This window comes from Rana temporaria, chromosome 2 (genome assembly GCF_905171775.1).
Source record: "Rana temporaria chromosome 2, aRanTem1.1, whole genome shotgun sequence".
Lineage (NCBI taxonomy): Eukaryota > Metazoa > Chordata > Amphibia > Anura > Ranidae > Rana > Rana temporaria.
The window spans coordinates 104,509,717-104,574,394 of NC_053490.1; the positions used below are offsets into that span (position 1 = coordinate 104,509,717).

Sequence of the window (64,678 nt, forward strand, 5' to 3'; positions counted from 1 at the left end):
TACAATTTGATCCGCATCAGAGATGGCGATAAGTGGAAGACAGCTTTTTGTACCCGATACGGTCATTACGAATACTTGGTCATGCCTTTCGGTTTATGCAACGCTCCCGCTACCTTCCAGAACTTCATCAATGATGTATTCAGAGACTTTTTGGACATCTTTGTCATCGTTTATCTAGATGGGTCATTGGATAGGCATCGGGAGCATGTCCGTAAGGTTCTGAATCGCCTCTGCCTACATGGACTGTATGCAAAGGCAGAGAAATGAGAATTAGAGCAACAAACCATTAAATTCTTGGGTCTAGTCATCTCCCCGACGGGAATCAAGATGGATCCCCAAAAGGTATCCGCTATTCTGGACTGGCCGGTACCCCTGGATAAGAAGGGGGTACAATGTTTTATAGGATTCGCAAACTTCTATAGGAGATTCATTAGGGGGTTCTCTGCAATCATCGCACCTATTACACAGTTGACTAAACAGAACTCACGCTTCCGCTGGAACCCTGAGGCCCAGATCGATACACTCAAAGGACTTTTTACGTCAGCCCCAATCCTCAGTCACCCTGACCCGGCACTGCCTTATCCTCTTGAGGTGGATGCATCCGAAGTCGCAGTAGAGGCCGTCATCTCCCAACGTCAAGGAAGCAAGGACTTAATGCACCCGGTGGGATTCTTTTCCCGAAAACTCTCCCCTGCGGAGAGAAATTACGATGTAGGTGACCGAGAATTATTGGCCATTAAAATCGCATTGGAGGAATGGAGGTACTTACTGGAGGGCGCTGCACACCCAGTATTAATTTATATTGATCACAAGAACTTAGAATACCTAAGATCAGCAAAACAATTAAAACCTTGACAGGCTCGCTGGGCCCTTTTCTTCTCCCGTTTCTGCTTCCATATCACCTACCATCCAGGATCAAAGAATGTTAAGTCGGATGCACTGTCCCGAATGCATGACAACTTGAAGGATACATCCACTCCTGACACCATTCTGCCGGCAGGTAACTTCCTGCTCTTACAGACTGACCTACTCTCCCAAATCAGGGAAGCATCCTCGGGTTCCTCCATACCTCCTAATATCACCCTAAATCCCAGGGACGTGTTATTCTGGAAGGGAAGCCAAATCTTTGTACCAGAAGACATTCGGTTAGAGGTCCTGAAACTTCTCCACGATCACCCGCTGGCAGTCCGTAAGACTCTCGAACTGGTACTTCGTACCTTCTGGTGGCCAAGTCTAGAGGACTTCTGTAAGTCATATGTCGGTACATGCCCTATCTGCAACCGAAACAAGACCACTAGGAACCTAGCCTGGGGACTACTAAAGCTCCTACCCGTAACCGATAGGCCATGGAAAATGATCGCCATGGACTTTATAGTGGAACTACCTTGCTCCGAGGGGTGTACAGCAATTTTTGTGGTCGTACACCGTTTAACCAAGATGACCCATTTCCTTCCACTAATGAATACTCCTTCTGCTGCTGAGACTGCCCGTGTCTTTATCAGGGAAATCGTTAGGCTACATGGGGTTCCCTCTAACATTGTATCAGATAGGGGGGTCCAATTCACTTCTCGGTTCTGGAGAGCCCTTGGCGAAGCCTTGCAAATTGAACTTTCCTTATCCTCAGCTTATCACCCCCAGACCAATGGGCAAACTGAAAGGACAAACCAGACCCTGGAACAGTATATCAGATGCTTCACGTCCTTTTCCCAAGATGACTGGGTCTCCCTGCTACCTTTAGCAGAATTTGCATACAACAATGCCAATCACTCAGCTACTGGGCAGTCCCCCTTTTTTGCCAATTATGGCTTCAATTTAACATTTCTACCAGATTTTCTTTCAGAATCTTCAGTTCCGGCAGTACAGAGCACCGTGGAGTTCCTCAACCACAACAATCAGTTGTTGCAGGAAGCTGTGACCAAGGCCCAATCCGACAGCAAGAAGTTTTTTGACAAGAAAAGGAGAGGGGAGCTGGACCTTCAACCAGGTGATCAGGTATGGCTCTCTACAAACAATCTCAGGTTAGCCTGTCCATCTAAGAAGTTGGCACCCAAGTTCATGGGACCCTTCCCAGTAAAGAGAAGGATCAATGAAGTATCCTACGAGTTATCTTTACCTGACTCTCTTAAAGTGCACCATGTGTTTCATGTCTCTTTGCTAAAACCGGCAGCGCCCGATCCCTTTCCTGATAGGGAGACCAGACCTCCTGAACCTGTTTGTGTCGACGGCTGCGAGGAATATGTGGTAGAAGCCATCCTGGTTTGTAGGAAGCGGCAAGGGCAAACCCAGTTCCTGATCAAATGGAAGGGATACAGGCCGGAGGATAACTCCTGGGAACCAGAAGGTAATATCCATGCCAAAAGACTGTTGCGTGCATTTTTTCTTGCCCACCCTGGCAAGAGAGCCCGACTGGGGATCCGGAGGCTGCCCCTTGGGGGGGGCAATGTCAGGGACTTATCTCGCGGTCCCGGCGTGCGCGACGTCGCGCGGTTAATGCGCGCGCGAATGCGCCAACGGCACGTGCACGTCCAATACGGGAGCGCACCGGGAGCGCGCACGTGCACTACTGTTGCCAGACCCCTCTGCCTGTACCTATGACTACGCTCCTGCCCTCTGTATCTGCTACCTGATTACCCATTGTGACCCGGCTTGTCTAATTCCGCTACTGCCTGTTGTCTGCTAATCCAGCTTACTTCACCAGCTCGCTGCCGCAGTACCCACATCACCTGTTGGGGTCGCTGACCCACTTCCTCCGCTCCAGTGGTCTCCAGTCCCACCGCTCCAGAAGGGATCCACATCCAGTGCCGACTACTGCCACTACTCTGGCACTCCTACCTCGCTGTGCTCCTGAACCCGCTGTTCCCATCCCAGCGGCTCGCGAGCCAGGGCTGTAAGAGAGGCCTTCTCCTGCAACTAGGCTCTGACTATCAGGTACGTCATACATAACACCATATGAAAGCCCGTCAGAAACCATGAATCAGACAGACAGAAGTGCAGTAAAATTCACACCTTTAATAAAATGGTAAAATAGCACAAACAGAATAAATGTGGTCAAAACATAGCCAGGGTTCAGCAACCAGAGAGGGTAGTCGGAACAAGCCAGTAAAACAAGAATCCAGAGATCAGCGTAGTCAGAAGCAGCAAACAGAATCAGGAACCAGAAGGGAAGTCAGCCAGGCATAAGTCTTTAACAGAAAAACACAGCAAAACGTATCTGGATATGTTGACCAAGGCAAAGGCACAGGAGATCTAATCCAGGCAGTTTAAATAGCCAGTAAGGCTGACTGATGAGCAGGATATGATCAACAGGTGAGTTACTGTGGAATGAAGAGTACTGGCAATCAATCGACAGCTGAGCAGCCTGAGCTCTGAGAAAGGAGTACCTGTCTAAAGCCCATCAGAGTACCCCAGTACTTGTCTCCAGGCCATCTGAGTACCTACCAGCAGCCCATCAGAGTACCTGAGTACATATCTGCAGCCCAACAGAGTACCCCAGTGCCTGTCTCCAGCCCTTTAGAGAACCCATGTACCTGTCTCATGGGGTCATTTTGTGGGTGTTTCCATTGTTCTGGTGCTCCAGGGCTTCACAGGTGTAATAGATAGTCAGGAAATGATATGTGTAATGTATGCTCCTAGAACACCCAACGGTGCTCCTTGCATGTTGGGCCTCTATATGTGGCTAGGTTTTGTAAAAGTCTAGGCACACATTTAACCCTTTGATCGCCCCTGATGTTAACCCCTTCCCAGCCAGTGTCAGTGCATATTTTTTAGCACTAGTATTTTGTGTAATATTATTACATACAATATTATATTATCATATTTTGTTTTAATTTCAGATCATTCTGATTTGAGACATCCATATTGGCTCTGAGGACACCTCTGTGATTAGCTATCATCTGTCCAGTCTCGTGTTGTCATATGGGACTCTTATAGACCCTATATCATACATGGGGTTTTTTGATACTACTTGGTACGCGATTTATTTTGCCCGTGTTTGTGCTTCTAAATTTTCTTTATCTATTGTAACTTTTGTTTTATGCATTATTATTATTATTATAATGACAAATGCTTTTTTAATAGACACCTGGCTCTGTATGTTTACAAACCCTGAAGAAGGGCATCAAGCCGGAAACGTTGGGTTCAACTGAGAGTATACATATGTCTGTATATTACAATATAGAAAAGCCGCGCCCAAAATTAAAAAATATTTTGTAACATTAAAAAAGTCTATAAGATTCAACAGATGAGAGGAGTAATGAATCCCAAGCAGCATCAGACAAATACTTCAGGTGAAAGATCCAAGGCTGGTTTGCATGCAAGGACAATAGCTGGTCAAATTTTCAATGCACCAGGTGACATGCATGCAGTCTGTGTTATCCCACCACCAGAGACATATAGCAGCTTACCAGATGGCAAGCCTTTGATGCAATTGGCTATAGCCCAGCCACGGCCTTTCAATCCCCTGGACCCTTGTCTAGGACACTCCGTTGTCACCAACCAGATCACAGCCTCAATGGTAAATGGTGAGTGATTGCGGTTTGAGACGCAAACACAACCCGTCAGCAGAGCAGCGGCAATCAAGCGGTCCAAATTGCATATATCGGGAAATAGAGAGGGACGCAATAGCGTAATACCGTAAGGTATAACAAATTTATTAAAACAGTAGTGTACTTACACTTAAGAAGATAAAAAACAGCATGTAGCAAACAGATAAAAGCCGGCCGGCTTGAGGAGCCCTCCTCCTGGGCTTGGTGACGTCACTGACGCTGCCTCCAGACGCGTTTCGTCCTATTGGACGTTATCAATGGGGGTAGGGCTAGCAGCAGTGAGGCACCATAATATAGCGGCCACTCAATGTAAAGGGCGATCCATGGGAACAGACCCCGCCATCTTTATTGAGGGAAATTTTGCCCATACAGCCGCGCATAACTAGCGTGGCCAGGACTAAAGATACACAGCATCCACAATTGTTTTCACAACGGAGTGGAGCTTTACTCACTAGGAGATGGTAACAAAAATTCAAAATTGGGTTTATTAATTATATGGTAAATAAAATCCTAAAACGGACGGGTGAGCTGAGAGAAAGGTCTATATATCCGGCACAGGATAGTAATCCCCTCAGCTCAGTGTGGCCATCTTGTGGATAATATTGAAACTTATTTATGGAAAGTGGGACAATTTAAAACACTAAAGGGCCAAAAAAACCCTAAGGCCTTTTTTGGCCCTTTAGTGTTTTAAATTGTCCCACTTTCCATAAATAAGTTGTTGTGGCAGCACGGTTTTTCTGTTTCCATATGTCTGTATATGTATCATAACCTTTATATTTTATGGAATTGTATAAATTGTCTGTAGCGCTTACCCCCGGAGGAGCCGCTGGTTTGATTTGGGATCGGCGTATTTAAGTTACCTCTATACTGTGTCTAGGGGTGATGGTAGTGCTGAGAGTAACAATAGAATGTCCAGAACCGTTGGTTGACGTTTTCAATGATTTTATTCTCTGGTCAAACACGACCAACATGTCAACTTGAGGTAGACAGGATAGGTTGGTGAAGGAAGAGCAACTTCACAGAATCAGGCTATGGATAGTACGGGCAATCCTGCCCTTTAGCAATTGTATTCGTCTACGTCGCTACTCCAGCCGGAGTGGGTAAAGTGCCCCTGGACAGACCTCTCTCACAGGCCTGGCAGCCAGAGTGCCACTTAGAACTTCTGGGAGGAACAAGTCTCTGCCACAGACTTGGCTCTGATTAAATTGGGATGTTAAGGTGGGACCTCTGCCACAGGCCTAGTGCTTGAAAGTTTGAACGATAGAGAAAATCCTCCCAGCTTGTCTTTGGGGTCACCCACTGACAGTTTGAATGTGACCTGTCAGTGTCTGATCACCCAGATCCCCGGTGGTTCGTTCAAGCCCTGTTGGATCACCTGCCTCCGGGTTCTCCTCAGACCGATCCCCCACTGAACAGCACCCAGCTTGGGATCTTCTCAATAGGTATGGGAACCCAGTAAGTCACTGGGGTCCCCTGGCAGCATCAGTTGCTCCGGGCTATGAGAGCCCAGAGTCAGGAACTCCGCGTAGCACACGACCCCGGCCTGGTAGGCCATAGTGGAGGGGCCCGTGATGTGCGCACACCCTAAAGGTGGGTGCCGCACCCGAAACCAGGAACCCGCGAAGAACCCCCGAAAAACAGCCTCCGCCACAGAAATACCCCTTCCCAGCATGCTCCACGAGAGAAAACTCCTCCAATTGGCTGCTGGGAAGAAGCGGCTCCGCCTGGACTCCTCTGGTGCCACCTGCCGCCCAGAGATGAGACTGCATCTCTGGAGCACAGACTGACCCACAGGACAATCCAGATTTGGCGACAGACAAATTTTACAAATTAAGGAATGAGAGCAACATAACTCTCTCATTCCCCCACTAAATTTAAAAATAGCACCTGTACGAAAGTACACAGGCACTACATGTCCTTTATGACATCGTTTTTACAATTAAATTATTTCCTTTGTAACAAATAAATCATTTTTTACTAAACTTACATTGTTTTTGGTCACTTATAAAATCCCACCCTTCAAGGGGGTTTCTGTTTTTTTCATACAATATAGGAATGTGGTGACCTAAAACTTTCTTCTGTAGATCTTGGAGTTCTTTTTCTATTTTTTAGCACTGATCCCTGTAATAATGTCACTGGTCCCCAAAAAGTGTCAGTTATGCCACGTACACACGACCGTTTTTTCCGTTGGAATAAACTACAACAGGTTTTTCCAACGGAATTCCGCTCAAGCTGTCTTTCATACACACGGACACACCAAATTCCGACCGTCAAAAACGTAGTGACGTACGACACTACGACAAGCCTAGAAAAATGAAGTTCAATGCTTCCGAGAATGCGTCGAATTGCTTCCGAGCATGTGTGTTTTTTCTCTGTCGGAATTCCATACAGACAAACAGAATTTCCGACAGAAAAAAAGAGAAAATGTTCTCTTTCTAAGTCCCTCGGAATTTCCGACAGAAAAAGTCTGATGGGGTAAACACACGGTCAGAAAATCCGATGAATAAATTCCGTCTGACTTTTTCCATAGGAGATTCTGACTTTGTGTACACGGCATAAGTGTCCAAATTGTTCGCCACAATATCACAGTCCCGCTATAACTCGCAGATCGACGCCATTACTAGTAATAAATAAATAAATAAAATACAAAATATATCCTGTATGTAGCGCTACCCCCGTAGGATCCGCTTAATATTTGTTTGGTTCTGCACTCTGCCGCACAACCCCAAGAACTGTCTCAACCCCTCTGGCACACCTGCTTAACAATGTTAGTGTAGAACCCAGCAACAGAAAGTGACACAATAATGAAAGAGCATATAGTATATTTACAGAGACCCTGGGTTCCGACATTTCATCAGTTGTGGCAGTAAATAGAGACTCACACAAGATATCAATGAACAACTTGTAAAAGTTTGCTAAGATGAAAAATAGTGAAGAATAACATAAATAAATGGTGTGAATAACAAATAAATAACACAAGTATTGATTGGCAGAGATATTTGTTCAAAGCAATAACGCCACACCGCTGTATCCAATAGCAACCTGATAAGGGTATATGTGAACAGGTGCACAGTGGAATAGATCCTCAATACTTTAATACCTGTATAGAAGCACTGGCCTCAGTACACTGCACGCAGAATACACAACAGTGAACGCAATAATAAAAGTACAAATACCAACTGTATGTTGCTAAATGGCTCCCCCTAGAGTGCAGTTCAGAGTGATACACAATTGTATAGCAGTAAAGCCTTGTGAAAGAATAAAGTATTGAAAGTTCCTCCAGTTCCAGTTTTCTTGTCTTTAGCCAGCTTGGCCTAGATTTATGTAGACATTTTTCGATTTTTTTTTATTGGATACGTTTTATAGCAGAAAGTAAAAAATATAGATATTTTTTTCAAAATTGTCTGTCTTTTTTTGTTTATAGCGCGAAAAATAAAAGCGCAGAGGTAATTAACCACTTGAGACCCGCGCTATAGACAAAAGACGTCAACAGCGCGGCTCTCAAGTGCCAATGGACATCTTTGGACGTCGTTTTAAAAGCATTACCCGCGCGTGCCTCTGGGGGGCGCGCAGCGGGTAAACACTGTCCCGCGCATCGCTGGGGAGCCGATGCGTGTACCTGGCGGCTGCGATGTCCGCCGGGTACAAGCGATCGTCGGGAACACAGCAGGGACGTGGAGCTGTGTGTGTAAACACAGAGCTCCACGTGCTGTCAGAGGAGAGGAGACCGATCTGTGTCCCTTGTACATAGGGACACAGCATCGGTCACCTCCCCCAGTCACCCCCCTTCCCCCACACAGTTAGAACACACCCAGGTTACACATTTAACCCCTTCCCTGCCAGTCACATTTATACAGTAATTAGTGCATTTTTATAGCACTGATCGCTGTATAAATGTGAATGGTACCAAATTTGTGTCAAAAGTGTCCGATACGTCCGCTGCAATATGGCAGTCCCAATAAAAATCGCAGATCGCCGCCATTACTAGTAAAAAAAAAAAATAATAAAAAAAAATCATAATTCTGTTCCCCATTTTGTAGGTGCTATAACTTTTGTGAAAACCAGTCGCTTATTGCGATTTTTTTTTTTTTTTTTACAAAAATACGTCGAAAAATACGTATCGGCCTTAGCTGAGAATTTTTTTTTTTTTTTTAAAAACAATTGGGATATTTATTATAGCAACAAGTAAAAAATATATATTTTTTTGTTTATAGCGCAAAAAATAAAAACCACAGAGGTGATCAAATACCACCAAAATAAAGCTCTATTTGTGGGGGGAAAAAAGGACGTAAATTTTGTTTGGGAGCCACGTCGCACGACCACGCAAATGGCAGTTAAAGCTATGCAGTGCTGGAAGCTGAAATTTCGCCTGGGCACGAAGGGGGTTTATGTGCCCAGTAAGCAAGTGGTTAAGTACCACCAAAAGAAAGTTTTATTTGTGAGAAAAAAGGGACATACGTTTTATTCGGGTACAGCGTCGCATGACTGTGCAATTGTCACTTAAAGTAATGCAGTGTGGTTTTGTAAAAAATGGCCTGGTCAGTAGGGGGGTAAATCTTCCAGAGGTATAGTGGAAAAAGTGGTTAATATCACTTTAAATAGGACACAACTGTCATCTGTTGGAAATATTACCTATATTTAGGTTGTGTAAATTTATTTAGTCTACAAACCAAAGCCAACCTGAATTTCAGTGATTGGGTATACTTCAATTAACCTGTAAAGCCTTCTGTCATTCATGTTATTTCATATTGTAAACAAGTCTTATTTTAGAATAGAAAGCTCCATAGAAACACTAGCAGTATGTTCCAGTAAATGAGATATCTCCACCCAGTGGCTAAAGCTTTGACTCAAACCTTTGTCATGTAATTGTTGTTCCCGGAAGAGACCGGTCCTACAGTGCAATTTGCCTAATGTTACTAAGAAATTGCTCAAAACCCTAACCCTTATATTTGCCTTATGACGACAAGTCACAATTTCTATAGAGTTCCGGCCTGCAGATCTAATTCTTGATCCGGTGTTCCCTCTGCTGGTCTCTAAACATATTACATTTACATCAAATCCTGCGTTCAGTAACACATGGCGGATAACAAAAAGCGGCAATGAGCTGCGGATCTCTACTGAAAAACTGGGGAAGCAGTTTATACAGCAATATGCAGAGGCGTATCTAGTGAAAATGGCGCCTATGGCAAGCACTGAAACTGTGCCCCTGTCAAAACATTTAAAACTCATCTTTCAGATAACCCGGGACATGGTGGGGACAGAGAGGGACACTGGCGGCTAGTGCTGAAATTTTTTGGGGGGCGCAAACAAACTGAAAAAAAAACCCCCCATCAATTGCAGCCACTACCCTATGTGGATCCGGTCTGGCCAGTCATTGGTCATCTTAGGTGCACCTGTCACTCCCCTTCCCAGGCAGAAGGAGAAATATTAGCAATTGCTGTGCCGGTGTTGCTTCAGCAGGGTGGGCGTGGCACCGGGAGCTACATTAATGCGTGAGGCGGCCGTGGGAGTCCATTTGGGTTTTTTTTCATGCAGGGGGGTGGCTTTTTGCCGCCCCCCCTCCCCATGGCGCCCATGGCACTTGCCATGGCTGCCATACCCTAGATACGCCACTGGCAATATGTGACTGTATTCAATAACATAGCACTTCTGGGGCAACAAACATGCTGAAATGTACATGGGCGAGGAGTGGAAGCTGAGTGTGACATATCCTCTTCACTCATTGGGTGGAGTTTTAGTGACAGGCTGAGCCAGTATTTGATTACAGGGAAAGCCCAGCCACGTGCATATGATGGAGAAGGGCTGGCTGTAAGAGTTTTATGGGAAGATCTGTTCCCATGGAGGTGTGCACAATGCGTCTACTCAGCGGGCATTGTTCATATTTGCAGACTGTGTTCAGTCTCAGGCATAGTTCCCAACTGTCCCTGATTTCTAAGGACTGTCCCTGATTTGGAACAAAGTCCCTTTGTCCCTCTTTACTCCTCATTTGTCCCTCATTTTGGTCTGATCGATATAGTTGTATATAAAATTAACTTTTTATCTTTCAAAAAGTGTTTCCCAGTGCTAAATCTTTCATCCAAATTATAAATTGCTGCATTTGTAAATGTCAAAAACCAATATAAAGGAATAGTAGTGGTTAAAAAAAAGCACATGTGGGTTTAACTAACCATTTTTTTTTTAAATAATTCTTCTTTAAACACTTGGCCAACTGGGCACTTAAACCCCCTTCCTAACCAGACCAATTGTCAGCTTTTGGTGCTCTCAGATTTTGAATGACAATTACTCAGTCATGCAACACTGTACCCATATGAAATGTCTGTCCTTATTTTCACATAAATAGAGATTTCTTTTGGTGGTATTTGATCACCTCTGTGTTTTTTATTTTTTGCGCTATGAATGAAAAAAAAGACTGATTTTTTTTTCTAAAAAAAATGCATTTTTCTTTGTTTTTGTTATAAGATTTTGCAAATGTTTTATTTTTCTTCATACATTTTGGCAATCAGTGTAAATGAATTGGTCTTTGTGAAGGTTATAGTCTACAAGCTATGGTGGTGACAGTCACTGAAAATTGATCACATCTGATGTACTGGTGGCCTATCTCATTTCTTGAGACACTTAAGTCTCGTATACACGATCTGATTTTCAGCAGACAAAGCGTCAGGCTTTTGTGCACTGATGCACTGCGGCTGCACTGATTAGCTGCCACTGATGAGGGTGCACTGATGGGTGCTGATGAAGGTGCACTGATGGGTGCTGATGAAGGTGCACTGATGGGTGCTGATGAGGGTGCACTTATGTGCACTGATGTGTACTAATGCACTGCGGCTGCACTGATTAGCTGCCACTGATGTGCACTGGTGCGGCGGCACTAACGGGCACTGATGGGGATCCACTGATAGGATGACACTGATGAGCACTGTAGGGCGCAGATAAGCACTGTAGTTGCACTAATGTAGCACTGATGGGCAGAATAGTGGCACAGCTGGACTGTAGGGCACAGATAAGCTCTGTAGTAGCACTGATGTGGCACAGGTGGTTCTGACCGGCACTGACGTGGCAATGATGGCACAGATGAGCACTGTAGTGACACTAATGTGATGAGGCACTGATGGCACTGTAGAGGCACTGACAGCACTGATGGCACTGTAGTGGCACTAATGGCACAGATGGGCACTGTAGTGGCACAGATGGGCACTGTAGTGGCACAGGTGGCACAGGTGGCACTGATGGGCACTGTAGTGGCACAGGTGGCACTTATTTGGCACTGTAGTGGCACAGGTGGCACTACTGGGCACAGATATAACCATAAAAACTTAGTTGCCACATGATCACTCTCCTCTCCACACATGCTGTATCAGTGTGAGGAGAGGAGAGTTGAACCTTTGTATGACCTAAGCGTATTTACATTGTGATCGCTCCATCATTGGACAGAGTGATCACCTGTTAAAGGGGCACTAATATTGGCCCTTTACTACGATCCGTGCCACACCGGGTCCCTCAAGAGCCACCGACAGCCTCTCCTCAGCACTGCTTCTCCATCTTCCACCCGGATCTCCTGCAGGCATGACTCATGTCTTTTTATGGTTTTTTTCAGTCCCCTGCCAGGCTCACTCCTGGGGCCCATAAATATTCATGGCAGCCCCTCCTAGCCTCTGCCCTCTAGTCCTGGAACATTCTCCAATGTCCCAGAAACAGGGGGAGCACCAGAGAGCTGCCACGATGAGTCATCAAACCTTGAACTTTAGTAACCCTGACCCAAATACAGACTCACCAGTAAATATGAGCCAGAGTATAGTTTGCCTACTCTCACTGCTAGAGGATGCTACACCAGGAACATGCTCTGCTCAGGTGTGAATGCCGGCTTATTGTAGCTTTGTACAATTTTGGTGCTACGCCACTGCAATAAGCTAGCAGGATGATACAGCGAATGGATATTTTGTAAGGCTACCTTCATACTAGCCTTCTCATTTTGTTTATTTAAACGGTTACCTCATGTTTGCAGATAAATTGCCTATGCAGTTAGAGGATAACTATAGCCAGGAACAAAAATTGTATGCCCCATTGCACTTTTTCCGTCAGAAATTCCAACGGACTTAGAAAGAGAACGATCGGAAATTTAATTTGTCTGTATGGAATTTCAACGGAGAAAAAAACACGCATGCTCAGAAACAATTTGACGCATTCTCGGAAGCATTGAACTTCATTATTCTAGGTTCATCATAGTGTTGTACGTCACCGCGTTTTCAGCGGTCGAAATTTGGTGTGTCCGTGTGTATGCAAGACAGCTTGAGCGGAATTCCATCGGAAAAACCCGTCAGAGTTTATTCTGATGGGAAATCCGATCATGTGTACGGGGAAAGGGAAGGAAACCTCACCAAGGACTTTGTCATCCTGGCTTGTCAAAATAATCCAGAGCGCATATAAAGTGGTCGGGCGTGAGCTTTCAGGAGTGGTAAGGGCTCATCCAATCAGATCCATTTTGGCATCCTGGGCGGCGCAGGTGAGGGTATCCATGAAAATCAAATGCAGGGCAGAAAATTGGTCATTATAGCACACCTTTCTGCGGCACTATAGGGTGGACCCAGGGGCTCTCACAACTGTGGACTTCAGCAAGCATAAATACCATACAACTATCTATGTCCAATATTAACTAGATTATGTATGTGCTCTGAAGAAAACAGTGCTCATTGGCTGTTGAAACGCGTCAGCCTGACGTCAACACGTCCATCGGGAATCAGCAGCTGCTGAGGACACCTGTCTCTATCACCGGCTTCCTGCGCTCAACATCTGGCTGCCTGATCACACACGGACTACACCTGAAGCCTGCCTGCTATCTGCACGGTCTTGCTGCGGCACCGATCACACAGTGGATAAGTAGTGTGTTGCTGTCTTTCCCTGTGTGTGCGCTGTTCAGCACATTGAGAGTCCAGCTTGTGTTCTGTGAGTATAATGGGGTACTGAGAGGCCACACAGGAGGAGGACTGCTACTAATCAGCTGGTGAGCTCCGTCACTTTTACCTAATGTTTTACATTATGGACATACCAGCCTGACCCTTGTGCCTTACTCTCCCCCACACCTGCAGCCCTGCGCTATACTTGTGCCATACATGTTCCTTATTGAAGCCTGTGCATACCTGCTTTAATCACATCTGTGCTCCTCTATGGACTGTACCTGAGTTCTATTATCACTGTGATTAGCAAGTAGTTGCCCTATTGATAAGTGACAGACTTACCTCCACGCAACCATCCAGCCGACACCCTCATCTCAGGATCCACCTCTTTCTAATAGCACATATAGCCCACTGGGCCTGCAGGCGATTCTTTCGCCCAGCAGCAGAAGAACTCTCACGTGATTGCAACTGTGCAGTGTTGACGGCACTGCACATGCACATGCGCGGGATAGAGCGGTGAATGCTGGGACATCAGCATTCACCGTATCCCGGAAGGAAATCCTGGTGGGCTTCAGAGTGCCCACAATCAAGATGGAAACGTCCATCTATGATTTTTATAAAATATATTTTCCAGGAAAAAAACAATGCTGGCGGCTAGAAGATTAGGAGACGTGACTAGCAGATTCACTAAGGTAACATCGCAAGAATGATCTAAAAAAAAAAAAACACATTCCTGCGGAACCCCCGCTTTAAGTCTTGGGGTGTTCTCGTCTTGAGCTGTGCTCCACTAACTGTGTGCCTGAACTTGGTGTGTTTGGTGACTGGGTTATGCATGTGTGATGCGCAGCTGCGATTCCCCTGATTTTAATTGACAATGTTGTCTTTTTAATTGTGATACCACTCTGTTTATCTGCCATTTTCTATATGTTTTTTTGTTGCACTTTTTTCTATTTAATAAAATTCATTGTTTTTTCCATAGTGTTCTAATATTGGTCTTCTTTGGGGGAACTATATTCTCTCGTTTTGTTGTTATATGTGCTTGACCATTAGAACTGCATCCCTTGTTGATGAATCTGGAATATTCTCACTGAATTATTTCTACATATATGACAATTGCTATTTTGATTGGTTCATCCAGGCTAAAAACACATTTTTTTGTATATGTTGTGCATATCGACCATCCCTCTTCAGCTCTTTATTTATCATATGTATGCTGCCATGCTGGTGCCGGGAAATTGTATCAAATACGTACCATAATTTTCCTTTGCTGGCTCCAATCCTTGGCAGCATACAGACCATCCCATGGATTTGGTTATCATTACGGAGAAAGCTGTAGGTCACTATCTCTTTATTTTTATCGATTTTTACTGGTCCTGTAGGTGGAGATGAGGCAGAGCTCTATCATACTGTATGTATGCTGCCATTGATTGGCACCAGGAAAGGATAATTACAGTAAGTATTTGATACAATTTTTTTTTGTGAACAATATTAAACAATATGGGCCAGATTCACGTAGGACTTACGCCGACGTATCTCGAGATACGCCGCATAAGTCTAAATGTGCGCCGTCGTATCTTTGCGCCGTACCCACAGAACTAGATACGCCTGAAAATAGGCTTCTTCCGGCTAACGTAATTTTCCTACGCCGGCGTATCGTGGGCACATATTTACGCTGGACGCATCTGGCGCACCCATTTATTTCCTATTCAAATATACAAATGAGGGAGATATGGCAATTCATGAACGTATGCACGCTTGGCCCAGGCTACGTGCGGTGTGCGTAAGTTGAACGTCCGGCCTAAAGTTACCCCTCATAAAGCAGGGGTAACTCTGCACCAGACTTGCACAGGTCAGCTGGAGAGTAGCTGCAGAGCCCCGTTATGGACGAGTTGAGCAACCACACTTGCAGGACAACACATCTGTATGCCAACATGCCAGGGGCAGCCGTGGTCCTAGCACTACTAATGTGTCCACCGGCACGTAGGAGGGCACGGGAGAGGATATACCGCACGCGCATGAACGTCTTTGGCATGGGGGATTCGGAGGTGTATCGCATCTTCAGATTCAGCCCTGCTGCCATCCTGGAATTTGCCACAGCCCTGCATGATGACATCACCAGCAAGACACAACGCTCACATGCAGTGGAGCCACTGCATGTACTGGCACTGGCAACACTGCATTTCCTTGCAAGTGGATCTTTTCAGTGTACAAGTGGAGTCGTGGCTGGGATGTCACAATCCACCATGAGCAGATGCGTGCACCAGGTTGTCCCCGCAATCCTCACACGCATGTCCCACCACTTCATCAAACCCACCCATGAGCATCTGCGGCAGAAGGATTTCTACAGAATTGCAGGATTCCCACGCACCGTGGGGCCATTGATTGCACACATGTGGCACTACGGCCCCCCGTGCCACAGAGCATATGTACCGCAATCGTAAGCAGTGGCATTCCATCAACGTACAGGTGATAGCCGATGCCCAATGCCTCATATGGCACGTCCGTGCCAAACACCCAGGGGCCAGCCACGACAGCTACATATTCCGTCAAAGCAACATCCCAACGGAATTCGAACAGAACGTGTACGGGAACAGCTGGCTGGTTGGTGAGTGACATGGGTGTCAGGCATGACTGTCCGACCCCATGATGCAGACATCACGAGTGGCACATGCACGGCTAACATCCTCCTGTCTTTTCCCTTCCAAGTGACTCTGCATATGCACTTGGGCCCCATCTCATGACTCCATTCCGGAATCCCGAAACCAGAGGAGAGAGAAAATACAATGCTGCACACATATGTACCCGTGCACTGGTGGAACGCACATTTGGCCTCCTGAAGTCCAGTTTCCGATGCCTGGATACGTCCTGTTGGGGGCCATTGATTGCACACATGTGGCACTACGGCCCCCCGTGCCACAGAGCATATGTACCGCAATCGTAAGCAGTGGCATTCCATCAACGTACAGGTGATAGCCGATGCCCAATGCCTCATATGGCACGTCCGTGCCAAACACCCAGGGGCCAGCCACAACAGCTACATATTCCGTCAAAGCAACATCCCAACGGAATTCGAACAGAACGTGTATGGGAACAGCTGGCTGGTTGGTGAGTGACATGGGTGTCAGGCATGACTGTCCGACCCCATGATGCAGACATCACGAGGGGCACATGCACGGCTAACATCCTCCTGTCTTTTCCCTTCCAAGTGACTCTGCATATGCACTTGGGCCCCATCTCATGACTCCATTCCGGAATCCCGAAACCAGAGGAGAGAGAAAATACAATGCTGCACACATATGTACCCGTGCACTGGTGAAAACGCACATTTGGCCTCCTGAAGTCCAGTTTCCGATGCCTGGATACGTCCTGTTGTATTCCCCAAACTTCGTGTGCCAGATCATCGGTGCATGTTGCGTGCTGCACAACTACGCCATGAGAAAGGGCCTGGAGATTGACATACATGATGACCTGACCCCCGAACCACACAGTCCCCCCCTGAACGAGGCTACCCCATCTGCTGAGGGAAGAGCAGTCAGGAGATGCCTGGTGGTAGGCATCTTTGCACGTTAAACACACACATTCATCATGGCACAAGGAGAATGCATGCATGCACACCACTGTGGTCCCTAGCTCACACACACCATATACACTTCACATTGGATTAGCCCAAGTCCACCATGCAGGACTTGGGAGCAGCAATGCCACGCTAAGGCCCCAATGGTGTCGCTGTCCATTCATACCACATTCACACGGTCGTGGGGATAACTTCTCCCCGACGACCCAGGGTGACACAACTTGTTGGCAGGTATGTCACCCCCACATTCACACACCAGTCACACTGTAGCCTGCACTACGGACCGTGTGCAGTCATTATAAAATAAAAGGCTCTTCACCAGAGCATGAATAAAATAAAAGGCTCTTCACCAGAGTATAAATAAAATAAAAGGCTCTTCACCGGAGCATAAATAAAATAAAAGGCTCTTCACCAGAGCATAAATAAAATAAAAGGCTCTTCACCAGAGCATAAAGAAACAAAAAAGGCAATCAATTGCCCTGGCGTGGGCTACGCCTGGTGCCCTGGCTCCTCAGTTGCCTGGGGGGAGCCTCAGGTGTGGGGGGGGTGGGGCATCAGGAGCAGGCTCATCCTCAGGTCTGTCGGGGTGCTGGCTGCCTGCCCTCCAACGCCAGGGCAATGCGGGTGAGCACCGCGTTGGTCTCAGCCTGCATCCGCAGCTGGCGGGTGGTGGTTTGCTGCTGGTGGCGCCTCCTATGCCTCCCCTCCGCCGTGATGGCAGCACTATTGGTCTTTACAGCCACTGTCAGGCTCTTCACCTCTGTCACGAGGCGTGATGTCGTGGCCTGCAGCTCACCAACGCAGGTCACTATCGCAGCACAGTTCCCACGGATATCCTGCAGACTGTCGGGAATCTGTGCTGCGGATGCCAGGCTGTCTGCAACACGCCACACGTCCTGGGAAACAGCACCCATATGTCGGGTCTGGCGGGCCTGATCCCTGGCCAGATATTCCTGTATCGCTTCAGGAACACCCCTGGTTTTGCGGGTGGCCTTCCTGGGGGCAGGAGAGGCTTGGGGCCGTGTATATGGGGAGGCCCTTGAGGAGCTTCCTCTGATGGTGGAGGACGGTGAGGGTCTTTCCCTGATGGAGGAGGAGGGTGAGGGTCTTCCCATGATGGGGGAGGAGGGTTGTTTCGATGTCCATACCATAACATGACTTACCCCTGCTTTATGAGGGATAACTATACGCCGGACGTACGCCTTACGTAAACGGCGTAGATTACTGCGACGGACATAAGTACGTTCGTGAATCGGCATATATATAGCTCATTTACATATTCGACGCGTAAATATGCGCCCAAGATACGACGGCGTAGGAGACTTACGTCAGTCGGATGGAGCCAGAATTCAGGCGTATTTGGTTTCAAGAATACGGCGCATAGATACGACGGCGCATCCTTGGACTTACGCGGTGTATAAGAAGATACGTCGGCGTAAGTCCTTCGTGAATCTGGGCCATGCAGTTTATTTTTCATTATACGTTATCTTTCTGTATGTGGATGATGGCACTGTAATTATTTTTATGAACAAAAAAAACATCTAAGCACCTTTTTCCTAATCAGTGGAGCATCCAGGGAATGGCATATATGGAAGGTGCCATGGGCGCCATATAAAGGGGGCGCTCGTGAGTGGCACTTTTTGCCAGGGCCGGATTATAGATTCTTCACACAATTACCGACCAGCTGCTAGCCGCTACATTGCCTTGCAGTCTCGCCAGACAGCTGAATTATAGACCCAAGGCAGTGAGCCGGCACGCTACATACATTACCTTGTAGAGAACGCTGCACTGCATAGCCTCTTTTAGCTGCATAGCCTCTATCAGTGCAGCTCATCAGTGCCACCTGTCAGTGCCGGTGTCACCTATCAGTGCCACCGATCGGTGTTAGTGTCACCTATCAGTGCCAGTGTCACCTACCAGTGCAGCTCATCCGTGCCGCCTATCAGTGTTAGTGCTGCCTCACCAGTGCCCATAAATGCCGCAAATCAGTGCCCATCAGTGCAGCTCATCAGTGTTGAATAGTGTGAATGAGACCTAAGTGTTATCATAAATGGCTTGAATGTGGCAAGGTATACGTTTCAAACATCAAGCAGGTTACTTCAGGATGCACTTATCCTTTCCAGTATATTGAAAAATATCTATGTAACCAGAAATTGAACATGTTCTTTTCTAAGGAGACATATAAAAAAACGAGATATTAATTGTTTGTTGAGCACATCCACGACAGGAATAATTATAGGGGCCCTGGAACTCCAGCAATATGCGGGAAGATGGGCAGAGGTTACCCTCTTCACCCTTGATGAGAAATCTAGTCCAAATGTATTAATTCAGCTAAAGAACAGAGTAGCTCCATAGAAGTTGTGGGAGGGAGGAGATACTTCCTGTTTATCAGTTATATTTATAAGTTGGAGTCTGTACGGCTCCACAGAGGTCTATGCTCACAAAATAAAATAAAAAGGGCACGGAAGCATAAATTTCAGTGAAGCCTCAAAAGAAACCTGACGTGAAAGGAATATGAATAAAATATAAACTGCTCTGCTCAGGCAGACTGAAACCCGGACACATTTAATCAGACCGGGCTGGGGCTCCCCAAGTAACCGAGATAGTCACACACAAATCTGTTGCTATCCAGGAGCTACAGGCAGCTGTCTGGGAGCAGGTTCGGCATCACTGGGGGGGGCAGGGTGATGATGTCGGCAAATTAAATTTGGCCACACCCACATTTTGCTGCGGCACACTATGTGCACCGCATAACTACTCTCCCTGGGGCACCCAAAGTGTTCGGGTCTGGCTTGAAGAAAAGGTGGTAACCCTAGTTTATGCCCAAGACTGTGTCTAGTTCTCTGGTGCTGTGCCTGCGGCCTTTTCTTTGCATGTTAACCGCTTCAGCCCCGGAAGAATTTACCCCCTTCCTGACGGGGCCATTTTTTGCAATTCGGCACTGCGTTGTTTTAACTGACAATTGCGCGGTCGTGCAAAGCTTTACCCAAACAAAATTGATGTCCTTTTTTTTCCCACAAGTAGAGTTTTCTTTTGGTGGTTTTTGATTACCTCTGCAGTTTTTAATTTTTGCGTTATAAACAAAAAAATTGCGATAATTTTTCTATAATAAATATCCCAAATATAAAAAAACAATTATGAAAAAAAAATGATCTTCTACATATTTTTGTTAAAAAAAATTGAAATAAGTGTATATTGATTGGTTTATGCAAAAGTTATAGCGCCTACAAAATAGGTTATTGATTCATGGCATTTTTATTTTATAAAATTTTTTACTAGTAAGGGAGCCGATTTTTATCGGGACTGCTACATTGCGGCGGACAAATCAAACACTTTTGTGAAACCATTGAAATTTATACAGCGATTAGTGCTATAAATAGCCACTGATTACTGTATAAATGTCACTGGCAGGGAAAGGGTTAACACTAGGGGGCGATAAAGCGGTTAAATGTGTTCCCTCACTGTGTGTTCTAACTGTGGGGGGGATGGGGCTGACTGGGGGAGGAGACCAATCGGTGTTCCTATATACTAGGAACACACAATCTGTCTCCTCTCCCCTGACAGAACATGGATTTGTTTACACATACAGATCCACGTTCCTGCTCTGTCAGGAGCGATCGCGGGTGCCCAGCAGACATCGCAGCAACCGGGCACGCGCATCGGCTCCTCAGTGACTATACTGGCGGGAAGCGGCCTGTTTAGGCTACGCCGCCGTAAATTAGCTAGGCTAGTAATGATTCTCAATATACTTGCCTGCTAAAATACGGCGGCGTAGCCTAAAGCGGGCGGGCGTAAGGGCGCCGAATTCAAATGTGTTGGAGGGGGGCGTGTTTGATGGTAATGAGGCTTGACCTCACGTTTTTTACGTTTTTATTAACTGCGCATGCGCCGGGCGCCTACATTTCCCAGTGTGCATTGCGGCTACGTACGCCGCACAGCCTATTGATTTCGACCTGGACGTAAACAACGTAAATCCCGATTCGCGGACGACTTACGCAAACAACGTAAAAAATTTGAATCTCACCGCGGGAACGATGGCCGTACTTTAACATTGTTATTCCACCTAATAGATGGAATAACTTTAGGCCTGTAATGCGCTACGGAAACGGCGTAAAACTACTGCGGCGGCCGGGTGTACATTCGTGAATCGGCGTATCTCCTCGCAATGGAAGCGCCACCTAGCGGCCATCCAAAATATTGCAATCTAAGATAGGACGGCCAAGCCGTCGTATCTTAGATATGTTTAAGCGTATCTCTGTTAGAGCATACGCTTAAACATAGGTCGGCGTAGATTCTGAGTTAGGTCGACTTATCTACTGATAAGTCGGCCTAACTCTTACTGAATCTACCTATAGATTTTTATTAAAAAATAAAACGTAATTTTAATGCATACAAACACAATATATTACCCATTCTTTTGGAAAATATAAAAGATGAGGTTGTGTTGAGTAAATATGAGTAATGCAGTGAAGTGGCGCTGATTACTGAACACATTAAACAGTAAAGTGCTAGTGAGCAAAATAAGAAATGCTCCTCAAGTGAATAATCATATATGAACGTCAAATGATCTATAATCCAATAAAGTGCATCACAATATAACAATTGAATAAAAGTGTTAATTCAATAATATTTCAATAAATAAAGTCCATTTGTAAAGTGCATCCAAAGTAATCTGATGTTTAACAGAGAAACTCAGTTCTTTATTTTCAAAATGGCATCACCTCCTGAGCGAGCAAATGGAGATGAGGGGGAAAAGGAGAGGTAAGGGAGAGGTAAGGGAGTCCAAATTACAAATGTAAAATGAGAAGTGCAGATGTCCTTCTAGAATCCTCTCACAGTGGCACTAGCCTCTCACCTTATGAAAAGACCCCAATGCGTCTAGTAATGCATCAAGTAATGCTGATCACCAGGCACGATTGTTGTTTCCTCCTCTGAGTGTCAGAACAGGGGATCACTGCAGCTGTTCGTCCGGTCTCTCCAGCCTTTTTTTTGTCTTTAGGGATGATATCTTCACAACCACAAAATCAAGAGCAAAAAGGAATCTCCATAGTGTAGTAATTATTTAAAAAATCCTGCGTTTATTGATAAAATGACAAAACAATGAGTGTACAAGGACTTCCGGTCACGGCCATAACCGGAAGTGATGTCACAAAGCTTCTCCCGACGTGTTGCGTCTCAAACCTCACATGACTTTATCAAGGGTATCAGTATATTAGTAAATGGACAACAAATATGTTTAATCTAAAAACTGAGCGCACCCACAAGATAGTGAAAAAATAGGATTTTTTGTACTCACTGTAAAATCCTTTTCTCTGTCGTCAATGGACGGACACAGCTCCTTAAATCTAGACATGTGGGTTATGTTCCTGTTCATAGGAGAGGACTAGGCAGAACATGTTAGGTATCTTAAAACATGTAACTTTAACAGAGTTGAACAGCCCCGCCCAGGGGGCGGAACCCTCCGGTCATAACCCCCTCACCCTGCAGAATGCAGCTTAGTTCCTCAAAAAGCAGTACAAACTTAAAAAGGAGGGGTGGGTGCTGTGTCCATCCATGGACGACAGGGAAAAGGATTTTACAGTGAGTACAAAAAATCCTATTTTCTCTTTTCATCCATGGACGGACACAGCTCCTTAAATTTTGACTTGTGGGACGTCCCCAAGCAGTGCCAGAAAAAACGAGGGGTGGGAACAGCAATCAAAGAAGACTTAACTTCACCCCAAACAGAGCTCCTCAACGTAGGAGTTGCACCCTCAAACAGCCGCCTGCAAAACCTTGCGGCCAAAGGAAGCATCCGAAGATGCACTCACATCAACCTTGTAAAACTTTGAGAAAGTGTGAACAGACGACCAGGTTGCCGCCTTACACACCTGTGAGACAGATGCTTGATGTCGGAAAGCCCAGGAGGCACCAATTGCCCTGGTCGAATGCGCCGTGACAGGAAAGGGAGGCGCCCGCTCCCTAAGGGCATAGCCCTGGATGACGGTCTGCCTGATCCACCTAGAAATGGTGGCTGACAAGACCGCCAGGCCCTTCTGTGGACCAGACACCGACACGAACAGTGAGTCAGATCACCGGAACGGAGCCCTAGTAGAAAGGTACACCCGTAGGGCACATACCACGTCCAAAGTATGTAGCGCAACCTCCTTGGGATTCGACGGCCGAGGACACAAGGATGGAAGTACAAAAGCCGAAACTACCTTAGGAAGGAAAGAGGGCTGCGGACGCAATACCGATTTATCCTTATGGAGGACCAAGTAAGGTGACTTGGAAGACAAGGCTGCCAATTCAGAAACCCTTCTGATCAATGTAATGGCAACTAGAAAAGCAACTTTCGGAGAAAGCGTTAAGAGAGGAATCTCCCTGATATTCTCAAAGGGAGGTTCCTGAAGCACCGAGAGCACCAGATTCAAGTCCCACGGAGGAAGCGGTGGACTAATCAGGGGAATCACATGTCGGACCCCCTGTACAAACGTACTAACCAGTGAGTGAGCCGCCAGGGGCCGTTGGAAGAAGACAGCCAAGGCTGAAATCTACCCCTTAAAAGTGCTTAAGGTTTCTGATCCACTCCGCGCTGTAAGAACAGCAGGATCCGAGAAACCGAATAGTCCCGTGGGCGCCAAGCCATGTTACTGACCACTGCGGTGGTCAGTAACATGCTCCCCCCCCCCCTTCTGGGAACTACATCTGTGCGGCAGGACGCTCTCTACGTGTTAGAGACTTCAAGGAGGTGTGAATTACTGGGCGTGCCGCAATGCATACTGGGAAATGTAGTTCTTACTTGAACGAGTGCCGCAAACCAGGAAGTGAATGAGAGAACAGAAACTAGAACGCCGGAGGTGATATAGATGAAGGAATTTAATAGGTATTTACTCGTTTTTTAACAGAATCATTACACTATTCTGTCTGTCTACCTTGCAGACATTAATTTTAGGCAAAAAAATGTTTTCCTTTACAACTCCTTTAAGTTTTGCCTTCACTTCCACCTTAAAGGGGTTGTAAAGTCTCTGTCTGGGTTCACACTGGAGAACGCAGCGGGTCACAGCAGGAGTCTAGTGCGTCTCCATTCTCTGTTTCAGGTCCGATTTCAGCTCGCATTTTTGGCTAAATTCCGAGTTGAAACGGACCAAAAGACGCACAGGGATCCTGTGCAATTCGCACTGGAGACGCTGCGGAAATGTGAGAGCTGGTCACAATCTCCTGCTATGCGAATTGGAGGTGGGGAAACCCACGGGTTTTCACCTTAATGTAGAGCAGGGGTCTCCAAACTTTTCAAACAAAGGGCCACTTTATTGCCCTTCAGACTTTAGGAGGGCCGGATTGGGGCCAGCAAGGGAAGAAAAAGTCACGGGCCCGGCATCAGTGAGAATGTATATGGCCTCAGGGTTGGTGGTCAATAGAAAGAGGAGTATTCTCCCTATTAGTAGGAGGAATAGTATCCCATCATTGGTATCAGTGGATAATATAGTGCCCCATTGTTGGTGTCAATGGGAGGAATAGTGCTTCATGTCAGTGGGAGGAATTGTGCTCCAAGGGCCGGATAAAGGCTAGCAAAGGGCCACATCTGGCCCTCGGGCCACAGTTTGGAGACCCCTGATGTAGAGAGTATTTTATGCATTAAGTGGAGTTCCACCCAAAAATTGAACTTCCGCTTCAAGTACTGTATACGAAAATAGTGCAGGATTGGGTGGGACATTAATAATATCCTGGACAACTATGCTGTAACAGTGTTTTTAACCTTTAACCATTGAATGTTTTCTTACCATGTGTATATGTAAAATAAAAACTTTGTTCATTTCTTCTTTTAATCTGCTGGATTTGTGTATTTATTAAAGTGGTTGTAAAAAGGAAAATTTATTACCAAATACTTACCGTAATTTTCCTTTCCTGATAGGCTCCATGGCAGCATACGTGTGGGTTAGCCCCGCCTCCATAACTACCCAATAGGACCCCTCCCCTATAAATCTTAGCTGTGGGCTCTCAGCCTTGTTCCGTAACTATCCTACTCCACGCATTTTGGGAGGGACTCCTGCTGCCATGGAGCCTATCAGGAAAGGAAAATTACGGTAAGTATTTGGTAATAAATTTTCCTTTTTCCTGACTGGCTCCATGGCAGCATACGTGTGGGAAATAACTCACAAAAAGAAACCCGGGTGGGCAAAAATGCTGAGAACATATATTTATTTAACACTGTCCACCGACAGCACTTGTAAACCAAAACTTAAGGAAGACAAAGCAGCCGGTTCAATACAGTAGTGAGAGACAAAAGTATTAATTGAAGACCACGAAGCCGCTCTGCATATAACTTCAGGTGCGACATGTCGTGAGGCTGCCCAATAAGTCGAGATGCTCCTAGTTGAATGTGCAGTTACTGCCTCTGGAGGAGCCAGGCCCTTCTCTTTATATGCCCTCTGGATGGTCTGAACTATCCAAGTTGAGATGGATCTGACTGATGCCCGCTTTCCTCTATTCTTCCCATGGAGAAGGACGAAAAGAAAGTCTGTTTGCCTGAAAGATCTTGTCATTTCTAGGTATAGATTTAATGTGCGTCCTACATCAAGGGGATGAACACTTTGATCTTCAGACAACCCAAAGGTGGGCAGGACAATTTCCTGATTTTCGTGAAAAATGGATGTCACTTTAGGATTTGAGCCCAGCATAGGAATTAATACTGCTCTGTCAGGAAAGAAGGTCAGGAATGGTTCTTTTGAACCTAGATTTCTTATGTCGGAGATCCTCTTAGCTGAAGTGACTGCAACTAAAAAGATGGTTTTGAGAGTAAGGTCTCTAGCTGAAAGAGGTTTATCCGGATTAGAGCTGATCGAGGTAAGATAGTCCAGAACAAGAGGTAGATCCCATTTGGGAAACCTCGGTTTTCTTTGGGGCCTGAGCCGAATGGCACCTTTGAAAAACTGGCGAACCAGGGGATGGTTAGCCCAAGAGATCCCTGTGAACGCAGAGATGGCTGAGACTTGCACTCGGAGAGAACTGACTGCTAAAGGTAAGACCAAGCCCGTTTGTAGGAAGCTAAGGATATCTTGAACCTCTGGGGAGCTAGGAGGGTTGGACCTCGACATGTGGTCTGAAAATTTTGACCAAATACGTTCATACACTCTGTTAGTACTATTTCTCCTGGCGTTAAGCAGGGTTGACATGACTTCTTCTGGACAACCTAGTGCTTTAAGCCTTCCCCTCTCAAGAACCACGCCCTGAGGTGCAGACGAGCTAGACATGGGTGCCATATTGAGCCTTGGGAGAGAAGATCTGGTCTGGGGGGGAGAGGGATTGGGTCCCGATAGCTGAGGAGCGATAGGAGAGAGAACCAGGGCCTGTTTGGCCAAAAGGGGATCACTGCGAGGATTTCCGCATTCTCTGATTTGAGCCGGTGAAGGAACCGAAAGATCACAGGGACTGGTGGAAAGGCGTAAGCTTTTTGAAATCTCCATTGATCCGTGAGAGCGTCTATCCCATAGGCTTGGGGATCCCTGCCCCTCGCATAATACTTCATCAACTTGTGGTTGCGCGGGGACGCAAATAGATCCACTTCTGGGGATATTCCCAAGGTTAGAAGCCAATTGAACACATCTGTGTGTAGGGACCATTCGTTGTTGTCCAACTGGACTCGAGATAAGAAGTCCGCTTGAACATTCTGAATCCCCGGAATGTATACTGCCGAGATGTTGGCCAGATTCTTCTGGGCCCAGTTCATAATTGGTTCTACTTCTCGAAGTAGGGTCCAACTGCGAGTTCCACCCTGTTTCCTTATGTAGGCCACTGCGGTCGTATTGTCCAGCCTGAGCATCACTGAACATTTTGTCAATATATGGCTGAAGGACAGGAGTGCTTGAAAGGCGGCTCGAAGTTCCAGTATGTTGGAAACAATTCCGTGAGAGGGTGTGCTCCATCTGCCTTGAGCTATCTCTGAAAGGCAATGGGCGCCCCAGCCCAGATTGCTGGCATCTGATGTTATTGTAACCCAAGTGATGGGACGAATTGAATGGCAGTTGCGGAGATTCTTCCCCTGAAGCCACCATAGAAGAGATCCTCTCATAGATTGAGTGATCGTGATGCGCTGACTCTTCCTGGAGGAGACCCATTGTTGGAGAAATCCTTTCTGTAATGCACGAGTATGCCACTGGGCCCATTTCACCATTGGAATGGTGGCTGACATGGTACCGATTAACTTCAGACAATGAAGGGCAGATAGCTGAGGAGCAGCGAATGCTTTGCGGATCCTGCCTCTGATCGTGGTAACTTTTTCCTCCGGTAATGAGATGGTGCCTATTGATGTGTTGAAGAGGGCACCCAAAAACACTAGGGTCTGTGATGGGACTAGATGACTTTTCTCCGTATTTATTAGCCATCCGAACTCTTGCAGAGTGGTAATTACTAGATCTCTCTGTTCTATCAGTTGATTTCTGTCTTGGGCTAGTAGCAATAGATCGTCTAAATAATGATGAAGACGAACTCCTTTCACCCGCAGAAGGGCTACGACAGCTAGCAGGACCTTGGAGAACACCCGGGGTGAGGTCGTGAGGCCAAAGGGTAGGCAGGTGAACTGTAGGTGCTGGTCGCCTACCGAGAAGCGGAGGTATTTTTGAAAACCTATTGCCACCGGAACATGAAAATAAGCGTCTTTCAAATCTATTGACACTAACCAATCCCCTGGATGGACCGACTGTTGGATGGTTAACAGAGATTCCATCTTGAATTTTTCTTTCCGAATAAACCGGTTGAGATGAGTTAGGTCTATTACTGGTCTCCAAGTACCGTTCTTTTTCTGCACTAGAAATAAAGGGGAATACATGCCTTCGCCTCGTTCTGTTCTTGGTACACTGACAGCTGCGCCTTGAATTAATAAAGAGTTCACGTAGGCCAAAAGGATTTGTTTTTTCTCTTCTGTGCCTGGAAGGTTTGTGGGAACAAACCTGAGCCTGGGGATGCTGTTGAAGATCCAAGTGTGGCCCGACGAGACCGCCTTGATGGTCCAGAAGTCCTGAATAGAGGCCGCCCAAACATGCCGAAAGTGGGAAAGGCGAGCCCCCACCTGAAATGTTTGGGCGGGCCCAACCTCAAAAAGACTTCGTAGATTCCTGGCTGTTAGAAGTAGTGCCTTTAGTTTGCTTCTTAAAGGGAGGTTGCCTGGACCTCCATGGTCTAGAGAATTCACGACCGGGTCTATAGTTGCGTGCATCCCTCCAGCGATCTGTATTCTGTGGTCTGAAGAAGGTGCGTTTTTGATTCTGTAAACGCCTGTCTTGAGGGAGAAACCCTGACTTACCTCCCGTGGCCCGAGAGATGGCACTATCGAGTTTATTGCCAAAGAGGGACCCGCCCTCAAAGGGAATACGGCACCAAGCCTGCTTTGAGGCTGCATCCGCAGACCATGGACGGAGCCACAAAGCACGGCGGGCAGTGACTGCCGACAACATCACCCTGGCCACTAGGCGAGTAATATCAATAGAGGCCTCCCCCAAGAAAGCGGACGCTAGCCTAATTTCCTGGATAGGAGAATTCTTAGCTGTGTCCTCAGAAATGCTTCTCAAGGAATCATTAACACTGTCAGACCAGGCTTCTAAGGCTTTTGAGGCAGCTGCTATAGCCAGAATGGGTTTACAAGCGGACCCTGCTGTCAAGTAGATTCTCTTTAGGTCCGAATCGATCCGTCTTTCCAAAGGATCTTTAAAAGAAACTGTGTCTTCCAAGGGAAGGGTCACATACTTCACCAAATGCATCAACGCTGCGTCCACTGACGGGGCAGCTTCAAGATGGGTCACATCTTCTTGTTTGAAGGGATATAATTTTGTAATCTTCGACTGCATAGAGCCTTTTTTATCAGGTTTACTCCACTCATTGGAAATAATGGCGCCTATCTCCGTAATAAACGGGAAATAATGTCGCTCCTTGTTGAGCTGTTTAAAAAGTTTTCTCTGTTTAGGGGGGGAAGTAGCTGGATCCTCCAAATTCAAGGCTTCCTTAATAGCTTTCACTAAGGCAGGGACTAAGGCATAATCAAAGCCTATTACTGTATCCTCCAATTCTGAACCACTTTCTGAAGGAGAAGCAGCCGACTGGCTGGCCTGAGTGGCTGCGAAGACCTCATGTAAATGTCCCTGATCCAATAAGGGAATCATTGGGTCTATAGGAGAGTCCTGCTGTATTATAGTATCTCTCTCCTGCAGGGATTTATCCACGACCCTTTTAACAAGAGCTTCCAGGTGTTTATCTGCACCTCCCCTTTCATTGGCTACTTTAGAGAAACAATGATCACAAAGGGATTTGTTAATAGATAATGAAGCCTTGCACCCCCAGCAAGAATTTTCCAATCTTTCATCATGGGGGGAGAGATGAGGAGTACTTCTACTAGCATGACCAGTTCTGGATGAACTATGGTGTCTGGAGGATGAGTGCCGGTGATGTGACCTAGAAGACCCGCTGCGACCGTGGGACTCATTATGCTGCTGGTCAGACCTAGAAGGGCTGAGATAAAGAGAAAAAGAAACACAAATAGTCACACTATGTCCCTATACTCCACTCTCTTCCCCCCCAGCAGGTGCAGAAAAACATAGTTTTCCCCTTAGCCATACCTGTTGAGGGAGGGCTGGCCACTGAGAGGCAAAGAGATGTCCATGTAGCCTTGAATAGACACTGTAACAGGAAAGTGACAAGATGTCAAGTAGAAACATGAGGAAGGTTTTTTAGCCAAAACCGCACCAGAACACTTACCTAGATGTGGACAGGACAGTACACCGGGAACCGCCGTACGAACGCACGCCCCCGGTGTACACATGTCTCTCTCTCTGCTTTAAGGGCTGGGCGTATGACGCCATGACCGCGTCAGCCGTAACCAGCGCGCATGCGCGAGTCGAGTCTCGCGCATGCGCTAGCCAGGCCTCGCTCGCGTGTGAGCCAGGCCTCTCTTTCAGTCCTGGTCTGTCTGTGTAGAACGCAGACAGAACCCGGAAGTCAGAGGGAGCGGCGGCTGGAACGCAAGGGAACCAGACGCTCACAGGGCCATTCGGCCAGGGACACACACCGGTCTTTAGATAAAAGAAGGCTACCTGCACCGCTAGGCATACCAATCTTGCGCAATAGACTCCATAACTTCAGCGCTATTCCATGCATTCCATACCCTGCTTAACAGACAAGGCTTATTGGAGAATTCATTGGCCGAGCTTGATCAAAGGATGAGTTGTGTATATGTTATATATTTTTTTTTTTTTTTTTTGGGTAGAAGAACCAAACACATGGTCCTACGGAGGAGGACAAAAAAGGAACAAGGCTGAGAGCCCACAGCTAAGATTTATAGGGGAGGGGTCCTATTGGGTAGTTATGGAGGCGGGGCTAACCCACACGTATGCTGCCATGGAGCCAGTCAGGAAACCCTTTTTTGTGACTTCTACCTATAGGTTAGCCTAGAATAAGGCTTACCTATAGGTAGTGGAAATATCTCCTAAACGTGCGCCATTTGGGAGATATTTCACTTGTAGTCCACCGAAAATGTTAATGGAGCATGCGCGAGGAAGAAACAAAACTCTGTGCCGTTTCTTCCCTAGCCTGTGCCATTAATGGCGGCTCCTGTGCGCATGCGTCACACGACTCCGGCGAATCACAGAGCCGGAGTCCGCGGCCCAGAAGGAAGAGGGGCCAGAAGATGGACGCTGCCTACGCAGGGGACATCGCTGGATTCTTTTGCAGGTAAATGTCACATAATGGGTTAGTATTCAATGCATACTAGCCCATTATGATTTTCATTTGCAGGCTTTGCAGCGAGCAAAAGAGGAAGTAAAACCCATCATGTAAAGTCCCACCCAATCCTGCTCTATTTTTGTATACGTTTCTATGTAGGGCGATAATCATCTCACACGCACTCCCCATAAATTCTGTTTACACGCTTTAAGTACTGGTGACCCCGTGATATGCCACATTTGGCATGTCATTTCTGTGGAGGGGGGGGGGGGAGGGGTACCCAGTTTTGATTGACAGCCACCCAGCTCCCACTTCCTCCCCTGGAGGAATGCATGTGCAGTGCGTACAGCCGGGCGCCCACAGTTACAAAGCCGGCGCCACGGAGAGGAGCGAGGCTTTGTGCGCCCGCATTACTGGACTGTGGGACAGGTGAGTGTCTGATTATTAAAAGTCAGTAGCTACACTTTTTGTAGCTGCCGACTTTTAAATGGGTGGAACTCCACTTTAAGGTAAAAAACCTTCTTTGCTTTTCTTGTGGAAAAAAAACCTTCTTTTACTACAACTGCCCCCCTTTTTCTTACCTGAACCCATCCGTTCCAGCAACATGCATGAGCCCAGTGGCTGTATCTGTCCTCATTGAATAGACTGATAGCAGCGGGAGCCATTGGCTCCCGCTGCTAACAATCAAATCCAGTGACACAAGTGTGGGGGGCAGAGCCGAGTCCTGTCCATCTCAAAGGATGCAGCAGTGGTACTTGGAAGTGCGCCCCCATAGAAAGCTGCTCCCTGCGGGGGCACCCGATGAAGAGGAGGATTGGGGCTGCTCTGTGCAAAACCCTTGCACAGAGCAGGTAAGTATAACCTGTTTGTTATTTGTGAACCTTTATGAATGCGAACCTTTACGACCACTTTAATGCCTATCCAACTAGTTGTGTCATCCCTTCCACCTCCCTTTATACTTTCCCCAAGTCCTATCTCGATCCAGTGCTTTGCCCGTCTACAACAGCATTGGTGTTCTGTCTCTCTCCTCACAGGACACAGAGGCAGCACTAGGAGCCATTGGCTGCCGTTAAGGATGAGCTCTGGTGTGTTTGCATGCTACACGTGCAGAGCCCGCCAGGAAGTGTGCACGGCGCTGCGCTAATCACAGCCAGGGAGACATTGTCCCGATGCTCGGCTGCAGAGATCGGGGAAATGTCTCCCTGGCTGTGATTAGCGCAGCGCCGTGCACACTTCCTGGCGGGCTTTGCACGTGTAGCATGCGAACACGCCAGAGCTCATCCTTGCCTGCTGTCAACCAAATCCAGTGAGGAAGGAGCAGGGCAAAGCCATGCAGTGCAGCTCGGCAGCCAGCCTGCGCATCTACCACCGTAGGAAGCGACTTGCTACGACGGCACAGAGAGGAAGAGCCCAGAGTGCCAGCAGGGGACCAGAGAAGAGGAGGTTTGGGGCCACTCTGTGTAATACTATTACACAGAGCATGTACATCGAACATGTATTGTTTTCATTTAAAAAAATAAAATAAAAGGGGGGGGGGGCACTATTAGGTAGATTCAGGTACATTGGTGCAAACTTGCGGCGGCGTAGCTTAGCCTGTTTAGGCTACGCCGCCGTAAGTTAGCTAGGCAAGTACATGATTCTCAATGTACTTGCCTGCCAATATACGGCGGCGTAGCCTAAAGAGGGCGAGCGTAAGGGCGCCGAATTCAAATGTGTGGAAGGGGGGCGTGTTTAATGTTAATCAGGCTTGACCTTACGTTTTTTTTTTTTTTGTTATACTGCGCATGCGCCGGGCGCCTACATTTCCCAGTGTGCATTGCGGCTAAGTACGCCGCACTGACCTATTGATTTCGACGTGGACGTAAATCGCTATTCGCGGACGACTTACGAAAACGACGTAAAAATTTAGAATTTCGCGGCGGGAACGGCGGCCATACTTTAACATTGTTATTCCACCTGATAGATGGAATAACTTTAGGCCTGATAATGCCTTACGGAAACGGCGTAAATCTACTGCGGCGGCCGGGCGTACGTTCGTGAATCGGCGTATCAACTCATTTACATATTCTACGCCGACCGCAATGGAAGCGCCACCTAGCGGCCATCCGAAATATTGCAACCTAAGATAGGACGGTGCAAGCCATCCTATCTTAGATATGTTTAAGCGTATCTCTGTTTGAGCATACGCTTAAACATAGGTCGGCGTAGATTCTGAGTTAGGTTGGCTTATCTACTGATAAGCCTGCCTAACTCTTTCTGAATCTACCTATATCAGCCCAATCATACCCGGAGGCCCGTTGCTGGAAGATGACAGCAGGGAGCTGCAGGACGTCACATCGCTGGATCCCAGGCAAGTATAGTTCTGTGATAAAGGGAACTATTTTACATGCACTTTTGCTGCGCTGTGAAGGTGCATTTTAGCGCAGATGTGAACAGGCCCTTGGGTTAGTGTTAGGTTCTGAGGCTCATCTAATGTAGATAGGGCATAACGCAAGTTTAATTACCACCTTAATCAGCCACAGAACCTGTGTAATTATTAATATGTACTCGGGATAAAGGGATGAGGTGACAATCCTACCTCAGGGTGATGTACACCGATCGATGGCGCTCAGTATATACGATGTGAATGGGCCCTCAGCAATGTATCACCTCACAGGACAGAATGTGACCTGCATGGCTCCCACCTGTGTGTAGGTCAGTCATAAGCTGCCCCCTCATACTATAGAGATATATTCTATCCTCCCAGGACACGAGGCGTACTACAATGCACACACTGTGGTGACCTCAGTAAGGGGACTCCCCCTTCACTATCATGGAGACATCCTACAGACATTCTATAACACCGCCACAACTGTTATCCTAAAAGAACCCAGGAAATGGCGCCTAAATCCATGTGAACTCAATCAAACGACCCCTTCCCGTGACCCGTCCAGTCCACCCCTGCCTCTTGTTTTATTGGCTTATTTTACAGCCTTTCCTTACTCTCATTGGTCAGTCAAACTGTAAATCTGTCTCGGGGCGGGATCCACGAGAAAGGAGGAAGAGAGCAACGCCCTTGTTCCCTCCTATGCCACATTCCTTACTTACCACCCCCCCATCACCCACTCCGTGGCGGAGGGCGGGGCTACCCAGCTTGTCATCGGAGTCGTCTTCCTGTCAGTCAGCGGACTCGTCCCACCCCCCGCGCCACCCCATTGGGCGGGTGGAGCCGCCCCTCAGCGGGAGTGGTCGGAGTGGTTGTCGATCTCCGCCCGTTGCCCCGCCCCCTCCCCCCGTCTCCGCCGCGCGGCAGGCAGGTTAGGTTGCCGTCGTCAGCTAAGGTTTGTGTGAAGTGCCTGCGCAGCCCCGACGTGATGAGCGGTAAGTAATGGCGACCGAGTTATGCGACCGAGTGTGTGTTTTCACCCTCCCCCCACCCCACCCTCAGCTCCGGGAGGAGGGGGGAGGGAACGGCGGTACGACTGAGCCCGGTCACTGTTGGGCAGTACCAAGTTTGAGGCGGGGAGGGGAGGCCGCTGTTACCGGGGATGTCCAGGGAGGAAATTCCGCCCTCCTCACCCTCGCCCCCTTTCTTCTCTCGCCCCGCAATCGGAGGAGGTGGTGGCGGACGATCCCCTCCCTTCTCTCCTCCTCTCCCGCCCTTTTCTCTAGCCCCCTCGGTGGGCGGGTGGGGTGGAGACACCAAATTGCCCCCTTCCCTCCCACCTACCCACCCCTCACCTGTATACAGGGGCCCCGGACACGGGCATATCACCATACTACAAGTCCCAGCTCGGCCTGCTCATAGGCATTGTTGTCTGGTGGGGGAGGGGCGTGCTGGGATTTGTAGTCCTTCGTTAATTGGTGTGTCTGGGCATGAGCGCTCAGGGGTTCATGCTGGGACTTGTAGTCCTTCACCAGTGGGGGGTGATCACATCCTTATATCATAGGTGATCATACTGGGACTTGTAGTCCTTCACCAGTTGTGTGGGTGATCACATCCCTGTATCATAAGTGATCATACTGGGACTTGTAGTTCTTCACCAGTTGTGTGGGTGATCACATCCTTATATCATAGGTGATCATACTGGGACTTGTAGTCCTTCACCAGTGGGGGTGATCACATCCTTATATCATAGGTGATCATACTGGGACTTGTAGTCCTTCACCAGTGGGGGTGATCACATCCTTATATCATAGGTGATCATACTGGGACTTGTAGTCCTTCACCAGTGGGGGTGATCACATCCTTGGATCATAGGTGATCATACTGGGACTTGTAGTCCTTCACCAGTGGGGGGTGGTCACATCCTTAGATCATAGGTGATCATACTGGGACTTGTAGTCCTTCACCAGTGGGGGTGGTCACATCCTTTTATCATAGGTGATCATACTGGGACTTGTAGTCCTTCACCAGTGGGGGTGGTCACATCCTTGGATCATACTGGGACTTGTAGTCCTTCACCAGTGGGGGTGATCACATCCTTGGATCATACTGGGACTTGTAGTCCTTCACCAGTGGGGGTGATCACATCCTTGGATCATAGGTGATCATACTGGGACTTGTAGTCCTTCACCAGTGGGGGTGATCACATCCTTGGATCATAGGTGATCATACTGGGACTTGTAGTCCTTCACCAGTGGGGGGTGGTCACATCCTTAGATTGTAGGTGATCATGCTGAGACTTGTAGTCCTTCACCAGTGGGGTTTTGGTCACATCCTTGCTGGGACTTGCCCTTCTCTAGTGGGGGGAGGGGGTCATGTTGGGAATTGTAACCCTAATCTAGTGTGGGAGGGAGTCACATTCTTGGCTCTTGCGTGTTCATGCTGGGACTTGTAGCCCTTCGCTGGGGGTAGGTCATTGGCTCTCAGGAGTTCACGCTGGGGCTACTTGGCCTTCACTGGGGGAGGGGGAGGATCATGTCCTTAGCTCTCAGGAGATCATTCTGGGACTTGTGTACACTGCTTGCATGTCTAGTTTCTGGAGGCCATGATGGCACTAGTACCCCCCCTCCCCCCCGCACACCTTTGTGATCATGGAAAAATCTTCGCATGTTTCCCCCGACCCGTCAACCTGCCTCCACTGGTGGTGTCCCCAAGAGGCCTTCCCTGCCCTATCCCGGAAATAGCATTGCCCTGCCCCCGCCATGTTTAATGCTGCCAGGAGATGTGATTATGTTGATGTGTTGTGACGCCTCTTCTCTGTGTATACAGGAGATTCGGAGCACACAGCCGAAGACATGAATTCAGAGAAGACAGACGGCCACGGAGGAGGTGAATACACACAGAAGGGGCAGGTATGTGCAAACCCTCTTCCTTCCCCCATAGACACAGCCTGAGCATACAGGAGGAGAATGGGGAGGGGCGTTGTCTATTGTGTGGCCTGCAAGACTTTCCCCCACCCTTTGCCTGCCGGTCCACCCGCCTCCCACACTGACTGCCCACTGGGGGCCGGCTCCACAAACCCATTGTCCCTGCCCTGTCCCTCCTGTTCTCTCATCCCTTCAACATGCTGGTTTGTTTACATGCTGGCACACTTTAGGGTGTTCCTCTCGCCCTTCCTGAAGATGCCGGTTATGGAGGTTTTTCTGGCAATTAATGGGTTAACACGAGTGTGCGCAGATCACTACAGATTACTCCCACTTCAGGATGGAAGTCGCCGATCATTACAGGCTTCCATGATGTGATTCATGATGTAGTTGTAGCTTAATCCCCCCGGGGTTTGTTTTGATTTCAATAAATGTTATGGTTGATCATCTCTACATGCTAAGTCACCTAAAGAAATCTGATATATATATATATATATATATATATATATATATATATATATATATATACATTTTTTTTTTTTTTTTTCAAATGAGGGTGTATGTATATAAAACATCTTTAGTAGTGGTGCACTGAAATGGAAATTCTTGGATGAATACTGAAACTAAAGTGGACTGTTTATTTTTAACCACTTAAGACCTGGACCTTTATGCAGGTAAAGGACCTGGGCAGTTTTTGCGATTCGGCACTGCGTCGCTTTAACTGACAATATGCACGGTCGTGCGACGTGGCTCCCAAACAAAATTGGCGTCCTTTTTTCTCACAAATAGAGCTTTCTTTTGGTGGTATTTGATCACCTCTGCGGTTTAAAAAAAATAGAGCGACAATTTTGAAAATATTGCAATATTTTTTACTTTTTGCTTTAAGAAATATACCCCAAGAAGATATAAAATTATTTATTTTTTTCCTCAGTTTAGGGCGATACATATGGGATTGCACGCAGCCCACGACCCCTTAAATAACTACTAAAAATACTTATAATTAAAGAAAGAATACACACCAAATTATTTTGGCAAACATTTTAATAGCCGTGGCACTTTATTGGTATAAATTAAATATTATAAATCTTAATAAACCGAAATTTAAAATAATATCATAAATCCTATATATATATAATATATATACTCAGTTTTTGGAACTCGAGCCAAACAGAAATATTTAAAACATCCCCCCCAGAATCCAGGGTGACTAAAACCACATAAGTGCCAATGCCAGGGTGGGTAGCTCCTTTCCACAAGGCTTGACCAACTGTGTGAGGAAAATACCTCAGAGGGACCCCTATATATAGGGGTACTGATACCTTCTGGAAGCTTCCACAGCTTCTAATTTTCCCATTTAAACTCCATCTCTAAACCTTAAAGATACAGTAACCAAATTTATATGATTAAATACCACGACACAAAACTTAAAATTGAGCTGGAAAACAGGGGGGCCGGGGCTGCCGCAAGCCCATGAAGGCAGGACCAAATGCTTGATCCTCCTTTTAGATTCTTCTGCCCACGGCTGGGCACTTAAAGCAGGTATGTGCTTGTGCCCAGCCGTGCCATTCTGCCAACTTAATTCTGCAGGAGTGGTCTTAAGTGGTTAAACTGTCCATTTCGGTTTTAGTATTCATCCAAGAATTTCCATTTCAGTGCACCACTACTAAAGATGTTTTATATACATACACCCCCATTTGAAAAAAAAAATGTGTGTATATAATATATGCACAACTTTTAAAATTTATTTTTGAAGCGCTTTTGCGTTTTAAAAAAAAATTGCAAGAGAAATGCATTCCTTTTGAGTTGGACCCCTTTCACACTGTAGGCGCTTTAGTGCTAAAAATAGCACCTGAAAGACGCCTCCTCTGCAATCCCAATGTAAAAGTCCAAGTGCTTTCACACCGAGGCGCTGCGCTGCAGGGCGTCAAACAGTCCTACAAGCAGCTTCTTTGCAGCGATTTAGGAGCAGTGAATACACCGCTCCTAAAGCACCCCTTCCCATTGAAGTCAATGGGAAGCGCCTTGGCAGCAGCGCTTTTAACCCTGTATTTGGTGCACGTTTGGTCAGTTACAAAACCACACCCAAAACTTACTTCCCCATTGAAATTAATTGAAAACGCGTCAAAAAGTTTGAGTCGTCTGTCAACGTACCGTAAATTTGGCAAAACAAAATTCTTCTTTTAAACATATCCGCACACCAACATGTTACTGATCATTTGTGCAGGCACCTTTGTGTCAGAAAAATGATGACAATGATCTGTGAAGTTCTTATGTTTGTGTGCATGTCTTAGGCTGGGCATTCGTTATACTGTTTTCTTATTCAGTTTCTTTTACATTTACCTACAACTATGTGGTGCAAGGGCCCCTGCATACAAACTGGAAGTGTTTAGGTTGGACCTCGTATGGTTTTAGTAAATCTAAAGAAGATTGTATAATGTATGGCCAGGCTTCATGGGTAGTTTGTAAATGTGGGTGACCACGTTTTGGCTTTTATATATGCAGGCTTTGTATCCTTTGTGGTAGTGCTGCACATCATTGTGCCTTGCACATTTCCTTCCACCGCAAAAAATAAAGCGATCGTATGATAATCTGATCGTCGGTACACAGTTTTCAAGAGCCGATCAGGGGTGGTCGTGCAAAATTATCCGATCCGACAAACACAAAGATTTTTCTCATGTGGTACCGATCGTATGATTTTCATTTAATCAGTACAGTTGTCCGAAAATACAATACAAAACATTACATCACTCCCGAATTTTTGTTCTATAGTATGAGAATTTTCGTAACTTTAGTAAACGCTTCATTTTTGATATGAGACTAACATGCATTGTGTGTGCGGGGGTTTGGACTATTTTTACTGTTTTTCAGTCTAGGCACCCTTTAGGCTTCATTTCCATGGACGTTTTTACAGTCACTTTGTTTAGGCTTTTTTACAGCTTAAAAACGCCCGGACAATGTTTTTTTTTTTTTTTTTTTTTTTTTGAGCTGGAGCTCAAAAACGCTGCGGTAGCGTTTTTGAGCATTTTTTATTGCTTTTTTTTTAACGTCTGCCGTTTTTGCAGCTCTAAGGCTGGAGCTTCAGAACGCACTGGTCCTGTTTTTTTTTTTTTTTGCAGCTTAAAAACAGCTCAGCCATCTACAGCTCAAAAACGTCATGGTGGGCATGAGGCCATAGACTAACATGGAGAGCCGTTTTTAAAGCGGTGGTTCACCCTCCTTAACATCATTCTAGCATTACATTCGGCATCGTAGCGCGAGCTACAGTATGCCGGTCTTACATTTTTTATCCCCGTACTCACTGTGCTATTGCACATTGAAAATTCCGACTCCCGCGGGGAATGGGCGTGCCTATGGAGAGGGAGGATGATTGACGGCCGGCTCTGGCACGTCACGCTCCCCGAAGACAGCCGGAGTAGGTCTCGGCTCTTCACGGCGCCTGCGCACAGGCTATGCGCAGGCGCCGTGAAGAGCCAAGCCTATTTCGGCTATTTCCGGAGAAGCGTGACGTGCCAGGGCCGGCCGTCAATCACCTTCTCTCACCATAGGAACGCCCATTCCCCGGAATCTTCAATGTACAATAGCACAGTGAGTACGGGGATAAAAAATGTAAGACCGGCATACTGTAGCTCGCGCTACGATGCCGAATGTAATGCTAGAATAAATATTTTTTTTTTTTAATAGGGTGAACCCCCGCTTTAAGCTGCAAAAAAAGCTCAGAAAAGTGTCTGTAAAAACGTCCATGGAAATGAAGCCTTAAATTGATGGTCAATCTCGAGGCACCCCATTCTACTAGTTTTACATAACGCAGCAACATCCACACACAGGACCAAAGCAAATACATCTTTGCACACTGGTACTGACTAGTATTCTAATGTTTATTTTCTCCCTCAGTTTCTGTCTTTCACTCTGGTGATCCCAGTACTGATGGAAAGTGGAGGGGCAAAGTTTTACTACTACATGGCGGCAACTGTGCGCAAGATCACGTAATTGTATAGGTGATCCCTAACTTCAGGGTAGCGGGTGCGAATGTGCGCCGTCGTCTCACTGCCGCTGTGATTGCGCACAGCGGGAGCTGATCAGCAGGTACCGCTGACTCGATGTTCGATGATCGTTCAATACACAGGCAGAATGGCAGCCTGCCAATGTAAACAAGGCAGATTGCCATTCTGTCAGTAGGGAAGGCATGGATTCTGTGTTCCTGCAAAGCAGGGGCATGGATCCTTGCCTTCCCCTAGTAAAAGCACCTCCCACACTACACTAAAACACCAGCTAGGCACACAGTTAACCATTTGATTTCACCTGATAACCCCTTCCCAGTCAGTGTCATTAGTACAGAGACGGTGCATATTTTTAGCACTGATTAATGTATTAGGCCACTTTCCCACTGGGACATTTTTCATGTGCTTTTGGGCTAAAAATAGCGCATGAAAAACGCCCCAGTGTGAGAGCCCGAGTGCTTTCACACTGCAGCGGTGCACTTGCAGGATGAGAAAGTCCTGCAAGCAGCCTTTATGGGGCGGTGCAGGAGCGCTGTATTTAGCGCTCCTAAACCGCCCCTGCCATTGAAATCAATGGACATTGCTTCAGCAGCAGTGCTTTGTGGGCGATTTTAGGGGTGAAAAGCGCCACTAAAACGACGGTAAGGCGCCACTTTACCACCGATGTCCCTCCGCTCCAGTGTGAAAGTGCCCTTAGTGTTACTGGTCTGCCAAAAGTGTCCGATTTGTCCACCGCACTATCGTAGTCCCGCTATAAGTCGCCGATCACCACCATTACTAGTAAAAAAATTAAATTCTATAAACATTTCCCAAAGTTTGTAGACACTATAACTTTTAAACAAACAAATCAATATATGCTTATTGGGATTTTTTCTACCAAAAATATGTAGCAGGATATATATTGGCCTAAATTGATGAAGACTTTTTTTTTTTTTTTTTAAGGCAGAAAGTAAAACATATATATTTTTTTCAAAATTGTCGGTCATTTTTTTTATTTTTTTTTTTTGTTTATAGCGCAAAAAATAAAAAAAACGCAGAGGTGATCAAATACCCCCAAAAGAAAGCTCTATTTGTTGGAAAAAAAGAACGTACATTTTATTTGGGTACAACGTCGCACGACCGCGCAATTGTCAGTTAAAGTAATGCAGTGCCTGGTCATGAAGGGGGGTAGATATTCCGGAGCTGAAGTGGTTAATGATGATGTAAGTATAATGTTTAATGATTGTTCTGTTTTCAAGGAAGTTAAAGAATTCTGAAGTCTGCCAACCTGAAAATTCTAGTTACCTGGTAGCTTTTGGCTTCAATACTATGAGTCATTGACCTACGACAGTGGTCTCCAAACTGTGACCCAGGGGCCGGTTGTGGCCCTTTGCTCTTTTCTGGCCTGCTGGGGTTGATCTGCGCGTGAGAAAGACAGTGGTTTTTGCAGGGAAACTAGGGTAGTGATATTTCATGTTATGCTAAACTAGCGATGGAGATACTAGAACATTTCCGCAGCCACTGTGACATTGGTCCTTTGTCAAGTACTATGTTCCGAGGCACTGAACACGTGCCAAGGGGAAGTACAGAGGCATTTCTAGGGACACTGATATCAAAATGGAAGTTTTCATGAAAACTTTATGTGCAAGATCTCTGTGATCGATTTCAGGCTTGTGTACATGCTGTGGCCACTGGGGGGAGGGGTTCCTTTCTCCTGTTTGTAAAAATGTTCTTTTAATACTTTCCTGTTCGGCCTATAACAGATTGATGGTTGGGTGGGACTTTTTTTCCTTAGGAGTGGATGTGCAATGACGTCCTCTCAGAAGGCGATGCGATTTGTCACTGGCTGTGTGTCCACCAGACACAGCCGATAACTGACTGATCACTATACTCGCTGCCAGTGTCATGATCGCTGTGACCAATCACAGCAGATCACATGGCAGCTGTAAACCATGGATAGCTTCCTTTCATTCCATCCATTGTATACAATTGTGTTGCTAGCTGTGATTGGTCACAGTGATCACATAGTACAGACAAGACCAATCATAGCCCATCTGTACCATGTAATTAGCTTTGCCAGTCTCAGCTAATTACAACAAAAGACACTGAATTAACCACTTCAGCCCCAGAGGATTTGGCCGCCCAATGACCGGGCCATTTTTTGCGATTCGGCACTGTGTCGCCACACACACACAAATAGAGCTTTCTTGTGGTGGTATTTGATCACCTCTGCGGTTTTTATTTTTGCGCTGTAAACAAAAAAGCAACAATTTAAAAAAAAAAGAGCAATATTTTTTTACTTTTTGCTAATAAATATCCCCTAAAAAAATATTTATATATATATATATAAATATGTCTTTCTCAGTTTAGGCCGATACGTATTCTTCTACATATTTTTGGTAAACAAAAATTGCAATAAGCGTATATTGATTATTTTGCGCAAAAGTTATAGCGTCTACAAAATAGGGGATTTATGGCATTTTTACTAATATTTTTTTTCCAAGAGTAATAGCGGCGAACTGCGATTTTTATCATGACTGCGACATTATGGCGGACACTTTTGACGCTATTTGGGGACCATTGTCATTTATACAGCGGTCATTGCTATAAAGCACTGATTACTGTGTAAATGACACTGGCAGGGAAGAGGTTAAACACTAGGGGGCGAACAATGGGTTAAGTGTGTCCTAGGGAGTGATTCTAACTGGGGGTGACGCGACATTGATCACTACTCCCGATGACAGGAAGCAGTGGATCAGTGTCCTGTTGCAAGGCAGAAAAGGGAAATGCCTTGTTTACACAGGCATCTCCCTGTTCTGCAGCTCCGTGACACAAACGCGGGACACTGGCGGACAAAGAGTCCTTGGGTGTCACGGATCTCGCAGTAAGTGCGTGCGTGCTCACGTCTCCATAAGGCCCACAGAGCATGGCTGGGCCCCGCTCCCTCCTTACTGCCTGTGATTGACAGCGGGAGGCTTCTGTGTCTCAGCCAATGAAGTGGGAAAGCCGAAGCTTTCATGCACATCACTGGATCGAGATGGAACTCTGGTAAGTATTAGGGGGAGCTGCGCACAGGTTTTTTTACATGCATAGTAGGGTTGTCCCGATACCACTTTTTTGAGACCGAGTACAAGTACCGGTACTTTTTTTCAAGTACTCGCCGATACCAAATACCGATACTTTTTTTAATGTCATGTGACAGTGGCAGTATTTATTTATTTTTTTGACTATATATATATTTTTTTTACAGTGATTTTTTTTTTTTTTTTTAGGGGGGGGGGGGTGAATTGCCAGTGTGTTTTGTTTTTTTTTTGGTTTTTTTTTTTTTTTACATTTTTTTTTTTTTTTTTATATTTATTGCAATTTTTAATTTTAATTAGCCCTGTTGGGGGGCTTTGGTGAGATTTCCCTTTCTCAGCAGCTTCAGCTGAAATGAATGGAGGGAAGCTCCTCCATTCATGAACTGAAGCATCGTAAACACAGAAGGTTACGATGCTCAGTTATATGAATGAACAGAGTCTGTGAAAGAGAACTGCAAGAGAACTGCATGGACGAGGGGGGGGGGGAGAGACAACGGCACGGACTGGGGGGGAAGAGAGAACGGACGGACAGGGGAAGGGGAGGAGAGAACGGCACGGACGGACAGGGGAAGGGGAGAAGTGGGAACGGCACGGACGGACGGGGGGAGGTGAGAGAGCAGCACGGACAGGGGAAGTCAACAGCAGGGGGGCGGAGACAACACTGACCATGGGGGAGAGAAGATTTGCAACTACCCTGCCTGCCCGCTCAAGTATCGGGTGAAGCATCGGGAGGGTTTCCCCGAGTATAAGTACTCGGGAAATGCTTGGTATCGGTCCCGATACCGATAGCAGCTGCTATCGGTATCGGGACATCCCTAATGCATAGAATACATGGAAGGTAAAAAAACATTTAAGCTGGGTTAACACTGATGTGAATTGGATGCCGGTATCTCCGCATCCAATTTGCATGACAGGAGAGTGTGACCGGCTCAATGGAGCCGGTTCACAGACCTCGTAGACGGGTTTTGTGCATCGCTGGTGCGTTTCAGGTTTGAATTCTGACAAAAATTCGGGCCTGATTTGCACCTGAAATGGTGTAAGCTGTGGCTGCAGCTAGTGTGAACTCAGTCTTTGCAGCCACTTTGAGTACAATGATTTTATGCTCTGTCACAGGAAATGCCAACCTCCTTTAACCACTTAAGGACTGGACGATTTTCCCCCTTAAAAACCAGGCCAAAATTGCGCTATAAATGAGAAAAGAGCGACAATTTCGAAAAGAAAAACAGTATTTTTTTACATTTTGCTATAATAAATATCCCCCAAAAATATAAAAAAAAGTAAACAAATTTCTTCATCAGTTTAGACCAGTATGTATTCTACATATTTTTGGTAACAAAAAATCGCAATGAGCGTATATTGATTTGCGCAAAAGTTATAGTGTCTATAAAACGGGATAGATTTATGGCATTTTTATGTTATTCTTTTTTTTACTAGTTTTTTTCCTCATTGCAGCGGACAGATCGGACACCTAACTGACATTTTTTACCCTTTGTTTGGGGAACCAGTGACATTATTACCCACTTCCCGCCCAAGGACATCATATGACATCCTGGACTTTCAGTGGGGATATCTGAAAGATGCCTGCAGCTACAGGCATCATTCAGATATCCATCTCTAAAGCCGGCAATCCTGTGCACCAGAAGAACGATCATAGCGGCAGTTCCGCCGCTTGATCGTTCTTATAGGCAGCGGGAGGGGACGTCCCCTCCCGCCACCATCCGGTGCTTCTCCGGGCTCTCCCTTGCCATCGGAAAAACGATCTGCCGGACCCGAATGGGAGGCATAGAGATGACTGGTGACCAGATGGTCACCAGTCATCTCTATGATCGTCGGAGGCCCGGGCGCAATGTTATGAAGTCACGCCCGGGTACCGGAATGTAAACACAGCCGCAATCGCGGCTGAAAGCATTAGATCTGTGAATTTTTTTTCACGATCTAATGCTTTCCAGCCTGGAGGAGAGATGTGGGGTCTATTGACCCTGCATCTCTCCATAAAGAGTACCTGTCATGAACCATTCCTATTACAAGGAATGTAAACGTCCCTTGTAATAGGAATAAAAGTGATAAAAAAAATGTAAAAAAGTGTAAAAATAAATTAAGTAAAATAATAAAACATTTTTTTTTAAACACCCCTATCCCCGGAAGCGAACACACGCAAGTCCCGCCCACATATGTAAACGCTGTTCAAACCACACATGTGAGGTATCGTTGCGTGCATTAGAGCGCCAGCAACAATCCTAGCACTAGACCTTCTCTAAATTGGTAACTTGTAAAAAAAATTAAGCGACGCCTATGGAGATTTTTAAGTACTGAAGTTTGACGCCATTCCATGAGTGTGCGCAATTTTAAAGCGTGATATGTTGGGTATCTATTTACTTGGCGTAACTTCATTTTTCACATTATACAATTGGGCTCATTTTACTGTTTTGTTATTTTTTAATTCATGAAACCGTTCTTTTTCCAACAAAAGGGCGTTTGAAAAATTATTGCGCAAATACCGTGTGAGATAAAAAGTTGCAATGACCGCCATTTTATTTCCTAGGGTGTCTTCTAAAAAAAACATATATAGTGTTTGGGGGTTCTGAGTAATTTTCTAGCAAAACAATTATGATTTTTGCATGTAGGAGAGAAGTGACAAAATAGGCCCGGTATGGAATTGGTTAAAGTAATCAGTGCATATTTTTAGCACTATTATTGTACTAATGACACTGGCAGGGAAGGGGTTGACAGGCGATCAAGGGGTTAAATGTGTTCCCTCACTGTGTTTACTAACAATATGGTGAACCATGTGCCTGGAGAAACTCAAAGATCCCTCTTCCTGTATAGCAGAAAGACAGGGGGGGAGATTCAGATAGAGATACGACGGTGTATCTCCTGATACGCCGTCGTATCTCTGAGATTCGACGGTCGGATCTATGCGACTGATTCATAAGAATCAGTTATGCATAGATCTCCTTTAGATCCGACATGTGTAAGTGACTTACACCATCGGATCTTAGACTGCAATCTCCCGCCGGCCGCTAGGTGGCACTTCCATTTGTATACGCGACGAATATGCAAATGAGGAGATCCGCCGATTCAGAAACGAACGCCCGCCCGTCGCTTTTTTTTACGTTGTTTGCATTTGGCTTTTTCTGGCGGATAGTTACCCCTGCTATATGCGGCGTATCCAATGTTAAGTATGGCCGCCGCTCCCGCGCCGAGTTTTGAATTTTTACGTCGTTTGCATAAGGCAGTCGCGAATACGGATGGACGTACTTTACGTTCACGCCGAAACCAATGACGTCCTAGAGACGTCATTGGGAGCAATGCACGCCGGGAAAATTCGCGGACGGCGCATGCGCACTTAAATCGGCGCTGGGACGCGCCTGATTTAAATACTACACTCCCCCTAGCCGCGGAATTTGAATTCCGCCGGGGGAATTACGATCCACCGGCGCAAGTTTCGAGGTAAGTGCTTTCTGAATACTGTACTAGCCTCTCAAATTTGCGCCGGCGGATCGTAAATCAGATAGATTACACGGATCTAAAGATCCGCTAATCTATCTGAATCTAGCCCAGGGTCTGTGTGATCTCCCCTGTGAGGACGGAGATTTTCCTTGTTTACACAGGCAGATCCCCGTTCTGTCATTGTGGGGAAAGATCGCGGGTGGCCCGGCAGACATAGTCCGCCGGACTGGCCCATTGGCTCCCCCGCTAGCCAATGGTAGCGTGCGCCCACAGATCGCGGTGTTTGAGCCGACGTACAATGACGGCGGCCGCTCCTTAAGTGGCTATACACAATCGTGTGTGTTGATAAATTTTGGGTTTTGTAAGGCAACGCAGCAAAATAACCTTTTTGTCTTGAGGCTGTATTCGCACCTGAGTGACTTAAACACAGGAAAAACCCTAGTAGTAGTTGTTGGACAAAATGCTTGTTGCCAAGCGTGCTTCTATTTCAGGGCTCGACAAATCCCGGTCGCCATGGCGACTAGAAATAGCGTCCTGGCGACTTGGCTTGGAAGGTGGGCAAACAAAAAAAGTGAGATCCTGCACATATTTTTTTTTTTTGTCAGGTTCAGCATCCTGTGCATCCTGATTTTACTTTTATTTTTTTATTTTGTTTTGGTTCAGAATTTAAAGTTTGGTGTACCACTAGTACCCACTCTCACTTTGGGTGAAGTTTTGTTTTAAAGTGAAAGGAAATCTGGACAACAGCTTTAACCACTTCCAGCTTGGCAAAATGCCGGGCGGTGGTTCAGTCATCCTGACTGGGCGTCATAACGTCCAGCAGGATAAGGAGCGATCGGTGGTACGGTGTCAGTCTGACACACTGCACCACCGATCTCGGTAAAGAGCCTCTGACGGAGGGGCAAGCATCTGGAGGGATATTGCACCTCATTGGCCTGAGCGGTGCATCCTTTGTGTTGATGATTAGGGGGTGGGGTTTGATAGGTACCCTTCCCAACTTTTGGGAGACATCGCTGCATTGCCATCCCTCCTCCGCCACCGGGCCAGTTAGGAAGCGCAGCGTGCTTCGCACATGCACAGTAGGCAACCGCATGCACACAAACAATAAAATCTGACAAGTTCTAATCCCTCTCCATTCTGTCCGAAAGTGAAAAAACAAGTTTTGCCTTTAGTTATACTTTAAAACCTACAATTACTTTAGTGTTTGTGTTTGTTTGTTTTTTTTTATTATTAAGATTGGTGTGCATTGCACTAAACTGATTCCTTTTTCTTGAACAGGATTCCCAGCCTTCTCCTTTGGCCTTATTGGCTGCCACATGTAGTAGGATTGAGCCCCCTGAAAATGGAAATGGTGGAGGTCAGCAACAAGGTGCTACAGAACTGGATCTGAGTACTGCTCAAATTACACAGACGGCAAATGGTGGCTGGCAAATCATATCTGCTTCCCCTACAACCAAGGACCAAAATGGAGGTGATGCTTCAAAACATCGTCAACTAGCCCCCAGCCAGTTTGTAGTGCAAAACCAGCAGGTTCTGGCAAGTCTTCAGGGGGCGATGTCTAACATTCAGTACCAAGTTATTCCACAGTTCCAAACAATGGATGGGCAGCAATTGCAATTTACTACTGGCCCTGCTCAGGTGAACGTCCAGCAAGATGCCTCTGGACAGCTGCAGATTATTCCAGCTAGTAACCAACAAATTATTACCACTAATCGAGCTGGTGGAGGAAACATACTCACCATGCCCAATCTTCTTCAGCAAGCTGTCCCAATTCAAGGAATGGGCCTAGCCAACAACGTCCTGTCCGGACAGACCCAGTACTTGACCAATGTACTGAATGGCAATATCACACTTCTGCCTGTGAGCGCAGCTTCTTTAACACCCACTTCTCAGTCTGTGACGCTGAACAGTGGTTCTCAGGATAACTCTCAGCCTGTTACTTCAGTTGCTATCAGTTCCTCACAACTGGCCACCTCTCAAGCCAACACAGCAACCTTTTTTACAAATGCCAACAATTATGCCACCTGCACCACTGCTAACAGTGTCAATCTGTTAAATTGCAGCAGTGGAACCCCTATTCAGACTTCTCAGAGATCTGGCCAGATCAATTTGGTCACTGATACTGTGCAACAGGGTGGTGGCAACCTTCAGCAGGGCCAGCAAAAGGAGGGTGACCAATCCCAGCAGCAGCAGCAACAACAACAGCAACAGATTCTCATCCAGCCTCAAATTGTTCAGGGTGGTCAGGCTATCCAAACAATACAAGCTGCTCAGCTTTCCGGCCAAACGTTCAGTACGCAAGCCATCTCCCAAGATGCCTTACAGAATCTCCAAATTCAAACTATGCCAAACACTGGGCCAATCATTATCCGTACACCCACTGTAGGACCTAATGGGCAGGTCACATGGCAAACAATCCAGTTGCAGAATCTGCAGGTTCAGAATCCTCAGGCGCAGACAATCACCCTTGCCCCCATGCAGGGTCTATCTCTGGGGCAGCCTACCAGCAATGCCAACTCCATGCCTGGCACAGTAACAGTCAACGCTTCTCAGCTTTCGTCCATGTCCGGTCTCCAGACCATTAACCTAGGTGCCTTAGGAACCTCTGGTATACAGGTGCACCAGCTTCAGGGGTTTCCTCTGACAATAACTAATGCTCAAGGTAAGTCTAGTGGTGAATATGGTTAAATGTTATGTATTTGTTTTGTAGGTATTTTCTAAGTGCCATCAATGTTTTGGGGGCATGCCAAGCTTTTTTTTTTTATGCAGCTTTTCACAGCAGCCCTTGCTCAGCTTTTCTATGTTCTCTTGTGAGGGGAGTAAAGGAAAGAGAGGTATGTGCTGCAGGTCAGGGGTGATTAACCACTTTCCGCCCACGCTTTAGCTGAATGACGGCTGGGCATCCAGTGCCAGGAGGGTGTCGATGGACATCTTACCGTGATCACGTTGCTCACACTGTGATCACCAAGTTTTTCGGATTCAGCTGATTCCAGAACAAATTAAAGGGCCAATAACAACATTTAATGACAGCTGATCAGGAAGTAAACAAAAGCTGGTTACGATCAGCGTGAGGAGAGATAATAAAGCCGCTAATCGGCTTCTGTTACAGGGACATCGGTCCCGATCTTTGCTACTAATTGGTGCCCACGAGTGCCACCTTTCAGTACCGCCTCATTAGTGCAGCCTTCGGTCTTTTTTTTTGGTTTCTATAGCAAAAAAATAAAAACAGCGCTGATTAAAGACCACCAAAAGAAAGCGCCATCTGTGTGAAAAAATTTTTTTTGGGGATACAGTGTTGCATGACCACGCAATTGTCATTCAAATTGCAACCGTGCTGAAAGCTGAAAATTGGCCTAGGCAGGAAGGGGGTTTGCCCAGTAGGCAAGTGTTTAAAGCAAACCTGTGTTGTGATGTGCTAGCACAGGTTTTCTTTCAATTAAAGCGCTATTTTGCCAGCTAGCAGAAAGGGCTTTGTTTCAAACCTGCATTAATAAGTCTGAATACCTGAAACGTTGGCACATTAAAGTGCTGATAGCACTTTGAACGTTTCTAGTAAGATCTTTAAAAGACTGCTCTAGAAGTGACCAAATGCATAATATGCCTTGCGATGTAGCCATTTTCAGTCAGGAAACAAACTTCTTTATAAGCAGCCTTAGTCTGACCCAGCCAACAGATCTCGGGGGAGAAATTCCTTAGAAAGAAAACTTTCTCAATCAGGGTTCCTCCATTGGTTGCTAGGAGCAATTCTGCCTCTCAGATAAGCTCCCACTGATGCCAGTGATCTTCTGCTATTTGTAAGGGGTTTATTTCTCCCAATGACCACAAGTTTAAGGAGCATTCTTCCCAATGACCACCACACTAATGCATCTTAAGTTGTAGTTGTCTAGAAAAACATGTTAATGACAGGTGGATTCTTCTCCAATATGTGTAGGAGCAAGATTGTAAGATACAATTCAATACGATCATTATCAGGAAAAAAAGGATCTTAACCACTTCCCGCCCAGCCTATAGCAGAATGATGGCCGGGTGGTTGTTCAGTTATCCTGACTGGGTGTCATATGACGTCCAGCAGGATAACTGCCGGCATGCATCGCGGCGATCGGTGCTGCGGCGTGTCACCACTACACCAATCTCGGTAAAGAGCCTCTGACAAATCATGGCTGATCATTATGTAAACAGGAAGACGTTTATCGGCTTTTTCTCATTCGCGAGTAGAAGAGAGCCGATCGGCGGCTCTCCTGATGGGGGGGGGGGGGGGGTCCACCAGGAAAGCCCCCAACACATGGATGGCCCGGTATGTCCCCCATGGTCATAAGGGATGCCATAGTGTGCTCGATAATATGCCAATCAGTGCCCACAAATGATGCCAGTCAGTGCCTATTATGAATGCCTGCCAGATCAGTAATGCCCAGCACTGCTGCCTTATCAGTGCCCATTGGTGCCACCTCATCAGTGCCGGTCATTGGAGAAAACTTACTTATTTACTACATTTTATAACCGAAACAAAGAATTTATTTATTTTTTCTAAATTTTCAGTCTTTTTTTTTATTTGCTGCCCAAAAAATAAAAACCCCAGCAGTGATCAAATGCCACCAAAGGAAAGCTCCATTTGTGGGAACAAAATTATTTAAAAAAATTGTTTGGGTATGGTGTAGCAAGACCGCGCGCAATTGTCATTCAAAATGCGACAGCGCTGAAAGCTAAAAATTGGCTTGAGCCGTCAGGGGGTGTAAGTGCCTGGCATTGAAGTGGTTAACAAGTATAATGTGTAGTAGGAAAATAAGAGATGACCCAAAGGGTTCTGGATAAAAACCCAGCAAAATTCCCCAGAACACCAGAGTGTAATATAGGAAATTAAAGTAGAAGTTCAGCCAACAGTAACTAACTCTAAACCTACTCACAGCCACATTCAAAAACGAATCAATCTAGCCCTGTAAAGAACAAAACACTATACTCTACTATTCTGTAGCTGCTCCAGTCTGGTCCTGCATTGATCTGTCAGCGGTGGGTGCAGGAGGGGCAGCCCACAACAGAGCAACAAAGTAACTCTATGGGTGACATCACTTCCTAACTGTTGTCGGTTCTATCCTGCACACAGCATCTTCCGCTTGAGACCAGATCGGATCTACTTCAGAAAAGGTTTGTATAGCGATTTCTTCTTTACAGGGCTAGATAGATTAGCTTTAGAATGTGGCTGAGCGTAGGTTTAGGGTTATGTTTTGGGTGAACTTCTACTTTAAGGGAAAACCAGAGGGTGAGTAAGAAAGGGAGAAGGACCGTAACATTGTCGCAATAGCCAGAAAAAAAAAGCTGGGTATAGAAAGAGAAGTGTGCGTGGTTCCTGGAGGGTACACAATAAGACAGCAACATTCCCCATTGGACCCTTTAGGGTTCAAAGTAGGGCCGAAACAACTAATCGATTAATCGACAACTAAGCGATTATGAAATTAATCGATTACAATTTTCATAATCGATTAATCGGCCAGTAACATAATGGGGTTAAAAAAAACTAAAATTAGCCCTTTATAGTACAAAAAATTACTTTCACTGTCACACAGTAAAAAAAAAATGAACCCCTCACAGTAGCGATTATTTGCTCTTTTTGTACTTATTTTTGTTTTTTTAACCCCATTATGTTACTAAACATCTCGATCCTGGGGTCACACCTCTGTTTTTTGCAGAAACACACTACAGTTCATTTACATGTTTTCCTATGGTATACGTTCACATCCATGATTTTTTTCAGCTGCTGCGTATTTGGAATGGGCAAGGACTTTTTAATGCAAAATGGTGCTATTTTTTTTTTTTTTTGGGTTCAATATACTTCAATGGAGAAGCTGCGGAAATTTGTGTTTTGTAATCTGCCCAACAACAAATTGGCCCATTGGCTATTATCCGATTAATCGGCCAACTAATCGATTATGAAAATAATCGTTAGTTGCAGCCCTAGTTCAAAGCGGCCTAGATGTCCACATTAAAAGGCCAGATTTTGCTCATACTTTGCATGTGCGCCCATTCTGTGGCTTGCATGACCAGCTTAAAACATGACGCATCTCACTCACTAAGCTTTTACATTTGTTAATTTCAATGTATTGCTCACAATGCCACTCCCTTGCTCCTGATTGTTATACAAAAATGTTGTTTATAGACAGCTCTATGACATGACACATTACCAGCTAGCCTTTAAAATGTTTATTTTAAAGTACTGGAAACAAGATCACTGCCTCATATAGTGTAGTTTTGTATACATTGTGGGATGCTTTAGACACAGATAAGCTAAGTATGCAGTTTCATGGAGCATTGCGCATTTATTTAGTGTGCTAGTACCTATTTATTTAAAGCGGTCCTCCACCCTAAAGTGGAGTCCCGCTGATCGGAACCCTCCCCCCCTCCGGTGTCACATTTGACACCTTTCAGGGGGGAGGGGGGTGCAGACACCTGTCTAAAGACAGGTATTTGCACCCACTTCCGGCCACACGCTACGGGCGAAAGACGGGCATTCCGTCACATCCCGTCTGTCGCCCGTTGTGTGCTGGGAACACTCGGCTCCCAGCACACAGCGTGTGAGCCAATCGGCGGGCGCAGCGCGACTCGCGCATGCGCCGTAGGGAACCGGGCAGTGAAGCCGCAGCGCTTCACTTCCTGGTTCCATCAGCGTGGATGGCGGGGGGAGCAGCAGAGTGACGAGCGATCGCTCGTGCTCTGCTGCGATCGGCGCTGGACTCCAGGACAGGTAAGTGTCCTAATATTAAAAGTCAGCAGCTGCAGTATTTGTAGCTGCTGACTTTTAATATTTTGTTCCCATGGCACATCCGCTTTAATATCGCAGTCCATTTGGGGTCTCTGTAAAACTCAGAATGCAGTATAAAAAGTTTGACCTGATAGGAAGGAGGTTTTAGTTCCACTTTAAGAGCCCGTTCACACCTGAACGAGGTGCGGGAAAGGCACGTTCCGTGTGTTTCCCACACCGTACGTGAGTACGCTGCCCTTTGTGAGATGTGCGTGGGTGTGGATTCATTTATAATGGCACCCCAAATTCAGTGTGTTTGTGGCTACCAAACCACAGTACCATTCGGTTTGGTGCGGTGTGATTTTCAAAAGTAGGACTCCAGTGTGTTTTGCAGCCCATTCAAATAAATTGGTTATCAAAACTGGAATGCACAGGAGCAAGCGCGTTCCAGTGTGAAGCAGCCCTTAGTGGTTACTATTTTATACTATTCTTACACTTGAAAGTATGGAATATGTTTGTGTAATACCAGTGAACATACGACTCGATCGTCTGTCTTTGGTGGTGATTTCAGGCTTTTTTATACCACATGGCATGTCCTACTGCTGATTTTAATAAGTTTTTTTTTTGCCCAATGCAGATGTTGCATTTTTGGCATTAGATGTGCACTTTGTCAAATGTAAGGGCCCTTTCACACGGGGAAGATCAGTAATGATCCGCCTCCGTGTGTCCGTCAGCTCAGCGGGGATCCTCCTTAAACTACCCGCTGAGCCGTCGGCTGACAGGGCGGTCCCCGCACACTGTGCAGGGACTGCCCTGTCTTTCCTCCGCTCTCCCCAATGGGGGGATCGGATGATTACGGACCGTATGTCCCATTCATCGGATCCGGAGACGGAAGAAAAAATATAATTTTCTTCCGTCCGAAAAATCGGAGCTTTGCGGAGGCGGGTGATTACTGGTGTCAGCAGATGGTCATCCGCTGACACCCGCGGTGTATGTCCCGTTTTCATCCGCAAGCGGATGGATGGAAATGCGGACATACGGTCCGCACATGTGAAAGGGCCCTAAGAGATGTAATGAAATGTCTGTACTGTTTTAATAGAACCACATTAATGCTGGTCAAAACATTTGTCTAGGTAACTGTTTTAGATAATTTTATAGTAAAAGATTTTAGTAGGTAAAGCCCCCATCATCCAAGCCGTTCTGGCTGGGGGTTAGTCAGCGTGCTCGCACCCTCCCTTGGGACTACATCCCTGCAGGGAGATGCTGCAGCAGGAATGTAGTAATCCCAAGGGAGTGGGCGAGCACGTTGACTAACCCCCAGCCAGAACGGCTTGGATGATGGGGGCAAGCTTACTGAAGAGGAACAGGAAGTGAGAAATTCCGACAATAAAAAAAAAAAAACATTTAGAAGGGAAATCGAAGGAAAAGGTAAGTGAACCAACAATGCACTAGCTTAAGGGAACCTATTTAGAAAATAAAAAAAAATGAACCTTTACAACCCCTTTTAAGGATCAGGTATGCATATACGGACATCTGATTTATTTCGGACTTCCCTGATCTGTATACTTATCCTGGGTAAGGAACTCTTCATCAGTGACAAATGGCTCAATATTAAAATCAGTCATCTGGTATTTTCAAAGCAACCTAGGATGCTGAGCAGGTTGTATTTTAATACAGTGCATACTTCCAGCCATATTTCACCAATGTTTTACTTCATATGAGGGTAATGAGGTGATGCTGATGGTTTGTCAACAGCGCATAGGTTATTGCAAATGTTTAGGGGAATTTCTGGACAAAAGTAATGAAGACATTTTCCGATCACCAAATCGCAGTCATGCAATTCTGTTTGCCACTCTACTCGTTCTGGTTCAATTCTTTTCTTTTTTTTTGTATAAGTAAGGTAATTTGATGCATTTTTTTTTTCTTCTTCTTCTTCTTCACAGGTGATGCTTGTGGTCATTTAAGTATTCATTCTTCTGGTAACGATGGGATGCATGTTGATAATTCAACTATGGAGGCCGGTGAGACCAGCCCAGGTACTCCATCGCAGCCTGTTAGGCGAACCCGCAGGGAGGCTTGCACATGTCCATATTGTAAAGACAGCGAGGGAAGGTATGTATTGCAACTAGAATTTGAATGTTTGCTTTGAAAATTTAAACTTTTACCTTTCAAATTGTAACTGATAAGGATCCAGAAGCATCCATTATTGGGATGATTTTAGATTGGGCAGAGTGGGAAAACTATGCATTCCTGTTCTCACCTAATGTAGAGAGAGAATTCAGGGTAACACAAGATTACTTTAAAAAGAGCACCTGCAATTTCTCCTCCTGATCCCAAAACCTTCCATTCAGTGATATAATTATTTTATGCCTCCTTGACATGTATTGAGCTAAAAGAAATGCTCTGCATGTTACCATAGAAAGCTGAAAATGTTCTCAGAATAAAACATTGTATTATCTTTTCAGGGGTACCTCAGAACCAGGAAAGAAGAAGCAGCATATATGTCACATCCCAGGCTGTGGTAAAGTTTATGGAAAGACCTCTCATCTGCGGGCTCACTTACGCTGGCACACAGGAGAGCGGCCATTTGCTTGCACCTGGGTGTTCTGTGGTAAACGCTTTACTCGGAGCGATGAATTGCAGAGACACAGGCGCACCCATACTGGTAAGTGGGAAGATACACGAATATATGCACACATTTGAAGTGAAGGTTTCTGCTGTCTTCTAGTTGCCTTGTTACTGCAGCACAGAATGAAGCAGGAATATTTTAAGACTATTGAGGGCAGTTTAAGAGAAGACTAGTGTATTTACATTGAGCATATATTTTTTTCCCCAAAAGATTAAAATGATAACATACATGTCCTACTTACCTGCTCTGTGCAGTGATTTGACACAGAACAGCCCTGATTTTTAGATACTTGGTTGCAGCTTGGCCCCACCCCTTCCATCTCCTGATTGGCTCACTGGCTGTGATTGACAGTAGCAGGAGCCAATGGCTCTCGCTGCTGCCAAAAGCCAATCGGGAATGCGAGTCCCCAGAGAGGCAAGGCTCTCCTGGACATCGCTGGATCGAGAGGGGGCTCGGATAAGTATTTGGGGGGGGGGGTGGACTGCTGCACACAGAATGTTTGAGCTTTCAGTCCCGCTACAGGACAGGTTCGAGGGATTCTATTCACTGTTCATGGTACCAAAGCCCAATGGGAGTATTTTGTCCAATGCTGAACTTAGTCCCACAACAAATTCTTTCAATTCCCAAATTTCTCATGGAATTTGCAAGGTCAGTAATTGCCTTTTGAGAAAAGCGGAATAGGTGGCATCTGTGGACATTTCAGAAAGCAAACCAGATTCTCATGGAGAGAAACTTAATTCGGCCATTTTTCAGCCCACATCTCAGGATTGGACAACTGGCAGGAAAATGATCTCTGCCACCACTTGGAAAAAGTGGAAAGACCTCCTTATTTTGAACTATATGGTACAAAATAAAAAGGGCAAACAGGCAGAATTTTTATTGCAGAAGAGACATGTTTTGTCTCTTCTACATTAGTTACCTGCCTGCCCTCCCCTGTACAGTGAGCTGCTCATGTGCAGCTCACTGTACAAATTTGGCAATGCCAATGTCGACTGCACTCCCAATGTCCTGTCAACCTGGCCAATAAAAGCAGCTGGCAATTAATTTCCCGTGGCTGGCTGCTGGAGCCAAGGTGAGCATAGGTCTGCTTTAATCCAGATTCCAGATCCAGGCATCCTCTAGCTTTTGCTTAGAATGCTCCAGTTTTCCACTGGTCACTGTTCAGGCTAATTTATGCCTTCACTTCCAATGCTGCTTCACAAAATCGAGAAAGGGAGAAAAATGGTTATTCTACTTGCACCGACCTGGCCCAGAAAAACCTGGTTCACAGAAATGATGCTCATGCACTCTGCAGTGTACACGAGCATCATGGGAAATGTAGTTTCAAAACATCTGGGGTGCCAAGGTTCACCATCACTGCCCTAGAGTATATACCAATGGGTCATGTTAAGCTTGTTCAATAATGAAAAGAGACACTAGGTGTTTCACTCCTCCCTCAGCGTTCAGTTTCCAAGATTCTTCAATTCTTATTTCGGTCCAAAGGTGCTTAAAGCAAAAAAAAAAAAAAAAACATACTCATGGTTTAGTATTATATAGATAAACCAATAGCAACAATCTTGTGCTCACATAAAATGTTAAAGTGTAATCTCAAAATCACCAATGTGATACTTGGTCTTCTAATCCACCACTGTGACTCTACCCCCCACCCCATGTAATGGATTCTCACCAGATAAAACAATCTATTTGATAAGACACTGGGTGCCCATATTCACTTTTTTTGGTCCTCAGATCCACATCCTTTAGGCCTCTTATGTACCGCCATAAAAGTGACATCTCCATAGTATAATATCATATAAAAGCACTGCTTTATTTTGAAAAATATGCTTACATGTAAAAAAGGCAATTTCATTGGCAATTCTATTACATTAAAGATGACCATCCTGGAAACGTCAGAAATCTTGGTAGCTGAGGGAAGAGTGAGACACCTAGTGGCCATTTTATTTATTGCACAAGCTTAAAGTGGTTGTAAATCCTTAGAACACACTTTTTACTACAGGTAATAATAAGGCTTACACAGACCTGCACAGATGTCTCTGTGATTGCGGCTGAAATCGGGACTGCCAGTGGGAGTGAAATCGTGCACTCACGCAGCCCAGTGTCAACCTGTGCTGAAAGCGGTTTTTACCTGCTAGGGATTTTTTTTCTGTCAATCCAGCTCTGAGATTTACATAGCTCTGCCACACAGCACAGCCCTGGCTGGCAGGGTAGGAGACTTGATTTTTCTCTGCTGCAGTGAAAGGAATAGCAGTCTCCACTCTAATTCATCCCAAAGGTGTTCTATCGGGTTGAGGTGAGGACTGAGTTCCAGTGAAGGGAACTCTTAAGGCGTCGGCATGCCAAGACATTTTAAACAACTTCATGCTCCCAACTTTGTGGGAGCAGTCTGGGGATGGCCCCTTCCTGTTCCAACATGAATACGCACCAATGCACAAAGCAAGGTCCATAAGGACATGGGTGAGCGAGTTTGGAGTGGAGGAACTTGACTGGCCCACACACAGTCCTGACCTCAACCCTATAGAACACCTTTGGTATTAATAAGAGTGTAGACTGAGCCAGGCCTTTTCGTCCACATCAGTGCCTGACCTCACAAATTCACTTCTGGAAGAATGGTCAAACATTCCCATAGACACACTTCTATACCTTGTGGACAGCCTTCCCAGAAAAGTTGAAGCTGTTCTAGCTGCAAAGGGTGTTGCAATATTGAACCCTGTAGATGAAGACTGGGATGCCATTAAAGTTCATGTAAAGGCAGGTGTCCCAATACTTTTGACAATATAGTGTAGTAAATAAAATATAAGGCAGATTTTTCATTGCACGTTTACAATGGGACAAAATCCCATCCCAGATGACTGCAAACCTGGTGGCCAACTACAAGAAACATCTGTGATTGCCAAAAAGGCTATTGCCACCAAGTACGAAGTCATGTTTTGCAAAGGGGTCAAATACTTATTTCAATTAAAATGCAAATCAATTTAAAAACATTTTTTTTTAATATATATATATGTTAAAATAAACCTACCATTAAATTGTAGATTGATCATTTGTCAGTGGCAAACGTACAAAATCAGCAGGAGATCAATGCTTTTTATACTCAGTGTGTATATATACACCTATTTCTGTGTCTTGTTTTTTATTGAAGCTGTGATTAATAATTCTAATATTTGTGTGCCCTAGGTGAAAAGAAATTTATGTGTCCAGAGTGCCCAAAGCGATTTATGAGGAGTGATCACTTGTCCAAGCACATCAAGACACACACAAACAAGAAAGGCCAAACCGGCCCCATAGCAATGACAACTGTGCCAATGGAAACTGGAACAGGCTCAGATGGCAGCACTGCGTCCACTCCCACCCCACAAGCCCTCATCACCACCAACATGGTTGCCATGGAAGCAATATCACCTGAAGGCATTGCGCGGCTCGCCAGCAGTGGCATTAATGTCATGCAAGTTGCAGACCTGCAGTCCATAAATATCAGCGGCAATGGCTTCTCGGAGCCGTTGTTCAGGCAGGACTGTAAATAGTTGGGGAATATGTTTGGGTCTGGGGTGGCTTAAAAGCATAAAGATGGGTCCAAAAGGTTGTATATGGAATGTGTTTAAATCTATTTTGATATGAAAGTTTGTGCCAATGTACCTTCCCAACCCGGAAGTCTCCCACTCTGTAGCATATATTTCCCCCTAAATACTTCAGTTATAACCATATATTTTGGCTTTTTTCTGGGCTTCCAAGGGATCCATGAATTTTGTTCACAGGGAGACTTTCAGGTATTAAAACCTTGATCTGGTTGTGGAAGGATGGACTTGCCTGCTTGATACAAAGGCTGCCAGCCAGCTATTTGAAAACCTTGGTCTGTTGTAAAAAAAAAGTTTGCCAGAACTTATCTATTCTTCCTTCTTTCCTTTTTTTGTTTTTTGTTTTATAATATAAAATATATATATTAAATATTTCTATTTTTCTTAAATTTTCAAAAACCAATGGAGAAAACAAACATTAATGTACACCTGTAGCTGTTGGGCTTTGATAATTCTTATCAATGCAATACATTTTTAACAAAAAATATATAGAGAGAATATTAAAAGGAAACCTTGACTGTAAACACAAAATGCCAAAAACAGTAATTTAACAAGTGCTTAGACCAAAACTCGCTGTGGTCATCCTGCCTAGCCTTATCTTGCTACTCAATCCTTAACTCTGTTATGACATCAACTGGTTGCATTTTACAGTGAATTTTTGAAGTCCGTTGTGTACTATTTTTGTTCTCGGTGACCCGTTTCATATCAGGGACCTCAAAACCCTCATCCACATATTCCCATTGAGCAAGGAATGGCTGTGTCCTTGAAGCCTGAGTGGTATTGTGATCCATCAAAATTGGGGTTTTATTTTAGACTAAAATTCTGCATGTCTGGGTTTAGTGTAGGCCGAGTTCAGGCCAAAAGATTATTTTGTGTGTGATGTTTAATCATGTACCATTGCATATTTGACACTTCAGTACTGTGATAGTTCAGGTAGTCACTTCTCATGTGCTATTAGTTGAAGAATGTATGATCTCTTTGAGGTTTGATTCCCCAAACTGCAGGAAAAGTGGATCAGTTGGCCATAGTAGTTGTGTATTCTGGGCCAAAAAACAAGGTCAAACCATTCAGCACAAATCTGCTATATATGCACATTTTCTAATTTTGATCCAATAAATATGCTTAAAGTACAGAAAAAAAATAAAACTGTCAATCTTCCAGAAATCCAGTGTGTTTTTAATTTTCCTTGGACCGACAACACTGCCTTTGCAGTCTTGCCAGCTTTGCCCAGTTCTCTTTGCTAGGCTACTGTACATGACCCGTTATCATCATCTCAGTAATGAAGGAGTTCCGTAGTTCACAATTGGAGAACTTAAGCAGGGCTGATAACATTTTGAGAAATAAATACAGGAGAGGTGTTGTGTTGTCATCTCAAACAAAAAGTTAGGATACTGGATTTCCGTCAAATCAGTGGGGATTTTTTTTTAGTACTCCCAGAGTTTTTCAAAGGATAAAACATTATTGCAGAGAGATACTGGAGACCCCAACCAAAACATACACTTTAAGGCCTTATTCACACGAGGCAGACTCCGCTATGGAGTCCGCCTGCTCAGCGGGAGACCAGTCCGCAGATCTCCGCTGAGCCGATGGGTGACAAGCTTCTCTCTGCTCACTGAGTGGGGAGGAGCTTGTCGGGCACCGCTGTCTCCTATGGAGCGATCTGATGAAAACGGACAGCATGTCTTTTTTTCATCAGATCTTATCCGATCCGCCATGGACGGATGGGGACGTGCCCCCATACGTCTGTTTTTAGCGGATCGCATAGGGTCGGATGTCAGCGGACATGTCTCTGCTGACATCCGACGCTCCATAGGGATGCATGGAGAGGCTGTTCAGGTCCGCCATCAAAACTGACAGGCGGACCCGAACGGTCCGTCTGTGTGAATGAGGCCTTAGGCTGGGTTTACACTGAGGATGGCTGCGACTCGCAGCAGGTGGTCCTGTGCGTCACTGTTCTCCATTTCATGGACGAATCTGGGCCAAATTTTTGCCTGAAGTCAGACCTGAAACTGAGCCAAAGACGCACAGGACTCCTGTGCAAGCAGCTCCGCAGCTGCTCCGGAGTTATGTGAACCGGCTCAATTGAGAGCCGATCAGTCTCCTGTCACATCCAATTCGCACTAGTGTGTACCCAGCCTAAGTTATTGCTTTATTTTTCGCCTTGAGCACAAGTTTAAATTTGATTGGTGGCCAGAAGTCGTGGTTTCATGTTTGTTTCTCATCAATCGACCATTGCAAGACCACTTTTTATTTTATTTTATTTTTTTTATTATTCCTGAACATCTAGTCTGAACAGTGAAACCCACAGTGGGATGGGTCAGTAAAATGATTTTATACATGTAACGCATGATTCCATGTGCGTGCATTAAAATAAGTGACACTTCTAGCTCTTGTGAGGATTTTACAAGTTTTGATTGTATTTTAGGGATCCAAAACTAAAATAAAAGTATGGCAAATATGTGTATATAACAGACATCTTATTCATCTCTGCTTTCCAAATCAGAAAATCCTAATTTAAATGGTTTCAAATGAGTTTCCTTAGGCTTCAATGTAGTGATTAAGCATCAAAATACATATTGGGTGTATGTGTATGTGTGTGTGTGTGTGTGTGTGTGCTAACCTACAGCAACCAGTTAGAAATCGTTAACATCACATCACTTTTTTCCCACCCCACAAAATATACCCAGTGGTGATAGACATCCACCAACTATGGACAGTTGCACACTGTGGAGGCCTATAGCGAGGTCTTCTGTGGCCACAATGGCTTGGTTAGTCATTAACTGCACTGTGCCCTATACTCAATGTCTAGGTCTGGCTGAACATTCTTTTTTCCTGGCTTGAGCTGTGATAAAGATTTAACATCAATTTCTAATGCAGCCTGTCATGAAGTGCAGTAGATTGTTTGTTGCTCTATGTGCAGTAGAAAGCTTGACCGAGTTCCTGGCATTGAATGTTCAAGATTGGAACATGAAATGTAGCTTGTGTTGTTGGGTACAGCCTTGTTTTCTTCTCCTTGTTGCCTTCCCACTGTCAGTGGTGATGATTATTTTTATAGAGGATACTCTAGTGTAAATACTTTTTTTTTTTTTTTTAATTTTGGAAATTGTATTTGGTGGGGGTTTCCACCTACATATTTTTATATATTCACACATAGCCTACTCATATGAAGAGAAATGTATTTTTCTACAGTTGCATACCCCAGGGATTTTCTGTCTTGTATTCTGGTTACAGAATGTAGAGAGAAGTTTACTGGTGTCGTCAGGCATGCTGTAAGGATGAATCTGCAGATATTATTAAATCAATGTCTTGTCCACTTTAGACATGGTTATAGTGTTTGATATTATTTGTTTTCCGCTTGTGTTAATACCGCTGATATGCACCGAATGATTTAAACTATAAAGGCCAGTCGTGTTTCTTCCGACTTGTCCAATTATTATTTTTTTTCTTTCCCACTTTGTGACTGTGCCTTAAGCTATCATTATTGGCTAGACCATAAATGATTACTAGATTTTTGTTTTTCTAATGAAATTTAGTATGGGTTATAAAAGTGATATATGCATTAGTAACAGATTACACATTTAATATGTCCTATAACACCAATAGATTTGGCTGTGCGATATTTCACATCTATCTCATCTACTTTTTTTTATTATATATTTTTAACACGTATAAATTAAACTGCAAATGCAATGTAACAGTGTTCATTGTCAAATTAACTGCTGCTCTCCAATTCTGTAATAGAAGGTTAGGGTACTCAATGAAATTAAAATATTATCTGAAATATCTGTAGACCAGTTGTGGCATTAAGATGCATGAGCACGCCAGCCGTCTTTCCCATCTAGTGACGAGCCTTTTCATGGGGGGAACAAAAGTGTGGGCGCAGGCAAATTCCATCCTGGGTGATTGATTTTTCTTCAGAGATCTGTTGGCCTGTAGAGGTCTGCACAGGTTAGGGATAGCTTATAACAATTCATTTATTCCTAAAGTGTCCAGTATTGGATCATGCAGTTGTCTGTCTAGCCTTAAGTGAAAGTGTTCTTCAGCCTTCCTATGATTAGATGACTCTGGAGTACAAGTTGGTGTTCCTGTAATTCCAGTTTTCTTTCAAGAATCTATTTGTAAAAGGGATTTTCTTGAGAGCAATGTTCTCTGTTCCGTTTAATTTGGCCAGTGTTCATGTAACGATGCTGATATAGTCTTACCATCTTTATTGTACAGATGAAATTATCCTCTCCAGGCACATTGAAAGGTGTTTCCTTCTGTTGGCACTGGGAGTGGTTCTTTTGTGTAGTTGTCCATTTGAAAAACCATATAGAATAGCAGACAGTATAGACTGCTTTGCTTTTCTCTCCCCATTATGCCGAATTGGGATGTTTGGAATCTTTTTTTAGACGTCCACTGAGCAGACCTTTACACCAGATGTTGAAAGCGTATTTGGCAGAAAAGCGCACACACAAGCTTCTTAATGAAGCATTTGCATATTGCATAAGGATAATCACAGCATACATTTTTTTAGTCATGTTTAAGGTACACAATCCTTTGCTTGAGGAACGCAAGTCTAAAGCCTTGTACACACGATCAGACATGTCCGATAAACGGTCCGCGGACCGTTTTCATCAGACATGTCTGCTAGCAGATTTTGGTCTGATGTGTGTACACACCATCAGACCAAAATCCCCGCGGACAGAAAACGCGATGACGTGGCGGCGACGTGCACGACCCAGGAAGTCCAATGCTTCCACGCATGCGTCGAATCACTTTGACGCATGCGAGGGATTTCGGCCCAGCGGATATGTCCGATGAGACGGACAGGCTTCAAGCGGACATGATTCTTAGCATGCTAAGAAACATTTGTCCGCTAGGCCGGAAAACTGTCCGGTCGGCCCTACACACGGTCGGATATATATATATATATATATATATATATATATATATATATATATATATATATATATATATATATATATATATAGCTCACTGTAGACTGTATTGTCAGATATTCATGGCACCAAAATCTGCCCTGATTACAGTTGGATGGCTATAGTCTCTAAGCTTGGTCCTCACATAATTTATTATACATTCAATGTTTACCTTTTGGGGGAAAAAAGTGAAATGGATAAAGTTGTTGCTGCTGCTTCTGTTTTCATGTTTTGTTACAACCCTGTTTCCAACATATTTACAGTGTGGAAAAAAAAAAAAAGCCTTAAAACGGTAAATGCTGTTGCATGGCATTTCCCCTGTAGTCTTTTTGCA

General features: G+C 45.4%; 1 protein-coding gene across 1 annotated transcript; it reads left to right on the forward strand.

The window, feature by feature from the left end:
* Positions 1–33,950: 33,950 nt before the first annotated feature.
* On the forward strand, positions 33,951–60,589 carry SP1 (Sp1 transcription factor). Its single transcript, XM_040340693.1, has 6 exons — positions 33,951–34,058; positions 35,893–35,975; positions 47,773–49,156; positions 55,168–55,336; positions 55,690–55,889; positions 59,028–60,589. The coding sequence occupies exons 1-6, from the start codon at positions 34,052–34,054 to the stop codon at positions 59,372–59,374; spliced, it is 2,190 nt and encodes a 729-aa protein (XP_040196627.1). The 5' UTR covers positions 33,951–34,051; the 3' UTR covers positions 59,375–60,589.
* The last annotated feature ends 4,089 nt before the right edge of the window (positions 60,590–64,678 follow it).

Bases quoted from the DNA above. Each gene is read 5' to 3' on its own strand.
- SP1 (XM_040340693.1), top strand. The intron at 49,157-55,167 runs GTAAGTCTAGTG...TCTTCTTCACAG, and splicing joins GACAATAACTAATGCTCAAG to GTGATGCTTGTGGTCATTTA. The intron at 55,890-59,027 runs GTAAGTGGGAAG...TGTGTGCCCTAG, and splicing joins ACACAGGCGCACCCATACTG to GTGAAAAGAAATTTATGTGT.